The following is a 72,089-nucleotide window of genomic DNA, read 5'->3' as shown; positions in this document are numbered from 1 at the left end:
CGTAAAACACAGCATATTCCCGAATCTGTCCCCCCATGCGAAATTGAAAAACTGTCGAACCTCAATATTGTGAAATTTATTTCGGCGCAAAACATGTACACTTGGATCAAGACCTTCCCCCTCCAGATTTGCTAGACAATTGTCCAACTGTTCAAAACATCGTATTGGGTTTCAGACTCTTCGGACAAGGGTGTTAAAGGATGGTTTATAGGTGTCTGTGGGGCCGAATTAAACCTAGGGTTCGCGTTCAGCTGGGTATTAGAGATATGATTGTTTCGGGAATCTGTGATAACATGTTTTCATCGGAAGGCCCAGACTCATTCATACGTTAATAAGTTCTATGAGTTCGCGGGAATCTGTGATAATAGATTTTCATCTATAGTCATTATGTCAATTACCCCGAATCATTCATATGGTTAATTATATCTTGGAGCTCTGTAGGGATCAGGCTAAGAGGCTTTCAATTGTCTCGCTTAGTCTATAGGGGGCGCCATTTGTCTAATTAAGGATGTGGGTATTTACATGTGTGTTTTTTTAGCGGTATTTGCTTGTTTTAACCCTAATGTTTTTTAACATACGGGTAGCTCGCTACGCCAGAATGACACATCCTGATTGTATTGCTGCTCTAGTAGAATACACTGCGCCTCTGCAGTAGAGCCTTTCGTGATTTTAAACCCAGGGTAAAAGCTTTGAAAAAAGGGCTTGGTCTATTTCAGAATCGGCTGTTGCCCCCACAGAATTGGCCGATTCAAGAAGGTTGGCAGCTTCACAGAACATCAAATCGTCTACCTCAGAAATTTCATTTAAATCTTTGAAATCATCAGGTTTCCCTGTTTTCTTGACTGGTGTTTTGGCGCCTCCTCGGGGTCTAGATGTGTAGCTTCTTGGATGTCTGTATACGCCGGGGAGGAGTCTGAAATAAAAATAATACATACAAAAAAATAGGTTATTAACCCTAAAATATGTTTGATAAAAATGTAAAATACATTTCAGATATAAGCCTATATATTAACAATACATTAATTAAATACCTCGGCTTTTTTGACGAGGGTGTTCTGAAGAAGCTCTGAGAACTCGGGAACATGTCTTTGGTCAACCTGTATTACAGCATCTGCAGTTTCGGTAGATGGTGAGCCTGAAAAAAAAACAATAAAGGCCTTGTTTTAACATATTCAGGCATAAAAAAATAAAAAAAATAAAATATATTAAAATAATAATATATCGATATAAATAATAATATATAATTGATTCATACCTTGTCTTGGAACGCTGTCTCGTGAATACTGTCCAAGTAGAATTGTTCGGGTGAAGCGGAACTGTGGATCTGGGCACTGATTGTCCTGTTGGTGTTTAGAAATATGGGGCGCACCGGGGTCCTGGCCCAGGGGAGTTGACCTGCCGTTTAAGTCTCTGTTCGCGCTTGTGTGTAAATACATCCTGGGAGTAGGGCAGAATTGTCTCGTAGTCATATGCTTCGCAGAAACCGTTCAGGCTCCATAGGGCCTCGTTTAACCTTCAAGGCTGTATGTCCGCTGTAAACACATAAAATAACTTTTAATATAAGATGCCGACACTTTTGGTTTTTAAGGTATAAATATTTTTACGGAATTCTTGGAGCTTACTTACGTTTACAATTCAGGGTCGGCGTTTGGATGTCTGCAATTTGTTCCGGAGACCCTATGGATGGTTCGAGCTCAGTTATACCTCGGAGTATCTGCGTGAATGCTTCAGAATCTATAAAACATTCGACAATATTAAAGCTATAATCACTTTACTAATATTGACTTGTTATACGGTAAGCATACTGGCCTAATGATTGTTTAATATTTCTATAACATACAACGCTTTTCAAACAATTCCCCACACACCAAATCTAATATAAATATATATTTATTTCAAGACTCACCTTCCGATAGATCCATTATACTGTTTTCCCAGATTATCTTTTTAACGCTTCAGTCCGTTCCTATTCCTGGGGGATGCTGTAGGGTAAATTTGTAGCGGCGCTAAAACGGGTCTAACAGGGACCTGTTTTGCCTAGCTTTTGTACCCCACGACCTAGAGAAAGCATTGAATGCTTTTTACAGAGCATCTGGGTTTGTCGTTTTTTCGGGCTATACCCCTCCCAAGATATATTTGACACATTTCAAACACATGGTATGGGGGGTGTCTAAACATTAGTATCCTTTTGGGATATTCTAAAATCTCCGGGGTGCTAGCACCTAGATGCAGGGGTGGGGTGGTCTCGAAATCGCTGGGATGAGATGTTTTTAGCCCATCTAAAAAATAGTTTTTGAAAGGACTTTGTGTTTAGGAGGCTTAAGACACAATATTATTGTTGAGGGGTAGGCATCGTGTTTTGCAGGATAGTGTAACCTTGTTTTCAACGACCCACCAGGCATAAGAGAGAGAGAGAGAGAGAGAGAGCCTTGAGCGCAGATGCAAGGGTATTTTTTTAACAAACACCCCCGCCCCTTTTTCTGTTTTTGAAACACACCACCACACACACAGCCACTACAGAAAACTCCCACCGCACATACGCGCGCACATGGCTTTTTTCGAAAGTTTTTTTCTCAGGGACAGAATGCGCTAAGATTGAACAAACTAACGAGTTCATGACGTGGTGAATTCTGCTTTTAAAACCATTTATTTCATTCAAATATTTGTACAACATTTTATAGCCTTACATTATTAAGGTCTTTTACGCGGCCTTTCTTACAGATCCAGATCTGATGCAACCATCCCCCATTATCAGTGTCCAGTTGGCCATCAAAATGCCGGGATCTCTTGCAAGGTTCATCAACACTTGGTAGTTTTCACTCCAGGGTAGATCCGACGTCGGGCCTTTTGGTCTTGACTCTGTCTCAAGGAAAGCCTCGCCCATCGCTGTAACTGTTCACCATTTTGGAAGAGAATGTCCAGCTTATTCATAAGGGTTATGAAAATTGGATAATCCACCCATTTAAAACTAAACACAGGAATAAAAAAGTTTACATGTTTGCGTGCTCTGGAAGCTCCAGGAGAATTGACAGACTTTGTAGCATTGGACTTATCATAAAGGTCACAGCTAAAATTGTCACTTTGTTGTCAGGGCTATAGTCCATTGAAGCAATTCTTAGAGCCTTGAGATCACTGCGGCCGCAGACCTTTTCTTCCAACGCATATCCTGCACATTTGTACCACTCAGGACCTGTTCAATTTTACAAGAGCCAGCCTGATGTTTAGCATTCTCTCATCCCCAGAGCCGGGGAAAACTCCCAGGTTTTGCCGGATAAAGGGGTTGGGTCCACTGTCTGTGAATATCTTTACCGTAGAATCCTCCGGGTGGAATGTAAGACATGTGGCCCTCACTCGTACCCAAAATCCTTTAAAACATTCTGGAGCTTCACACAGAACTTTTTCAAGGCTTTGGTCACTGGTTCATGACAAGCCGAGCATAACATCCCTAAAATTGGCATAGGTGTCATTTTTGTTTAATATTCAGGGGGGTTATCATGTACAGTCTTAAACAGGTATTGTTCAGCGCTTTATAAGGGGCATTAACACCCCAAACCGTGAGAAACAGTAACAGTTGACCTGACACCTGGTCACTTACTCAACCACCCAACCACCCCCTAACCACCACGATGTCCTGACCTGAAACCCAAATATTGGCATGCACCCTTCTACATGACATAGGGTCATAAATCATTACATAGGGTCATAAATCAGGCTTGGGTCATAAATCATTACCGGTTGACCTGACAACTGGTCCCTTACTCAACCACCCACACCCCCCAATCAGCTTGGGTCATAAATCATTACCGGTTGACCTGACAACTGACGCCTTACTCACCCAACCAGCCCCCACCTAACCACCAGGCTTGCCTGACCGGCAGCCCTTGGGCATGCACACGTCATCAGGACTTAGGGTTCACATAGCGTTCACATAGGTTCACATAGGGTCATCAATCAAAATTTTGACGCGTGACATCTACTTTAATCTCTCTCACATTGAATAAGTGCGTTCGAGCCGATCGCTTTTATCAAGTCGCTCACCGCCTTTCAAAGCTTATTGCATAATGGCAGGGCCGGTCCTAGACGTTATGCAGCCTTAGCCGAGACAAAAATCTCCCCCCCCCCCCCCCCCCCTATTTTTTATCAAATAAAAGTTGGAGGAACAGAACATAATATCAGCCCAAATAATAGGCCAATGCTACAAATTAAACACAATTTTAAAGACATCTGGTTAGTAGGCTGTAATATCAGTTCAATGTTAATAACATTGAAAATATTAGACTTTCTGATTACATTGATAAAATCACCAATGCCGTGGATGTTCTGCCACCCTAGGTGAGACAAGAATAATTACATCTTAGACATCCTTATGAATCTAAGCATGGCACTTTCAAAAGTGACTTTTCCTACCCAGGCAGAGGCTCTACTGATGCAGAAAACTGTAAGCTTCAACTGCTGGCTACTCGTCCGTTGTACAATGACTTGCGAAAGTATTCACCCCCCTTGAAATTTTTCCTATTCTGTTGCCTTACAACCTGGAATTAAAATGTATATTTTTGGGGGGGTCCGTATCATTTGTAGATGCAAAATATTTTTTATTGTGAAGCAAACAAGAAATAAGACAAAAAAACTGAAAACTTGAGCATGCATAACTATTCACCCCCCCAAAGTCAATACTTTGTAGAGCCACCTTTAGCAGCAATTACAGCTGCAAGTCTCTTGGGGTTTGTCTCTGTAAGCTTGGCACATCTAGCCACTGGGATTTTTGCCAATTCTTCAAGGCAAAACTGCTCCAGCTCCTTCAAGTTGGATGGGTTCCACTGGTCTACAACAATCTTTAAGTCATACCACAGATTCTCAATTGGATTGAGGTCTGGGCTTTGACTAGGCCATTCCAAGACATTTAAATGTTTCCCCTTAAACCATTCGAGTGTTGCTTTAGCAGTATGCTAAGGGAATTTGTCCTGCTGGAAGGTGAACCTCCGTCCCAGTCTCAAATCTCTGGAAGACTCAAACAGGTTTCCCTCAAGAAATTCCCTGTATTTAGCGCCATCCATCATTCCTTCAATTCTGACCAGATTCCCAGTCCCTGCCGATGAAAAACATCCCCACAGCTTGATGCTTCCACCACCATGTTTCACTGTGGGAATGGGGTTCTTGGGGTGATGAGAGGTGTTGGGTTTGCGCCAGAAATAGCGTTTTCCTTGATGGTCAAAAAGCTCAATTTTAGTCTCATCTGACCAGAGTTCCTTCTTCCATATGTTTGGGGAGTCTACAACATGCCTTTTGGCGAACACCAAACGTGTTTGCTTATTTTCTTCTGTAAGCAATGGCTTTTTTTCTGGCCACTCTTCCATAAAGCCCAACTCTGTGGAGTGTACGGCTTAAAGTGGTCCTATGGACAGATACTCCAATCTCCGCTGTGGAGCTTTGCAGCTCCTTCATGGTTATCTTTGGTCTCTTTGTTGCCTCTCTGATTAATGCCCTCCTTGCCTGGTCCATGAGTTTTGGTGGGCAGCCCTCTCTTGGCAGGTTTGTTGTGGTGCCAAATTTTTTCCATGTTTTTATAATGGATTTAATGGTGCTCTGTGGGATGTTCAAAGTTTCTGATATTTTTTTATAACCCAACCCTGATCTGTACTTCTCCAGAACTTTGTCCCTGACCTGTTTGGAGAGCTCCTTGGTCTTCATGGTGCCGCTTGCTTGGTGGTGTCCCTTGCTTAGTGGTGTTGCAGACTCTGGGGCCTTTCAGAACAGGTGTATATATACTGAGATAATGTGACAGATCATGTGACACTTAGATTGCACACAGGTGGACTTTATTTAACTAATTATGTGACCTCTGATGGTAATTGGTTGCACCGGATCCTGTTTAGGGGCTTCATAGCAAAGGGGGTGAATACATATGCACACACCACTTTTCCGTTTTTTATTTTTTAGAATTGTTTGAAACAAGTTATTTTTTCCATTTCACTTCACCAATTTAAACTATTTTGTGTATGTCCATTACATTAAATCCAAATAAAAATCAATTTAAATTACAGGTTGTAATGCAACAAAATCGGACAAACGCCAAGAGGGATGAATAATTTTGCAAGGCACTGTATAACCAAACAACAGTGCTTCCCTAAAAGCTGCCTGTGTTTAAACAAACATCTTCTCTTTTCAGAAAGAGAACAGCTCAATTAATAAAGACAGAATAGCAAAGTCAAATGTATTTTATCTCCTCGATAATCGTGATCTTGTTTGGTGTGGGGGGACAAAATAAATTCATGCACGATGGCGCACGATGGCGCAGGCGCGCAGCCGGTTTGGGTTCCGTTTAAGGCATCACCGAGTTAAGCATTGTTATAGAACGCTTGACATAATCTGGATACGTTTTATGTATTTACTTCAAAATATAAAGCAAACAATAGATGTCATTTTAATTAACAAAGGGTATGTTATACCCTCACTCAATTCAAGCCCTGGTCTTAGTCAAACACACCAAGCCCTTCCCAGACATTTAATCAGTGCATGCGATAGTACTTGAGTATTTGGCTATACCGTCATCAATGGATAGGATAAATGTGTCTGTCAAACAGGTAGGATTACCACTTATTTATTGGGGGATGAAGAACTAAGATCCAATTATATTTAACCCCTGCATCGGAGAGTTACAATGTTGCTATCACTATGTATCCTACTACCTATAGTAGGAAAACGAGTTTCTTATTCATAATATCACACCTGTTATCACAAATGGCACGACCCCATAATTGTTACAATTACAACAATAAAAAGAACACTTTTATATAACGTATTTGACATATATTGTCATAGTTCTGTACAACTGTAAAACAGAGTAAGATCATTTGAGTTTTGGAAACAACTGCTTTCATAAATGCATTGCGGGCCTCGTTTCGCTGGAGCAGTGTAAAATAAGCGTCATGTCAATGACCCAGCCTTAACGAATTTCGTTTAGTTACATGTTGCATTTGATTGTCCAACATCAGTTTCAGACATTTATTTATTTAATCTCCACCTAGAGTGGCCTCTTTCCACTGCTGTGGTGCTGCATTGCAATCAGTGATGTTTTCTCTCCGTAGCTGTCCATGGTCCTGGAATCAAATCATCTGAGTTTGCTTGGACACCAGCCTGATCTCCAGCTCCTTCCACCTCTGGAAACTATTTAGGTGGTCATGCGACTTCTCATGCGAGCTGAGTAGGTGGCACAGATTGTTCCAGTCCCTGCTTCCATCCCTGGCCAGCGCAGATGTGCACTCGTGTGAGAAAAGTTTGCAGCAAGAACAGAAGGCTGCATCGTTTTTGGAATAGATACGCCTTGGTCTCTCCACTCTCTCCCCGTTCGCTATCCCCCTATTGTAGTGGGCCACCGAAAACTTTCGTTGCCCCTCATCTCTTGGGGAATTCCCCTCCTTATCCCGATGTGGCCCAGCCTGCACTAACATATCCCGTAAAGATCCCCGGAGGACCCGGAGGACCCGGAGGACCGCAGCCAATGGTCAAAATTCCGCCCCAATTTCAAGTGCTGCCACAGGCGGCGGGCTAATCTTTCCTAATGGGAGGGCCGACCCTGTATAATGGGGATAGAAATTGTCTGACTTGAGCCTACATGTCAACTGCATGAACTTCACATAAATCATGTGATCAAAGGTCATGCATTTGTACTGCAAGTTTCTGCAGTGGCTCTTCACCAACTTCATCCTGCAGCCATCGCCTCCATTGTGGGAGGCTCTATTGTCAACCAATCATTAGGGTGTTTTTGTTTGATCCACGCAAAAGAAATAATGATATTTGAGGCTCTCTAAATTGATTGTATGCAAACAACGTACACATGTGATTTCAGTGTGTGAGTGTGTGGTATGCGGGTTGGAGACATTTTATTTCGACATTATAAAGGAAAACGATTATAATGGCAACTCTGCCATGTTGATCTGAGCCTTCTACACTATGCCTTGATTACACCTTTAATGCGCCAAATGGTACGCAGCATCATCTGTATATGTGTGCAACAAAAGTTCAACATAATTAATGCACCACACAGAACACACTGAAACTGCTTCTCAAACGCAATGCTTCAAGGCAAACGTAGCGTTCTATTGGAAAGAATGTACTTTGCAAAAACACTGTCGGTGTGATCGAGGAGTTACCACTAAGAAATATTGCGTTGTGCGCGATACCAGTTATCATACATATGTGCATCTGTCATGTCTTTGCATTTTTATTGAACCTTTATTTAACTAGGCAAGTCAGTTAAGAACAAATTCTTATTTACAATGACGGCCTACCAGACGGCAAAAGGCCTCCTGCGGGGGCTGGGATTTTTAAAAAATAAAAAAGGAGGATAATACAGTAAGGCACTAAAGTAATACTGCAAAACAAAAACTGAGCAAATGAATACACTTTTTGGCCTAAATGCATAGCATAATGTTTGGGGCAAATCCAACACAACACAGTAACTGCCTCCTTATTTTCAAACATGGTTGTGGCTGCATCATAGTATGGGTATATTTGACATCGGCAAATAGGGAGTATTTCAGTATAAAAAGAAACGTTATGGAGCTAAGCACACGCAAAATCCTAGAGGAAAACCTGCTTCAGTCTGCTTTACATCAGAGACAAAGGTCTTAGAGACTTACCCAAGAAGACTCAGAGCTGTAATCGATGCCAAAGGTGATTCTAACATGTATAAACTCAGCTAGCTGAATACTTATGCAAAGAATATATTTTAGTTATTACATTTTTATTCATCTTGAAAATGTTTAAGAATTTTTCTTCCACTGACATTACAGAGTATTCTGTGTAGATTGTTGACAAAAAATAGCAATTAAATCCATTTCAATCCCACTTTGTAACACAATAAAATGGGAAGAAATCCAAGGGGTAGGAATACTTTTGCAAAGTGCTTTATACAGTGACTTCAGAAAGTATTCACACCCCTTGACCTTTTCCAAATTGTGTTACTTTACACTGTAAAGTTTACAGCCTTATTCTAAAATGGATTAAATAAAATAAATCCTCAGCAAGCTACACAAAATACCCCATAATGACAAAGTGAAAACAGGTTTTTAGAAATGTTTGCTAACTTATTAACAATAAAAAACAGAAATATCTTATTCACATAAGTATTCATACCCTTTGCTGTGAGACTCAAAATTGAGCTCAGGTGCATCTTATTTCCATTAATCATCCTTGAGATGTTTCTACAACTTTGAGTCCACCTGTGGTAAATTCAATTGATTGGACATGATTTGGAAGGCACACACCTGTCTACATAAGGTTCCACAGTTGACAGTGCATGTCAGAGCAAAAACCAAGTCATGAGGTCGAAGGAAATGTCTGTAAAGCTCCGAGACAAGATTGTGTCACGGTACAGATCAGGGGAAGGGTACCAATTTTTTTTTGCAGCATTGAAGGTCCCCATCATTCTTAAATGGAAGAAGTTTAGAACCACCAAGACACTTCCTAGAGCTGGCCGCCCGGCCAAACTGAGCAATCGGGGGAGAAGGGCCTAGGTCAGGGAGGTGACCAAGAACTCGATGGTCGCTCTGACAGAGCTCTAGAGTTCCTCTGTGGAGATGGGAGATACAACAAATTGGAATTCGTAACATATCATACACAAATTCGTAACATATCATCCGAATTGTCATTCGTAACATATCATACGAAATGGATGATGGTCATCCACAAATGAATGCATGCCATACAAAACGTAACATATCATACTAAATGGACTATCTTGGATTTATGTACGGAATAATACAAAATGCTCTGAGACCAGGTTGCAGCCTGGGAAATCCCAGAACTAGTGCAACATCACTGGAACATTGTTAATGTGGAAATCAACCCGTCTGCCTAGGATGACTAAAATGATCCTGAATGAATGGTAAATAATGATGAGTAAGAAAGTTACACAGGGTCAAAGATCATACCTCAAGACATGCTAACCTCTCACCATTGCCAATAACAGTGGAGGTCAGCATGTCTTAAGGGTATGATCTTGCATAAAGTACGTTACGTTGAGCTGGGTGAATAGAATGTAAATAAGTCATCCAATATGCTGTAATAGAAATAAAGCCATGCACGTCAACATAATAATTGAGCTCCCTAATCTTAAACTGCATCACTGATTGACAATATAGAAGTAACTCGTGTTTAATTCTACCCCACATGATAGGGAGAATTGGATACATTGGAACCTTGCAATATAAATAACATTACGCATGGTGGGAGGGAGCTTAAACACAAAGTCATCTCTCATGAGCCATAGATCAGCCCCCTGTAATAATGCATAGAAGTCCAAACCTGGTTGGAAAAACTCATCACAAACAGCCTGGTAATGTGGCTGGAGAGTCAACCTGTCGTAAACAGTAAATAGCAAATAGAAAAGCATATTCTTTACTCTCTCTCTGTGAAAGTCATTTTGTCTGAGTGCCCTGATAAAGTTATTAAAATGTACAACATTGGTGATGGCGCAAAAGTTAAATGTCCCTCTCCACTGGTTATCCACCATACATTGTAGACTCAATTATTTGACAGACCTTGTAACCATGAACAGAAAATCTCTCAATGAGAGAGAGAGTTCAATAAACTAATCTGAGTGAATCAATGTTTCTGTGTTTGTGGACTTTCACCTACATGTTGTTTTTAATCTCTCATAAGAATGTTACAGAATAACTACATGTTCACTCATTCTCCAATCGAATGTGTTCCCAGATATAAATACTTAGGCATTTGGATATGTATGGATTTGACATAAAAAACAAGTAGATGAGCTGGTTAAGAAGCTAAGATTTAAAGTTGGCTTTTTCTACAGAAACAGATGGTGTCTTTCTCTAAGCAGTAGGAAGCAGGTTATTCAGTCAACCTTTTTATCTGTTCTTGAATATGGTGATATTAATTATCAAAGTGCAGCTGCTACTACTCTTAAACCTTCAGATGCCATATACCATAGTGCACTTCGTTTTGTTACAGGTGACAGTTCTGATAGTCATCCCTGTATCCTGTATCACAAGGTTGGCTGAACGTCACTAAAGACCCGTAGATCTCTACATTACTCCCTTTATGTTTACAAGGCCCTACTTTATAAACTTCAGTCTTATCTAACTTTGCTGTTGAAGTATACACACCTGAGTTGCCTAACCTGTTCACAGGATTGGTTAACTGTTGAGGTTCCTAGGGTCTCCAAAGCTAGGTAAATCTGCTTTTAGTTTTAATGCACCATATTGAATGCACCATTTGCAAATGTATAACGTTTAATACAAAGATTGTTCCTCTCTCTATATCAATTACTTTCTTTATGATTGGCTTTACAAATTCCTCATCCATAGCATCAGTGACAGGTATTGTAATAGAACTGTAGTAGGACGACTCTTGTTTGATGTACCAACTTTTTGTCGTTCGTACCACTGTGATGGTGTGTCCCTGAGAGTGAAGAGCCTTGATCAGAATGTCCATGTTAACCCATTGACTTCCCTCCCCGGGAAAGACCAGCAACTTCCCACCATGGCAAACTGAACCACACATAATCAACAGAATTATAAATAGGCACAAGTCATGTTTCCAATTATCATTTATCTGAAATATATAACAAACAGAGCTAGGAAATCATATTCAGTTTGTATGACACATTGAACAGATTTTGACATATAGTCAGTTAGCTGACTATATATTCTCATTTATGTACAAGCATTTCGCTACACCCGCGATAATATCTGCTAAATATGCGTATGTGAACAATAAATACAATTTGATGTGATTGAAATCATGAAAGACCATGAAAGCTGTTCTCAATAGTGCATAATTAATTATCTATCGGGTTTTGAGAGTTTGAGACAATGAAGATGAAACTTTATTCTTCATTTAGATTCACGTTTGATACAGTATGTAAACAATATCTCACAATACATTACATCCTTGCCAATGAACATTAACTTAACGTAATTATTATTAGCTTATTCAGTCTGGAGGTAAGATGTAGTGAAATGTTACATGTAAAATGTGTAGCTTACTTTGGCTTTTGTGTGGCATGTTGGTTTATAAGGGTTAGGTCAAGGTCAAAGTACTGCTTTTAAGAGAACCTTTCCAGTTGTTAAATTTACCAATGAATTTAGGCTTTTCTGAGGGCAAAAGGAGGGAAATATACTCTCTGTATTTCTAAGTGAACAAAAAACTAAGTGAGGCTTCCAAGCAGAGTCCATTAGAGAAAAGTCAGACAATAGAAGCACTTCTTCTGCTCTATGCAGACCACCTTGGTTGGCTTATTTATTGCAGATCAATGCTGTCATTTTATAAGCATCAGAATAAAAATCCCTTCACATTCCTCCTCGGATCTCACAGGATCATATTACCTCTGAATTATCAACCCTTCTTGAATGAATGAAGAATGATGTTGTGGTTAAAGTTTGTATAACGACAAACTGAAAGTTCTTTGTTCTTTTGAAATGACCTCCGCAATTGAAAAAAAGAACAAACCAATGAGGGACAAGGTGTTGTTGGCAAACATCTAAGCTGCATGATATCTTTATTAAAAGTTAGAGCTCCTTAACGGTCTTCTGGAGAATCAACATCTACATCAGTTTAACTTTTACACACAAAGAAAGCAGCTACACACAACTATAACAGCATTCATTTTAAAGTGCACATTTGGACTTTCCTATTCAAACCTTTGATTAAATGGGCTGAACAGTTAAAGTACAGTTGTTAGTTTAGCAAAATCTTCAAAAAGCAAATAGATAAAACATCTGTCAACAATACTGTATGCCTACATAAATGCCACATATATTTGTCATTTGAAGAAACAGTATAATGAGTGAGACAACAAGTAAAAACATATTGTTGTACCACACTATGTACAGATGAAACCCATAATCATTCCTCTTTCATTTTAATTTTCAAATATGACCTGCAACAGAAACATCTGATAATGCCAATGAAAACCAGCAGAGTAAATAACACAACAGCCAGTAAAAACACCATTACATCTACAGAGTGGTACGAGTACCAGGGCATTCTGTAGGACTCAGTACGCAGGTGAGCAGCACCTTTGTGTCTCATGACAAACTCAATCCAGAAGAGGGCAGTGTCCAGGGGCTCCATTGGCACGTCCCTGTGTAGCCTGGAGAGTCTCTGCATGTTCGTCCTGTAGGATGGCTCATTCAGAACTTCCTGTAAGGCCTGGGAGAATATGTTTCTATCTAGTGTTGCTAAATCCACAACCTTTGCTACACCCTTCACTTTCATTCTAGAAAGATTGTCAGGTTGGTCGAACACTAGAGGAAGGCCTACTATTGGAACACCGTGGTAGATAGCCTCGAAAATCCCATTTGTTCCTCCGTGAGCTACAAACAGCCTTGTCTTAGGGTGTCCTAACAGATCATTCTGAGGCATCCAGTCAACTAGTAAGGTGTTGTTTCCCAGAGTAGCTGGCCTTTCTCCTTTGTACCTCCAGATTACCTTCTGAGGCAGTTGGGCAAAAGCAGCAGCTATCTCATCAGCTATATCATGTGGAAGTTGTCCAATTAAAGTCCCCAAAGACATGATAATGATGCCCTGCACCCCAGAACTCTGAACAAACTCCTCCAGTTCTTGGGGAAGAGGCTTGGCAGGTTTACATTGGAACCCTCCCATATAGATAACATTAGGCATGGTGGGACGAGGGAACTCAAACACAAAGTCAACTCTCATGAGCCATAAATCAGCAGCTTGAAACAATGAGAAGTAGTCGACCTCAGGACCAAAGTAACGACTAACCAAAGCGGAATAATGAGGCCCCACTGTCTGTCTGTACAGATACTGCCTGATGACATAAACAAGGATGTTACGGACCCTCTGAAAAAAACTCATCTTGTCTGTTAACTCTGCAGCAGGAATTGGAACATAAGATAGCGGAGAGGGAGCAATAACAAAATGACCCTCACCAGCTATAGTCCATCTAACATTGAAAACAAGGGGCACATTTAAATAGTGTGCCAGCACAACGCCTCCCCCATTTAATGGGTCTGTCAGAACCAAGTCATACTTGGTTTCTCTAATAGACTGCATCAACTGTTTATTCTCTAACATTTTGATTACCATCTCACACACTTTGCGGTGGATTTCAAAAAACCCATTCTTCAACTCCATGTCCAAACTAAAACGAGTCCAAGCAGAGTTTCCCTCTCTCTTTATCTGTATTAGTCTTGACACAAATGAGCGAAAGAATTCCTCATCAGCTCCACCTGGAATATCAATTGTGATTGAACTGTAGTGAGGGGAGGTCTCCTTGATGTACCAGCTGGCTGATGGCCGTACTACTGACACACTGTGACCTCTTGAATGCAACGCTTCAATAATGACCTTCATGTTGACCCAGTGGCTGCCGTCTTGAGGAAACACCAGGACTTTCCCACCATGGACAGCAGGAATTGAGAGGGTCAACAGGGTAACAATGAAGATACTAGGGAGACACATCTTCACTAGCTGCTTCACATAAGCATGCATCAATTTTACCTGAAATATACAAAAATAAGGTCAAATAAATCTAATAAAATTATGTTTTGACATGAGAAGAATTAAAACAGGCCTACGTTTTTTTTCTTTAGGCTACAAATAAGTCCCTACACTGTCCACAATATTGATTGGCCTACTTTAAAGTTTAGACCGGTTATGTCAAAAGGTTGATTAAGTAATACAGTATAATCTTTCACTGTCAGAGAAATACTTTTTTACATGAGACAAAATAAAAACAGCATGATTGTGATGCTTAATTATATATTTTTTCGCTACAAATAAGTCCCTACACTATCCACAATATTGATACTTTAATAAAGTCTAAACAACTTTTCATGACAAAAGATTACGTAATACAGTATAATCTTTCATTCTGAGAGTTAAATTATTTCCTTCACCGATATAAATGTCTCTTGAACGTTAGGAAATTGTCAAATTCTGTAGATTTTGCCGAGGTGAAACCTATTTCACTTCCTAATGTTAGGCTACACGTTAACATTCTATTATTGTAGCTCCGAATTAACAATCTGTCCTGAGTATGAACAAACAACGTTACGACAGAATCCATACATGCGGAGCTCATTTAATTGAAGGCTTACGTTCCGGTTTTCATCCAAAGAACAAAGAATTTGAAATGAAGCCTATTTCAGAGCCATTCTGGTTGTAAATCAATTCGTAGGTATTTGTAATAATCGCGGAAATCAGAGAGGAAGAGGCGAAATCAGTATAGACTCTAGACATCCGAGTTGGCTCCCACAATGTTCAAATGCTCCTTCTATTTCTGTTTTTCAAAACCGTAGACTTCTCAGCACATTGAATGGGTGCGTTCGAACCGATCGCTTTTATCAAGTTGCTCTCCACCTTTCAAAGCTTATTGCATAATGGCAGGGCCGGTCCTAGACGTTATGCAGCCTTAGCCGAGACAGAAATCTGCCCCCCCCCCCCTATTTTTTATCAAATAAAAGTTGGAGGAACAGAACATAATATCAGCCCAAATAATAGGCCTATGCTACAAATTAAACACCATTTTTAACACATCTGGTTAGTAGGCTGTATTATCAGTTCAATGTTAATAACATTGAAAATATTAGGCTATCTGAATACATTGATAAAATTACCAATGCCCTGGATGTTCTGCCACCCTAGGTGAGACAAGAATAATTACATCTTAGACATCCTTATGAATCTAAGCATGGCACTTTCAAAAGTGACTTTTCCTACCCAGGCAGAGGCTCTACTGATGCAGAAAACTGTAAGCTTCAACTGCTGGCTACTCGTCCGTTGTACAATGACTTGCGAAAGTATTCACCCCCCTTGAAATTTTTCCTATTCTGTTGCCTTACAACCTGGAATTAAAATATATATTTTTTGGGGGGGTCCGTATCATTTGTAGATGCAAAATATTTTTTGTTGTGAAGCAAACAAGAAATAAGACAAAAAAACTGAAAACTTGAGCATGCATAACTATTCACCCCCCCAAAAGTCAATACTTTGTAGAGCCACCTTTAGCAGCAATTACAGCTACAAGTCTCTTGAGGTTTGTCTCTGTAAGCTTGGCACATCTAGCCACTGGGATTTTTGCCAATTCTTCAAGGCAAAACTGCTCCAGCTCCTTCAAGTTGGATGGGTTCTCGTTCAAATATTTTTTATTGAACACACACAAGAATGGTGTATAGGTATAAAAGACAGGTATACAATTCTTATCTAAACATAAAAGAGCAGACAGAAACAAAAAGACCCAGAGTTCTGGGTACAAAACAAATATTACAAAACAAGACATACAGAACAAGGACAGGTAGAAAGAAAGAGGGTAGGTGTCACCCCCCACTTATTCCCCCCCTTTATCCCTCCCCCACTTCTTCCCCCCCTTTATTCCTTCCCCTTGTTCCCCTCCCGACTGCTCGGGTGGCGGTGCCAGCACATGCTGCCCAAAGGTGGATTAAAATATTACAATTGAGAGTGCGTTAAAAAGTACAAATTCACAGCGCCGAATGGTCCAGGTAAGAGAGGAAAGGCTGCCAGATTTGATCAAATGTTGATAGTTTATTGTTCAGAATATATCTAATTCTTTCTAAGTGTACAGTGTTTGCCAATTCGCTGAGCCATAATTTGGTAGTGGGCGCTTCCCTCTTTTTCCAAAACAACAAGATTAGTTTTTTTGCCGAAATGAGACTGTAAGAGATGAGTTGTTTTTGAGGGTTGGTTAATCCGTTTAGGGAATCAGACACTCCCAGGATTATCAGAAGCGGGTCTGGGTCAATTGAAGTCTCCAGAACTTCCGAGAGGATCCTAAAAATTCCACACCAGTAACCATACAAGCTAGAGCATAGGGCAAAGCAGTGGAGTAGTGTACCCTGTGCAGCCTGACATTTATCACACATAGGGGATGTATCAGGAAATATCCTATGCAGTTTGGTTTTGGAATAGTGTAATCTGTGTAATACCTTGAATTGTATGAGACGATGTCTGGAGTTAATGGAGCAGGTGTGGATATACTCCAAGCTATCTTCCCAGTCTGCCACCGAAATGTCAGTCCCTAGTTCTTCCTCCCATTTTGCCTTAATGGCATCTGTAGAAGGTGTGCTAACAGATTGAAAAGCCTCATATAAACGAGATATCAGTTTGTCTGAGGTGGGGGATGTTTTGATGCATCCGTCAAACATGGAAGGCTTAGTGTTCCCAGATGTCTGGAGGTGTTTTCTAACATAGTCTCTGATTTGTAGGTATCTGAAAAAGTTACTTCTGGGGAGTTTATAAGTTTCCCTCAGCAACTCAAAGGAAGCAAAGGTCCCTTCTATATATAAATCCCCTATGGTACTTATCCCCAACTCTCCCCATTGCTCAAAGGTGTTATCAAGGTTAGAGGGGGCAAAGGAGGGGTTCCTGGCAACAGGGAGCATGAATGACATTGGTCTAAGCTCAAAGTGGGTTTTAATTTGCTTCCAGATTCGGACTGTGCTATGTATAATAGGATTGTTACGATAAAGTGACCTCTCCAGATTGACAGGCGACAAAATCACAGCACCAATAGAGAAGGGGTGACACTCCTCCCGCTCCATACTAAGCCAGCTGGATGACGGACGTGCGTCATCCAGCAAAAACGTAACAGCGCGGAGGTTAGCGGCCCAATAATAAAATATAAAATTTGGGAGAGACAATCCTCCTTCCATTTTGGATTTGCAGAGGTGTTTTTTACCTATCCTGTGTGTTTTATAATCCCAGATGAAAGGATTGATAATTGAGTCCAGTTGTTTATGAAAGGATTTAGGTATGAATACTGGGATGTTCTGGTATAGGTAGAGCAGTTGTGGGAGGAAGACCATTTTAATGGCATTAATTCTTCCGAGCAGAGAAATTGGGAGAGTTCTCCAAAATTGTATGTTTGTCTTGAGTTTTTGCATCAGAGAGGGGAAATTCTCTTTAAATAGTAAGGAGTATTGTTTGGTAACTACAATTCCTAGATAAGTTATCTTCAGAAAAATTTACCTAACTGGAAGATGTTCTAGCCAGGAGGTGTTTTGTAACCGTATGGGCATTAATTCACTCTTGTTCCAATTTATTCTGTATCCCGAGAAGGTACCAAACAAATTAATCACATCAAGAATAGCTGGAATACTAGCTTGGGGTTCTGTTACATAGAGGAGAATGTCATCTGCGTATAGGGAAATCTTATTTAGAGTATCTTTAGTATTATAGCCGTGTATTGCTGCATCAGATCTAATCGCCTGAGCGAGAGGTTCAATGATTAGGGCGAAGAGCATAGGCGACAGCGCACAACCCTGCCTTGTCCCTCTGTAGCGGTTAAATCGGGGCGACAATGATTGGTTAGTGAGTATTCTCGCACAGGGGTTCCTATATAAAAGCTGGATCCAATTTATGAACCCATCTCCAATATTACATTTCTGTAGGACTTTGAAAAGATAGGACCACTCAACTTGGTCAAAAGCCTTCTCGGCGTCAAGAGATATAACGGCAAGGTCCACGTTTGGTAACCTCTGAGAATACATAATGTTGAAGAGGCGCCTGAGATTGAAGAATGAGTTTCTGTTCGGGATAAAGCCGGTCTGGTCCGAATGGACCAATTTGCCAATTAAAGTGCTAAGCCTGTTAGCCAGGGTTTTTGCTAAAATCTTTTGGTCTGTATTAAGGAGGGATATTGGTCTGTATGACCCTACCTCTTCCGGATCTTTACCCTTCTTATGTATAACTGTAATGAATGCTTCATCCAAAGTAGATGGGAGAGCTCCATCCTCCTTGGCCTGAACCAACATTTTGTGCAGGTAGGGAGAGAGCATGTTGCTGAATGTTTTCTAGAATTCACCAGGGTATCCATCTGGGCCCGGGATCTTGCCACTCTTTAGAGTTTTAATTGTTTCTCGAATTTCTTCAAGAGATATTTCCTTATTCAGGAAGTTAGAATCTTCCTGGTTCAGGGCAGGAAGATTACAGTCCTCCAAAAAGTTTTGCATAATTAAGGGGTTAGGATCTGCTTTAGATGTATATAGAGTCTCATAAAACTGACGGAATCTGTCATTGATGTCTTTGGGGGAAGAGAGTAATTCCCCAGATGCAGATTTAACTTTGTGAATCATTCGGTCACTCACATTTTTTCAAAGTTGTCTGGCGAGTAATTTGTGTGGTTTGTCACCAAACTCAAAATATTTTTGCTTGGCGTAGAGAAAAGATTTAGCAATTTTAGCTGAGAGAATCTGATTATATTCAAATTTTAAAGAGGTAATTTTTTTATGTTTCTCCATAGATGGATGTCTAGCATTCTCCCTATCCAGTAAGTGAATTTGTCCCTCCAGTTCTACCAATTTTCCCCTGTTTTGCCTACTCCTGGCAGTCTGATAGGAGATGATACAGCCTCTCAAATAAGCCTTAAGTGTTTCCCACATTAATGCTGGGGAAGTCTCTGTGTTGTCGTTGGTATCAAAGAAAAATTTAATTTGGTCTTTAAGATGTTCACAGAATGTTGGTTCTGTGAGGAGCTGAGGATTTAACCTCCAGACCCTCTCATTTGGTACGATGTCACCCAATCTCAGGGAGAAGGTGAGTGGACTGTGGTCCGAGATTATAATATCATGATACTTCACATTACAGGTATAGGGGAGTAGTTTAGCATCAACCAAAAAGTAGTCAATTCGAGTATAAACATTGTGAACATGAGAGTAAAAGGAGTATTCCCTACCCGTAGGGTTAGTGGTCCTCCATATATCAAATAAGTTAGAATTCTTTATGTAGGTATTCAAGAATTCACTTGAATAGGAGGTGGGGGTTCGCCGGGTAGAGGATCTGTCCAAATATTGGTCTAGCACACAGTTAAGGTCCCCTCCAATGATCAGGTTAGTATGGGAGATATCTGGAATCAGGGCAAGGACTCTTTTGAAAAAAGAGGGGTTATCAATGTTTGGCCCATAGATATTTAGTAGAGTTACAGAAGTAGAGTGGATCTCTCCTATTACGATCACATAACGACCCTCTTTATCCACAATAGTGGTTTTATGTAGAAAGGGAATTCCTTTCCGTACCAGAATCGCTGTGCCTCTCGTTTTGGCAGAGAAGTTAGAGTGATACACTTGCCCCACCCACCTACATTTAAGTCTGCTATGAGAATTATTTTTCAGATGGGTTTCTTGCAAAAATATAATATCAGACGAGAGTGCTTTCAAGTGGGCTAGGACCTTGCCTCTCTTAATTGGTTCGTTTAAACCCTTGACATTCCAGGAAGTGAATGTGAGCCCCGCCCCCCTCTCATTTGTAGTTCCTATGGTGGCCTGCAAAACATGTAACTCAATAAAAAGGTAAGAAAGCGCACCAAACCATCACGATCAGCATATGTAGCAGCTATACCCGAGCAGTATCCAACCAGCCCCTCCACTACTGCAAGCACCTTTACTTCCCACCCTGTTCCCCTACTTTCCCCACTATTTACCCCCCCGATCAACCCACCTTTAACAGGCATACACAAATAGGAGAGAAAAAAATAGAAAAATAAAAATAATAAACACATTGTCTGGCCGATGCCAAAAAAGCACGGCGCGACCTCGAACAAGAGGTAAAACAAAAATAAAATCCCAACTATACGTTCACCTCTCACTATCCTAGAACTTCTACTAACATATGAACTGAGGAGGCTCCCGCGAATAAAGTGTTCAATTAGCATCTAATAAACCTAGAGAGAATACGTTGCAACTTAAACATATTGCGCACTTAGGCGTCATCTTGGGTCAATCCCTGAGATAAGCAAGATATAGCATCACAAGATTATATTGCTAAGCAATGCCGGTCTAAACATGAACCATCCGCAACCGACATAGACAGCAGTACATTTACATATTGTGGGTTAGCTCGGAAACAAGGATTTTTCTAAATTAAACGTACCCCCCAGTCAGAAAATAAATAAATAAAAAGGTTATATATATATATACATACATACATACATATATACATATATATATATATATACACATACATACACACACATATACATACACACTTACACACACATACATACGTACATACACACATACACATCCCCAAAAAATACATATAAATGTATATATGTAAAAAAATATATACATATACACACACACACACACACCCATACATATATACACATACATACACAAACATTCATGCCCCAGAGTAATAATCTACACTAATTTAAGATATACACATACATAATAGTAAAATGCTAAGAGAAAATAATTATAAAGTACAAATAATAATTATATGTACGCACACCTACACAGACACTACAGAGGGCTGGTGGGGATCTAATCGGGAGAGCGGCCCTCGGCTAAAACAAAGGCAGAACGGCACAAAACATCAACTTGCTATCCAGGTGTCTGCCCCTTCCCAAACATCACCCCCAGTCCCCTGCAAGCAATAAATAAATGGTATTGTAATAGCAATAAATGTAAGAATTGAAAAATAAATAACGAAACAAAAAATGGGGGAATATAAGTATATTCATCCGAAAGTGTCAATGATCAAACCTGGAAGGCATCCCAAATAGGCATCGCTCTGAACACAGCCAGAATGAAAGTGACTTTAACTGAGAGCTCTGACCGCCCTCCACAGCATCTTACATGTTCGGTAGCCCTTGTTGAGACCGTTCAATACGGTTTCACCCGTTATGGTATAGTATGGATTCGATTCCATGAGCAGACCCTAACACACAATGACAAGGCACTCTAACCTGTACGGGGGATTGGCGTATGTTCCCGGATAAACTTCTCTGCGTCCAAAACCGAGGAGAGCCAAATCTTCTCACCGGAAGGCGGGGTAATTCTTAGTCTTGCAGGGAAGAGCAAGGCTGGGCGAAGATGGAGTTTGTAGAGTTTGGTCATGACATCTCTGTAGTCGCCGCGGTGCTTTGCCACATCGGGCGCATAATCATCATAGACACGGAAGGGGTGCCCTTTATGTAACAGGTTGCCCCTCATTCGGGCCTCGCGCAGGATAAGATCCTTGGTCTTGAAACTGTGACAACAGATGATTACTGGACGAGGACGTTGGCCCGGTCCAGGCACTGGGACAAGGGCGCGATGTGCACGGTCCAGCTGGGGGTCCGAAGCCAAAACATCCGATCCCATTGCATCCTTCAATAGCTTGGCGAAGAAGTCGGAGGGGCGAGAGCCCGCCTCAACCCCCTCTGCCAGACCAACAACGCGAAGGTTATTACGTCTGGAACGGCCCTCCAGGTCGACCACTTTCACAGAAAGCCTCTGCACCCTATCCTGCAGTGACGAGCATAGCTTCTCTAACTCGTCGATCCTACCAGCGTTGAATTCAGAAGCTTTCTCAAGGTCCACAATACTCTGGCCCTGCGAAGCGACCGTTCGAATGGTGCTCTCGATTTTGGTGTCCAGTTCAGCAATAGTAGCCTTAAGATCCTCAGCTAAAGCAACACGTAGTTCTCCCAAAGCCCGGGTAAGTTCTGTAAGTGTCACGTTGTTGCCTGAGCCTTCCGCCATGTCTGTCTCGTTGTTTGGTGTGGAGTAGGCCTCCGATGTGGATTTATTGTCCTTTGGTCGCTTATTACTCGGTATTTTTACACAGAAAGTTACAATGTTGTATTAGAAAGAGACGTTTGTTGTAAAAAGTATCATAAAGTAGGTTAAGTTAGATTATTTCGCAAAAAAGTTGCAGGAGCCTCTCACACACCGCCGTTCACTCCAACATGCTAGCTCCGCCCCGAGTTGGATGGGTTCCACTGGTGTACAACAATCTTTAAGTCATACCACAGATTCTCAATTGGATTGAGGTCTGGGCTTTGACTAGGCCATTCCAAGACATTTAAATGTTTCCCCTTAAACCATTCGAGTGTTGCTTTAGCAGTATGCTAAGGGGCATTGTCCTGCTGGAAGGTGAACCTCCATTCCAGTCTCAAATCTCTGGAAGACTGAAACAGGTTTCCCTCAACAAATTCCCTGTATTTAGCGCCATCCACCATTCCTTCAATTCTGACCAGATTCCCAGTCCCTGCCGATGAAAAACATCCCCACAGCTTGATGCTTCCACCACCATGTTTCACTGTGGGAATGGGGTCCTTGGGGTGATGAGAGGTGTAGGGTTTGCGCCAGTAATAGCGTTTTCCTTGATGGTCAAAAAGCTCAATTTTAGTCTCATCTGACCAGAGTTCCTTCTTCCATATGTTTGGGGAGGCTACAACATGCCTTTTGGCGAACACCAAACGTGTTTGCTTATTTTTTACTGTAAGCAATGGCTTTTTTTCTGGACAGTCTTCCATAAAGCCCAGCTGTGTGGAGTGTACGGCTTAAAGTGGTCCTATGGACAGATACTCCAATCTCCGCTGTGGAGCTTTGCAGCTCCTTCATGGTTATCTTTGGTCTCTTTGTTGCCTCTCTGATTAATGCCCTCCTTGCCTGGTCCATGAGTTTTGGTGGGCAGCCCTCTCTTGGCAGGTTTGTTGTGGTGCCAAATTCTTTCCATGTTTTTATAATGGATTTAATGGTGCTCTTTGGGATGTTCAAAGTTTCTGATATTTTTTTATAACCCAACCCTGATCTGTACTTCTCCAGAACTTTGTCCCTGACCTGTTTGGAGAGCTCCTTGGTCTTCATGGTGCCGCTTGCTTGGTGGTGTCCCTTGCTTAGTGGTGTTGCAGACTCTGGGGCCTTTCAGAACAGGTGTATATATACTGAGATAATGTGACAGATCATGTGACACTTAGATTGCACACAGGTGGACTTTATTTAACTAATTATGTGACCTCTGATGGTAATTGGTTGCACCGGATCCTGTTTAGGGGCTTCATAGCAAAGGGGGTGAATACATATGCACGCACCACTTTTCCGTTTTTTATTTTTTTGAATTGTTTGAAACAATTTATTTTTTCCATTTCACTTCACCAATTTAAACTATTTTGTGTATGTCCATTACATTAAATCCAAATAAAAATCCATTTAAATTACAAGTTGTAATGCAACAAAATAGGACAAACGCCAAGAGGGATGAATACTTTTGCAAGGCACTGTATAACCAAACAACAGTGCTTCCCTAAAAGCTGCCTGGGTTTAAACAAACATCTTCTCTTTTCAGAAAGAGAACAGCTCAATTAATAAAGACAGAATAGCAAAGTCAAATGTATTTTATCTCCTCGATAATCGTGATCTTGTTTGGTGTGGGGGGACAAAATAAATTCATGCACGATGGCGCAGGCGCGCAGCCGGTTTGGGTTCCGTTTAAGCCATCACCGAGTTAAGCATTGTTATAGAACGCTTGATATAATCTGGATACGTTTTATATATTTACTTCAAAATATAAAGCAAACAATAGATGTCATTTTAATTAACAAAGGGTATGTTATACCCTCACTCAATTCAAGCCCTGGTCTTAGTCAAACACACCAAGCCCTTCCCAGACATTTAATCAGTGCATGCGATAGTACTTGAGTATTTGGCTCTACCGTCATCAATGGATAGGATAAATGTGTCTGTCAAACAGGTAGGATTACCACTTATTTATTGGGGGATGAAGAAATAAGATCCAATTATATTTAACCCCTGCATCGGAGAGTTACAATGTTGCTATCACCATGCATCCTACTACCTATAGTAGGAAAACGAGTTTCTTATTCATAATATCACACCTGTTATCACAAATGGCACGACCCCATAATTCTTACAATTACAACAATAAAAATAACACTTTTATATAACGTATTTGACATATATTGTCATAGTTCTGTACAACTGTAAAACAGAGTAAGATCATTTGAGCTTTGGAAACAACTGCTTTCATAAATGCATTGCGGGCCTCGTTTCGCTGGAGCAGTGTAAAATAAGCGTCATGTCAATGACCCAGCCTTAACGAATTTCGTTTAGTTACATGTTGCATTTGATTGTCCAACATCAGCTTCAAACATTTATTTATTTCATCTCCACCTAGAGTGGCCTCTTTCCACTGCTGTGGTGCTGCATTGCAATCAGTGATGTTTTCTCTCCGTAGCTGTCCATGGTCCTGGAATCAAATCATCTGAGTTTGCTTGGACACCAGCCTGATCTCCAGCTCCTTCCACCTCTGGAAACTATTTAGGTGGTCATGCGACTTCTCATGCGAACTGAGTAGGTGGCACAGATTGTTCCAGTCCCTGCTTCCATCCCTGGCCAGCGCAGATGTGCACTCGTGTGAGAAAAGTTTGCAGCAAGAACAGAAGGCTGCATCGTTTTTTGGAATAGATACGCCTTGGTCTCTCCACTCTCTCCCCGTTCGCTATCCCCCTATTGTAGTGGGCCACCGAAAACTTTCGTTGCCCCTCATCTCTTGGGGAATTCCCCTCCTTATCCCGATGTGGCCCAGCCTGCACTAACATATCCCGTAAAGATCCCCGGAGGACCCGGAGGACCGCAGCCAATGGTCAAAATTCCGCCCCAATTTCAAGTGCTGCCACAGGCGGCGGGCTAATCTTTCCTAATGGGAGGGCCGGCCCTGTATAATGGGGATAGAAATTGTCTGACATGAGCCTACATGTCAACTGCATGAACTTCACATAAATCATGTGATCAAAGGTCATGCATTTGTACTGCAAGTTTCTGCAGTGGCTCTTCACCAACTTCATCCTGCAGCCATCGCCTCCATTGTGGGAGGCTCTATTGTCAACCAATCATTAGGGTGTTTTTGTTTGATCCACGCAAAAGAAATAATGATATTTGAGGCTCTCTAAATTGATTGTATGCAAACAACGTACACATGTGATTTCAGTGTGTGAGTGTGTGGTATGCGGGTTGGAGACATTTTATTTCGACATTATAAAGGAAAACGATTATAATGGCAACTCTGCCATGTTAATCTGAGCCTTCTACACTATGCCTTGATTACACCTTTAATGCGCCAAATGGTACGCAGCATTATCTGTATATGCAGCCCAGCCTCACATTCAATTCGCGCATATATGTACAAAATGTATTTCAGCAGATTTCGTGCGTTTTTGTGCATTTTTGGGGTGGTTCAATTCGTTTGAAAATACACGAATTTCTGTGCTACTTAATTCGTGCGAAAATACACGAATTTCTGTGATACTTAATTCGTGCGAAAAGACACGAATTTAACCAGTAGGCGACACACAAGCCGTTGCAACAACCATAGACGCGATCGCCTGTTATTTATTTTACGTTATGAATATATAGATATTTTGTCTTTTTTTAACCATTTAACCATAAGAGGTTATATATATATTGTCTTTATTTAATCCCTATTAAAACATTGTGGTTTTATGCCTATATGTACTGTTTTCGATTTTTCTGAACAGACTTTTCAGGATAGAATGAATGTAAGCAATGCATGATGGTTAATGGTGTTTTATTCGGTTGTAGTTCCATGTATTTCTTAAAAAATAAACGTGTAAACCATTTTTATTGAACAGAATGTAACTGAAAATACAATGGCAGCCTTGCCATTGTCCATCAATAACAAAACATTTTTTTTTCGTATAACATTTGGGGAAACGTATGCAGTCATTGTAGTCTTACATTTTGTTGGCCAACCAAAATTACCAAAACGTTAACCCGTAATAAGGCTAGGGTGGCTGAGTGTAAATACATGGCTCTGAGTGTAAGCACCTTTTCACTAGAAACGTTCTTGTGTTCAAATTACCGTCAGTGCGAAATAGAAGGAAAGCTTTCGTATTTCCACTTGGCTGCACCTACGGTTACGATAACGATAAATCAAGTGCAATACCTGCGTCGACCTGTGTCGAGCAGCAAAACACCGGAAAGCTTCTAGCCTACCGGAAAGTTACAAGAAGAACAAGAATAGTTACCTCATCCGGTCATGTGACACTCTGGATGCCCCCTAAAAGCAATTTCAACCGTTTTGAAAAATGACGCCTGGTAACCCCAAAAAAATACCAGGTGCATGAAAAGTTTGGACTTAGAATATTTTTTGAAAACCTCCATAAATCACTCAGGCCATTGACTCGAGAAGAAAAAACCTAAAATATTTTCCAGAAGAAAAAACAGAATATTTTTTGAAAACCTCCATAAATCACTCAGGCCAGCACCCATTGATTTGGGGCGGTAGTATAGCGCTCCCAGAGCGGGTATGGAAGTCTGGATCCCCCCTAAAAGCATTTAAGGCTCTGTGTGTCTTTAAGCACCATACTTTTTCACTCCATCCTTGCTGTGTGTGTGTGTGTGTGTGTGTGTGTGTGTGTGTGTGTGTGTGTGTGTGTGTGTGTGTGTGTGTGTGTGTGTGTGTGTGTGTGTGTGTGTGTGTGTGTGAGAGAGCTTTTCTTTGACATCTGTTTAGCGAAATTACTGATTTACAGTTCATGAGGGTTGACCGATTCACACATTTAAAGTTTTGGAAAGATCTGACTTTTTTAAACCTTCGAAACAGCACCTATGACCCCATTTTAAGGCACTTCCGGTTGGCACAGGAAGCTATAAGTAAATACATATCCTGATCGGGGTATGCTTTTACAGAATCCTGAGTTTTAAGTCTATACGTTAAGAACTGACTGATTTACACAGGGTTGAATGCACTATATATCACAAACTGCTGGTTGGGTATGGCAAAACACTTTTAGGGTGATTTTATCACTTCCGGTTGCTCCAGGAAGCTTAGAATCAACACAGGTAGACCTCATAGTAGCTTGATGGATTGTCATTGAAGACAGGTTCATAAGACATTCATAACCCACATAGGCTTCAGGTTGAATTTAGGGGTGCAGGCAATGTGTTCCTATGGGGTGAGATGTCATTGTAAACTGTTTGATGTAAACACCTTCTTTTAACTGTTAAGGGTTAATGCCACACGGTCAATGTTAGGCTTGCACAGAGACCTTAGGAACGTTCCTGAGGTCAAATTGTGCTTCTAAACCTTAACAGTTCTCTCTCTGTCTCCCCAAAGCAAAAGACTTGAAATGTAGGTCAAGGGTCATCTTCTTGTCACTGTCGCTGCGCTCAGACCGAGCAAGCTACGGTCAAGCGGGGCATCTCGTTGAACTCGGCACGGCTATGGTGATGTCATTTTTAGTGGTGATTTCAGAATGCTATTTTGGTGGTTTTTCACTGTTGAAACATATTGCAAATGCACAAAAGTCAACTAGCAAGTCAGTGTCCATCAGCCAATTAGATATTTTCAGACACCAAACTGATACCATCTGACTCCAAACTCACTTTTTCCAACTCGTTTAGAAGCCAACTATCACATATTTCAGAGCAGGCCCAAAATTCACAGCGCCTTCCATTTAAACCATAATAAAACAAATAATACGTAGTTATGTTCTAGCTGCGGGTCCAGTTTTCACATTATGTTTAGCCCTATGTGAGGCGACCTCGAATCCCAAGTTTCGGCTCGATAGGTCATTCGGTGCCCGAGCAAAACCTTAATTGGTGCTGAAATTCCACTTTTTTCCATGCCTTGCTACGGGGTCCTTGAATGAGCTATCGGACAGAAATGTCGGGGTCCGTCTCTATGGGCCGAGCCGGTTTCAATGCACCTAGTCTTGCAACTCTGGGACTTTTCTAAATGTCACCATTTTGTAATGCTCAAAATGAATTGAAGTCAATGCAAATGCACCAAGGCTTTTTATCGGTCCGAGAACCTTCTAGAGCCACATAACTCACCGTGCTTAATCGACCTGAGCTCTAGAACAGGTTTGTAAAGTTTCAGAACTCTAGGTCTGACGGTTCTTTAAAAGTTCAAACAAAAGTAACTATTGCAGGCACTGTCTGCCTCTAAGCCCCTCAGTGTGTCACTCCATCCTTTCTGTGTGGGTGTGTAAATTTTTCATTGAAATCTGATGGGATGAATGACTGATTTACAGTTCATGAGGGTTGCCTATTCACATATATTAAGTTTTGGAAAGATTTGACTTTTTTAACCCTTCGAAACAGCCCTTTTGACACCAATTATGGCACTTCCGGTTGGCACAGGAAGCTGAAAGTAAACACATATCCTCATTGGAGTGGGCTTTTACAGAATCCTGAGTTTTAAGTCTATACGTTAAGAACTCACTGATTTACATAGGGTTGAATGCACTATTTCTCTCAAACTGCAGGTTGGGTATGGCAAACACTTTTAGGGTGATTTAACCACTTCCGGTTGCTCCAGGAAGCTTAGAATCGACACAGGTAGACCTCATAGTGGCCTGATGGATTGTCATCGAAGACAGGTTCATAAGGCATTATTAACCCACATAGGCTTCAGGTTGAATTTAGGGGAGCAGGCAATGTATTCCTATGGGGAGACATGTCATTGTAAACTGTTTGATGTAAACACCTTCTTTTAACTATTAAGGGTTAATGCCACACGGTCAATGTTAGGCTTGCACAGACCGGGAGGACCTTAGGAACGTTCCTGAGGTCAAATTGTGCTTCTAACCTTAACGGTTCTCTCTCTGTCTCCCAAAAGCAAAAAAATATTAAATTGAGGTCAAAGGGTCATTTGGGTCCTTCTTCTTGTCCCTGTCGCTGCACTCAGACCGAGCTAGCTACGGTCAAGCGGGGCATCTCGTTGAACTCGGCACGGCCTGGAGATAATGGCAATGCCATTGCAGGCTTTGTGTGTCTTTAAGCACCGTACTTTTTCACTCCATCCTTTTATCCCCTTTTCTTCGTGGTATCCAATCGCTAGTAATTACTATCTTGTCTCATCGCTACAACTCCCGTATGGGCTCAGGAGAGACGAAGGTCGAAAGCCACGCGTCCTCCGAAGCACAACCCAACCAAGCCGCACTGCTTCTTAACACAGCGCGCCTCCAACCCGGAAGCCAGCCGCACCAATGTGTCGGAGGAAACACCGTGCACATGGCCCCCTTGGCTAGCGCGCACTGCCCCCGGCCCGCCACAGGAGTCGCTGGAGCGCGATGAGACAAGGATATCCCTACCGGCCAAACCCTCCCTAACCCGGACGACGCTAGGCCAACGGACCACCCTTTTTGTGAACATGACCAATTTGTCAATGTACGATTTCTCTTAAATTACGATAGATAAATGGCTGGTTCTTTTTTTCCTGACACCGTATGCTTATGTACTTTGACGTGAAGCGGTCAAATTAGCACCCTACTTTACGTTTTTGACCTTTAATCCCAGAAAAATGGCCATAACTCAAAAAGCGTTGAGGCCTCGACGCCATCTTGTTCGGGGCCAACTGTCCATTACGTCTTCGAAATATTTTCCGTTTAGGAGAAAAGGCCACATGCATTTGCAATGTGCTTGTGCATTTGCAATATTATTTATTTTCCCTCTGGTGGGAATTTCCTAGACTGCGGAAAAATGACCAAAATGTGTTATTTTTATAAAACGGAAACCGAACGTCCGAGAGATTTAGTTTGATGACTTCCTGAAAGATCTCTCCCCCGCGCACGGCCCGACGCCATCCGCAAATTTTAGAAACGTTGCAGGACATCTAGTAAGGGACCTTACATTTGCAATGTGGCGTTTCTCACTAACCATATGGCGAGTGCTAAAATGTTCCCTTAAGGTATGGAAAGGCCTTGGAAAGGCCATAAGTGTAAGCCAACATAATTCATTATTTCACATTAACATGTAATACATGCATTATGAAGAAAATGGTGTAATTTAGGCTCCACGAAATATGAAATGGGTTATGAAGAAAATCGTGTATGGTTGCCTACATGACAAAAAGGCGTTCTGATTACAAGTGCACCAGTATCCAAAGTATTAAGCGAAATCAAGCACAGAAAACAGCATTGGCATTAATAAAACAATATTTCCCACAAATTAAGTCGCAGGTAAATGTGCGTCTTTTCTCAAAAATTCTGTTCAGCAAGTCTAAAACAGTACATATAGGCATACAACGACACATTTTAAAACATGGTTAAACAAAGACAACATTTCTGTATATTCATGACGTTGAATTAGCCATTAAGAAGAACAAAAATGAAATACAAATTATCGCGTCTACATGGTTGTTGCAACGGCTTGTGTGTCACCTACTGGTTAAATTTGTGTCTTTTCGCACGAATTAAGTAGCACAGAAATTCGTGTATTTTCAAACGAATTGAACCACCCCAAAACACCCCAAAAATGCACAAAAACGCACGAAATCTGCTGAAATACATTTTGTACATATATGCACGAATTGAATGTGAGACTGTGTTGGTATATGTGTGCAACAAAAGTTCAACATAATTAATGCACCACACAGAACACACTGAAACTGCTTCTCAAACGAAATGCTTCAAGGCAAACGTAGCATTCCATTGTAAAGAATGTACTTTGCAAAAACACTGTCGGTGTGATCGAGGAGTTACCACTAAGAAATATTGCGTTGTGCGCGATACCAGTTATCATACATATGTGCATCTGTCATGTCTTTGCATTTTTATTTAACCTTTATTTAACTAGACAAGTCAGTTAAGATCAAATTCTTATTTACAATGACGGCCTACCAGACGGCAAAAGGCCTCCTGCGGGGGCTGGGATTAAAATAAAATAAAAAAGGAGGATAATACAGTAAGGCACTAAAGTAATACTGCAAAAAAAACAGAGCAAAGGACTTTTTGCCTAAATTTGCTACACTGGTGTTGCTTTCCAAGAAGACAGTGAATGTTCCTGAATGGCCAGTTTTGGCTTAAATCTGCTTGAAAATCTATGGCAAGTTTGAAAATGCCCAACATCTTGTAAGAGGTTGAAGAATTTTGAAAATAATAGTGGGCAAATATTGCACAATCCAGGTGTGCAAAGGTCTTAGAGACTTACTCAAGAAGACTCAGAGCTGTAATCGATGCCAAAGGTGATTCTAACATGTATAAACTCAGCTAGCTGAATACTTATGCAAAGAATATATTTTAGTTATTACATTTTTATTCATCTTGAAACTGTTTAAGAATTTTTCTTCCACTGACATTACAGAGTATTCTGTGTAGATTGTTGACAAAAAATAGCAATTAAATCCATTTCAATCCCACTTTGTAACACAATAAAATGGGAAGAAATCCAAGGGGTAGGAATACTTTTGCAAAGTGCTTTATACAGTGACTTCGGAAAGTATTCACACCCCTTGACCTTTTCCAAATTGTGTTACTTTACACTGTAAAGTTTACAGCCTTATTCTAAAATGGATTAAATTAAATAAATCCTCAGCAAGCTACACAAAATACCCCATAATGACAAAGTGAAAACAGGTTTTTAGAAATGTTTGCTAACTTATTAACAATAAAAAACAGAAATACCTTATTCACATAAGAATTCATACCCTTTGCTGTGAGACTCAAAATTGAGCTCAGGTACATCTTATTTCCATTAATCATCCTTGAGATGTTTCTACAACTTTGAGTCCACCTGTGGTAAATTCAATTGATTGGACATGATTTGGAAGGCACACACCTGTCTACATAAGGTTCCACAGTTGACAGTGCATGTCAGAGCAAAAACCAAGTCATGAGGTCGAAGGAAATGTCTGTAAAGCTCCGAGACAAGATTGTGTCACGTTACAGATCTGGGGAAGGGTACCAAACATTTTTTTGCAGCATTGAAGGTCCCCAAGAACACAGTGGCCTCCATCATTCTTAAATGGAAGAAGTTTAGAACCACCAAGACACTTCCTAGAGCTGGCCGCCCGGCCAAACTGAGCAATCGGGTGAGAAGGGCCTTGGTCAGGGAGGTGACCAAGAACTCGATGGTCGCTCTGACAGAGCTCTAGAGTTCCTCTGTGGAGATGGGAGATACAACAAATTGGAATTCGTAACATATCATACACAAATTCGTAACATATCATCCGAATTGTCATTCGTAACATATCATACGAAATGGATGATGGTCATTCACAAATGAATGCATGCCATACAAAACGTAACATATCATACTAAATGGACTATCTTGGATTCATGTACGGAATAATACAAAATGCTCTGAGACCAGGTTGCAGCCTGGGAAATCCCAGAACTAGTGCAACATCACTGGAACATTGTTAATGTGGAAATCAACCCGTCTGCCTAGGATGACTAAAATGATCCTGAATGAATGGTAAATAATGATGAGTAAGAAAGTTACACAGGGTCAAAGATCATACCTCAAGACATGCTAACCTCTCACCATTGCCAATAACAGTGGAGGTCAGCATGTCTTAAGGGTATGATCTTGCATAAAGTACGTTACGTTGAACTGGGTGAATAGAATGTAAATAAGTCATCCAATGTGCTGTAATAGAAATAAAGCCATGCACGTCAACATAATAATTGAGCTCCCTAATCTTAAACTGCATCACTGATTGACAATATAGAAGTAACTCGTGTTTAATTCTACCCCACATGATAGGGAGAATTGGATACATTGGAACCTTGCAATATAGATAACATTATGCATGGTGGGAGGGAGCTTAAACACAAAGTCATCTCTCATGAGCCATAGATCAGCCCCCTGTAATAATGCATAGAAGTCCAAACCTGGTTGGAAAAACTCATCACCAACAGCCTGGTAATGTGGCTGGAGAGTCAATCTGTCGTAAACAGTAAATAGCAAATAGAAAAGCATATTCTTTACTCTCTCTCTGTGAAAGTCATTTTGTCTGAGTGCCCTGATAAAGTTATTAAAATGTACAACATTGGTGATGGCGCAAAGTTAAATGTCCCTCTCCACTGGTTATCCACCATACATTGTAGACTCAATTATTTGACAGACCTTGTAACCATGAACAGAAAATCTCTCAATGAGAGAGAGAGTTCAATAAACTCATCTGAGTGAATCAATGTTTCTGTGTTTGTGGACTTTCACCTACATGTTGTTTTTAATCTCTCATAAGAATGTTACATATGAACTACATGTTCACTCATTCTCCAATCGAATGTGTTCCCAGATATAAATACTTAGGCATTTGGATTTGTATGGATTTGACATTAAAAAAACAAGTAGATGAGCTGGTTAAGAAGCTAAGATTTAAAGTTGGCTTTTTCTACAGAAACAGATGGTGCCTTTCTCTAAGCAGTAGGAAGCAGGTTATTCAGTCAACCTTTTTATCTGTTCTTGAATATGGTGATATTAATTATCAAAGTGCAGCAGCTACAACTCTTAAACCTTCAGATGTCATATACCATAGTGCACTTCGTTTTGTTACAGGTGACAGTTCTGATAGTCATCCCTGTATCCTGTATCACAAGGTTGGCTGAACATCACTAAAGACCCGTAGATCTCTGTTTACAAGGCCCTACTTCATAAACTTGTCTTATCTAACTTTGCTGTTGAAGTATACACACCTGAGTTGCCTAACCTGTTCACAGGATTGGTTAACTGTTGAGGTTCCTAGGGTCTCCAAAGCTAGGTAAATCTGCTTTTAGTTTTAATGCACCATATTGAATGCACCATTTGCAAATGTATAACATTTAATACAGAGATTGTTCCTCTCTCTATATCAATTACTTTCTTTATGATTGGCTTTACAAATTCCTCATCCATAGCATCAGTGACAGGTATTGTAATAGAACTGTAGTAGGACGACTCTTGTTTGATGTACCAACTTTTTGTCGTTCGTACCACTGTGATGGTGTGTCCCTGAGAGTGAAGAGCCTTGATCAGAATGTCCATGTTCACCCAGTGACTACCTTCTAAGGGAAATACCAGAATTTTCCCACCATCGTAGATTCTCCAAGAAGCAACCAGTAAAGATATGAGAAGGTATGAGCTTATGCTTCCATTGTAGCTTGCTTTGGAAAAACACTGTCGGTGTGATCGAGGAGTTACCACTAAGAAATATTGCGTTGTGCGCGATACCAGTTATCATACATATGTGCATCTGTCATGTCTTTGCATTTTTATTTAACCTTTATTTAACTAGGCAAGTCAGTTAAGATCAAGTTCTTATTTACAATGACGGCCTACCAGACGGCAAAAGGCCTCCTGCGGGGGCTGGGATTAAAATAAAATAAAAAAGGAGGATAATACAGTAAGGCACTAAAGTAATACTGCAAAAAAAACAGAGCAAAGGACTTTTTGCCTAAATTTGCTACACTGGTGTTGCTTTCCAAGAAGACAGTGAATGTTCCTGAATGGCCAGTTTTGGCTTAAATCTGCTTGAAAATCTATGGCAAGTTTGAAAATGCCCAACATCTTGTAAGAGGTGTCACGTTCCTGACCTGTTTTCTGTTTTTGTATGTGTTTAGTCGGTCAGGGCGTGAGTTGGGGTGGGCATTCTATGTTATGTGTTTCTATGTTGGTTAATGGGTTGCCTGATATGGTTCTCAATTAGAGGCAGGTGTTTTACGTCTCCTCTGATTGAGAACCATATTAAGGTAGGATGTTCTCACTGTTTGTTTGTGGGTGATTGTCTTCCGTGTCTGTGTTTGTCGCGCCACACGGGACTGTTTCGGTTTGTGTAGTCTATTCCTGTTCTGCGTGTTTATGTAAGTTTTTCCAGTTCAGGTCTGTCTACGTCGTTTTGTTATTTTGTTTATTATCAAGTGTAGTTCGTTTTCGTCTTGTTTAATAAATTCATCATGTCTTCATTACCCGTTGCGTCTTGGTCCAATCTTTCTCCTCAAGACGATCGTTACAGAATCACCCACCAACCAAGGATCAAGCAACGGGGGAGAAAGCAGCAACAACAGCGCACGAAGGAGGAATGGACATGGGAGGACGTTTTGGACGGCAAGGGTTGCTACACATGGGAGGAGATACTGGCTGGAAAAGATCGCCTCCCATGGGAGCAGCTGGAGGCGATTAGGAGAGCAGAGGCAACCGGAGAGAGGGACCGGCGTTATGAGGGTACGCGGCTAGCACGGAAGCCTGTGAGTCAAGCCCAAAAATTTCTTGGGGGGGGGGGGGGGGGGGGGGGGGGCTAAAGCGTAGTGTGGCGAAGTCAGGTAGGAGACCTGCGCCAACTCCCTGTACTTACCGTGGAGAGCGAGAGTACGGGCAGACACGTGTTACGCAGTAGAGCGCACGGTGTCTCCTGTACGTGTGCATAGCCCGGTGCGGTACATACCAGCTCCTCGTATCTGCCGGGCTAGATTGAGCATTGAGCCAAGTGCCATGAAGCCGGCTCTACATATATGGCCTCCAGTACGTCTCCTTGGGCCGGCTTACATGGCACCAGCCTTACGCATGGTGTCCCCGGTTCGCCTACATAGCCCGGTGCGGGTTATTCCACCTCCCCGCACTGGTCGGGCTTTGGGGAGCATACAACCAGGTAAGGTTGGGCAGGCTCAGTGCTCAAGGGAGCCAGTACGCCTGCACGGTCCGATATTTCCGGCGCCACCTCCCCGCCCCAGCCCAGTACCACCAGTGCCAACACCACGCACCAGGCTTCCTGTGCGTCTCCAGAGCCCAGTTCGTCCTCCACGCACTAGCCCTGTGGTGCGTGTCTCCAGCCCATTACCACCAGTGCCTACACCACGCACCAAGCCTCCTGTGCGTTTCCAGAGTCCTGTGCGTCCTGTTGCTGCTCCCTGCACTAGCCCTGAGATGCGTGTCCCCAGCCCGGTACCACCAGTTCCGGCACCACGCACCAGGCCTAATGTGCGTCTCCAGGGTCCAGTATGCCCTGTTCCTTCTCCCCGCACTAGCCTTCAGGTGCGTGTCCCCAGCCCGGTACCACCAGTTCCGGCACCACGCACCAGGCCTACAGTGCGCCTCAGCCGGCCAGAGTCTGCAGTCTGCCCAACGCCGTCTGAGCTGCCCGTCTGCCAAGCGCCATCTGAGCCATCCGTCTGCCCAGTGCCATCTGAGCCATCCGTCTACCCAGCGCCATCTGAGCCATCCGTCTACCCAGCGCCATCTGAGCCATCCGTCTGCCCAGTGCCATCTGAGCCATCCGTCTACCCAGCGCCATCTGAGCCATCCGTCTGCACAGCGCCGTCTGAGCCATCCGTCTGTCCAGCGCCGTCTGAGCCATCCGTCTGTACCGAGCCATTAGAGCCGCCCGTCTGTCCCGAGCTGTCAGAGCCGTTCGTCAGTCAGGAGCCGCTAGAGCCATTCGTCAGTCAGGATCTGCCAGAGCCGCCAACCAGACAGGATCTGCCAGAGCCGCCAGTCAGCCAGGATCTGCCAGAGCCGCCAGTCAGCCAGGATCTGCCAGAGCCGCCAGTCAGCCAGGATCTGCCAGAGCCGCCAGTCAGCCAGGATCTGCCAGAGCCGCCAGTCAGCCAGGATCTGCCAGAGCCGCCAGTCAGCCAGAATCTGCCAGAGCCGTCAGCGAGCCATGAGCAGCCAGAGCCGTCAGCGAACCATGAGCAGCCAGAGCCGTCAGCCAGTCCGGATCTGCCCCTCAGTCCGGAGCTGCCGTCCTTCAGTCCGGAGCTGCCGTCCTTCAGTCCGGAGCTGCCGTCCTTCAGTCCGGAGCTGCCGTCCCTCAGTCCGGAGCTGCCGTCCCTCAGTCCGGAGCTGCCGTCCCTCAGTCCGGAGCTGCCCCTTATCCCGGTGCTGCCCCTTGTCCTGGTGCTGCCCCCTTGTCCCGGTGCTGCCCCTTGTCCTGGTGCTGCCCCTTGTCCCGCTGATGCCTCTTATTTTAGGTGGGTGTATTTGGAGGGTGGTCATTGGGAGGGGGCTACAAAAGTGGGAATTGACTATGGTGGGGTGGGGACCACGCCCAGAGCCTGAGCCGCCACCGCGGACAGATGCCCACCCAGACCCTCCCCTAGACTTTATGCTGGTGCGTCCGGAGTTCGCACCTTGAGGGGGGGGGTTATGTCACGTTCCTGACCTGTTTTCTGTTTTTGTATGTGTTTAGTCGGTCAGGGCGTGAGTTGGGGTGGGCATTCTATGTTATGTGTTTCTATGTTGGTTAATGGGTTGCCTGATATGGTTCTCAATTAGTGGCAGGTGTTTTACGTCTCCTCTGATTGAGAACCATATTAAGGTAGGATGTTCTCACTGTTTGTTTGTGGGTGATTGTCTTCCGTGTCTGTGTTTGTCGCGCCACACGGGACTGTTTCGGTTTGTGTAGTCTATTCCTGTTCTGCGTGTTTATGTAAGTTTTTCCAGTTCAGGTCTGTCTACGTCGTTTTGTTATTTTGTTTATTATCAAGTGTAGTTCGTTTTCGTCTTGTTTAATAAATTCATCATGTCTTCATTACCCGTTGCGTCTTGGTCCAATCTTTCTCCTCAAGACGATCGTTACAAGAGGTTGAAGAATTTTGAAAATAATAGTGGGCAAATATTGCACAATCCAGGTGTGCAAAGGTCTTAGAGAATTACTCAAGAAGACTCAGAGCTGTAATCGATGCCAAAGGTGATTCTAACATGTATAAACTCAGCTAGCTGAATACTTATGCGAAGAATATATTTTAGTTATTACATTTTTATTCATCTTGAAAATGTTTAAGAATTTTTCTTCCACTGACATTACAGAGTATTCTGTGTAGATTGTTGACAAAAAATAGCAATTAAATCCATTTCAATCCCACTTTGTAACACAATAAAATGGGAAGAAATCCAAGGGGTAGGAATACTTTTGCAAAGTGCTTTATACAGTGACTTCGGAAAGTATTCACACCCCTTGACCTTTTCCAAATTGTGTTACTTTACACTGTAAAGTTTACAGCCTTATTCTAAAATGGATTAAATTAAATAAATCCTCAGCAAGCTACACAAAATACCCCATAATGACAAAGTGAAAACAGGTTTTTAGAAATGTTTGCTAACTTATTAACAATAAAAAACAGAAATACCTTATTCACATAAGAATTCATACCCTTTGCTGTGAGACTCAAAATTGAGCTCAGGTGCATCTTATTTCCATTAATCATCCTTGAGATGTTTCTACAACTTTGAGTCCACCTGTGGTAAATTCAATTGATTGGACATGATTTGGAAGGCACACACCTGTCTACATAAGGTTCCACAGTTGACAGTGCATGTCAGAGCAAAAACCAAGTCATGAGGTCGAAGGAAATGTCTGTAAAGCTCCGAGACAAGATTGTGTCACGTTACAGATCTGGGGAAGGGTACCAAACATTTTTTTGCAGCATTGAAGGTCCCCAAGAACACAGTGGCCTCCATCATTCTTAAATGGAAGAAGTTTAGAACCACCAAGACACTTCCTAGAGCTGGCCGCCCGGCCAAACTGAGCAATCGGGTGAGAAGGGCCTTGGTCAGGGAGGTGACCAAGAACTCGATGGTCGCTCTGACAGAGCTCTAGAGTTCCTCTGTGGAGATGGGAGATACAACAAATTGGAATTCGTAACATATCATACACAAATTCGTAACATATCATCCGAATTGTCATTCGTAACATATCATACGAAATGGATGATGGTCATTCACAAATGAATGCATGCCATACAAAACGTAACATATCATACTAAATGGACTATCTTGGATTCATGTACGGAATAATACAAAATGCTCTGAGACCAGGTTGCAGCCTGGGAAATCCCAGAACTAGTGCAACATCACTGGAACATTGTTAATGTGGAAATCAACCCGTCTGCCTAGGATGACTAAAATGATCCTGAATGAATGGTAAATAATGATGAGTAAGAAAGTTACACAGGGTCAAAGATCATACCTCAAGACATGCTAACCTCTCACCATTGCCAATAACAGTGGAGGTCAGCATGTCTTAAGGGTATGATCTTGCATAAAGTACGTTACGTTGAACTGGGTGAATAGAATGTAAATAAGTCATCCAATGTGCTGTAATAGAAATAAAGCCATGCACGTCAACATAATAATTGAGCTCCCTAATCTTAAACTGCATCACTGATTGACAATATAGAAGTAACTCGTGTTTAATTCTACCCCACATGATAGGGAGAATTGGATACATTGGAACCTTGCAATATAGATAACATTATGCATGGTGGGAGGGAGCTTAAACACAAAGTCATCTCTCATGAGCCATAGATCAGCCCCCTGTAATAATGCATAGAAGTCCAAACCTGGTTGGAAATACTCATCACCAACAGCCTGGTAATGTGGCTGGAGAGTCAACCTGTCGTAAACAGTAAATAGCAAATAGAAAAGCATATTCTTTACTCTCTCTCTGTGAAAGTCATTTTGTCTGAGTGCCCTGATAAAGTTATTAAAATGTACAACATTGGTGATGGCGCAAAGTTAAATGTCCCTCTCCACTGGTTATCCACCATACATTGTAGACTCAATTATTTGACAGACCTTGTAACCATGAACAGAAAAGCTCTCAATGAGAGAGAGAGTTCAATAAACTAATCTGAGTGAATCAATGTTTCTGTGTTTGTGGACTTTCACCTACATGTTGTTTTTAATCTCTCATAAGAATGTTACAGAATAACTACATGTTCACTCATTCTCCAATCGAATGTGTTCCCAGATATAAATACTTAGGCATTAGGATTTGTATGGATTTGACATTAAAAAAACAAGTAGATGAGCTGGTTAAGAAGCTAAGATTTAAAGTTGGCTTTTTCTACAGAAACAGATGGTGCCTTTCTCTAAGCAGTAGGAAGCAGGTTATTCAGTCAACCTTTTTATCTGTTCTTGAATATGGTGATATTAATTATCAAAGTGCAGCAGCTACAACTCTTAAACCTTCAGATGTCATATACCATAGTGCACTTCGTTTTGTTACAGGTGACAGTTCTGATAGTCATCCCTGTATCCTGTATCACAAGGTTGGCTGAACGTCACTAAAGACCCGTAGATCTCTGTTTACAAGGCCCTACTTCATAAACTTGTCTTATCTAACTTTGCTGTTGAAGTATACACACCTGAGTTGCCTAACCTGTTCACAGGATTGGTTAACTGTTGAGGTTCCTAGGGTCTCCAAAGCTAGGTAAATCTGCTTTTAGTTTTAATGCACCATATTGAATGCACCATTTGCAAATGTATAACGTTTAATACAGAGATTGTTCCTCTCTCTATATCAATTACTTTCTTTATGATTGGCTTTACAAATTCCTCATCCATAGCATCAGTGACAGGTATTGTAATAGAACTGTAGTAGGACGACTCTTGTTTGATGTACCAACTTTTTGTCGTTCGTACCACTGTGATGGTGTGTCCCTGAGAGTGAAGAGCCTTGATCAGAATGTCCATGTTAACCCAGTGACTTCCCTCCCCGGGAAAGACCCGCAACTTCCCACCATGGCAAACTGAACCACACATAATCAACAGAAATAACAAAAGGCATGAAGTCATGTTTCCAATATATGTTATAATTTATCTGAAATATAAAACAAACAGAGAGAGGAAATCATATTCAGTTTGTATGACACATTGAACAGATTTTGACATATAGTCAGTTAGCTGACTATATACTCTCATTTATGTACAAGCATTTCGCTACACCCGCGATAATATCTGCTAAATATGCGTCTGTGAACAATAAATACAATTTGATGTGATACAAATCATGAAAGAACATGAAAGCTGTTCTCAATAGTGCATAATTAATTCTCTATCGGGTTTTGAGAGTTTGAGACAATGAAGATTACACTTTATTCTTCTCTAACCACTAGGCTGGTAACTTAATGGTTAGACCGTTGGACTAGTATCCGGAAGGTTGCAAGATCGAATCCCTGAGCTGACAACGTAAAAATATGTCATTCTGCCCCTGAACAAGGCAGTTAATCCTAGGCCGTCATTGTTAAGACTTGCCTAATTAAATAAAGGTAAAAAGTTTAGATTCACATTTGATACAGCATGTAAACACAATACATTACATCCTTTCTCATTAACTTAATGTAATTATTATTACCTTATTCAGTCTGGAGGTAAGATGTAGTGAAATGTTACATGTAAAATGTGTAGGTTACTTTGGCTTTTGTGTGGCATGTTGGTTTATAAGGGTTAAGTAAAGGTCAAAGTACTGCTTTTAAGAGAACCTTTCCATTTGTTAAAGTCACAGTGATGGTTACTCAAAACTCATTGAGTGAACATGATTATAATATGGATGTATAATATTACTATGGATGTATAATATAATATGTATGTATGATATTAAAATATTGTTTAACATAGCAGAATTATCATGGCTGAATTAAAAATCTGCCCTGAGCTTCCCAAAGAAAATAGAAAAGCAAATTCTTTACTCTATCTGTGAAAGTAATTTTGTGTGAGAGCCATGATCCAGTCATTGTAATATAAGACATGGGAGATGGTGCAATGGTTAAATGTCCATCTCCACTGTTTACCCACCGTACATTGTAGACTAGAGGTAGCTGGAGATTGTGAGCCACCAAAATACCCGCTCCCCCATGCTGGGTCAGTAAGCACCAGGTCTAACTGGCTCTCCTCCAGGGATAGGATTTCATTAAAGAATATACACTTCTTATCTTTTTAAACTAGGCAAGTCAGTTAAGAACACATTCTCATTTACAATGACGGCCTACCCTGGCAATGCTGGGACAATTATGCACCGCCCTATGGGACTCCCAATCACAGCCGGATGTGATACAGCCTGGATTTGAATCAGGGACTGTAGAGACACCTCTTGCACTGAAATGCAGTGCCTTAGACTGCTGCGCCACTCAGGAGCCCACTCAGGAGCCACTCAGGACCCCACTAATCATGTAAATGTAATTAACTAGAAAGTCGGGGCACCACGAAAGAGTGTTTATAGAGCTGTTATCTTCCGAATAAACTCTTATAGACCTAGTAATATTTTACATCAATAGCAGTCAATATTAATCGTCACCTTATTTCAGTCTCATCTGAAAGTTGTAAATTCTTGGTTATCTTCACGAACCCTGGCTAACAACTTGAATCAGCAATACAAAATTGGGTTTAATTATTTATTTACTAAATACCTAACTAATCACACAGAATTACATATACACAGAATGAATCATACCTTGATTACAAATTATGTCATAAAGGAAAACGTCCCTAGCGGACGGAACAGATATGACAGCTGGTTACACAAAGAAAAGGGGGTTGGGTTTGAGTGAAAGAGCGGGAAGACTGAAGAACAAAGGGAGAAGCTATGTCTCTATCGGGCTGTAGGCAGCTACTCTATCGTAAATACAGAATCTTATGCATTCTAAATTACCGCCCATTTGGAAAAGGAAAATTCAATAAATGTTTACTCTGAGCTGCGCTTCAATAGGTTGGTGGTAGATGGATGGCCGTGTTGCCCAACAGAGTCCTTTGTCCTTTGAAGAGTGTCTCTGGTGGTGAACGGGAAATGTTGTAGTGTCGTCATTGTGTGGTAGATGGGATACTCTGTCCGTCCTTTCCTAGCCCACGTTTACAGCGGCCGCTGCTAATTCAACGGCTAGGAGGTATCACTTCTGTAGTGAATAAGAGTTCAAAGTTCATACCGTTCGCAACCAAAGCTCACGCTGAGGTTGGCTTAGATCTGTAGTTGACATGTTAGTCCTTTTCAACGTATGGACCGTCGTCCTATCGTCCTCGGAACAGGAGGTTACATTTTCGTCAAGGCCTTATATAGTGGAGGGAGAGAAGGGTGTGTTTCATAGTTTATAACCCATGTCTCTTCACAGGGGCGGGCCACTGATTGAGCAGAGCTCTAATCTTATGAAAACCCAATTCTCTCATTTGGAAGCTAAAATTACATTTAATCTTTTCACAAACAGTTTCATTTAAATTGCATTTAAATTGCACAAAAATTCCATGTGAATCTGATAACTATTACATTTACATTTTACATTTAAGTCATTTAGCAGACGCTCTTATCCAGAGCGACTTACAAATTGGTGCATTCACCTTATGATATCCAGTGGAACAACCACTTTACAATAGTGCATCTAACTCTTTTAAGGGGGGGGGGGGGGGGGTTAGAAGGATTACTTTATCCTATCCTAGGTATTCCTTAAAGAGGTGGGGTTTCAGGTGTCTCCGGAAGGTGGTGATTGACTCCGCTGACCTGGCGTCGTGAGGGAGTTTGTTCCACCATTGGGGTGCCAGAGCAGCGAACAGTTTTGACTGGGCTGAGCGGGAACTGTACTTCCTCAGCGGTAGGGAGGCGAGCAGGCCAGAGGTGGATGAACGCAGTGCCCTTGTTTGGGTGTAGGGCCTGATCAGAGCCTGAAGGTACGGAGGTGCCGTTTTCCTCACAGCTCCGTAGGCAAGCACCATGGTCTTGTAACTAATGTGTAGACTTTCCCAGATACAGTTTATGTCGTCCTGTCATCAGTCATAATGTCTCAGATGACAACCGAACTGACATCATATTCAACTTCAACAGCCAACTTCTTATGGCTGCAGGGGCAGTACTGAGTAGCTTGGATAAAAAGGTGCCCAGAGGTGCCCAGAGTAAACTGCCTGCTCCTCAGTCCCAGTTGCTAATATATGCAAATTATTATTAGTATTGGATAGAACACACTCAGAAGTTTCTATAACTGTTTGAATGATGTCTGTGCGTATAACAGAACTCATATGGCAGGCAAAAACCTGAGAAAAACTTCCAACCAGGAAGTGGGAAATCTGAGGTTTGTAGGTTTTCAACTCATCGCCTATCGAATACACAGTGGGATATGGGTCAGTTTGCACTTCCTACGGCTCCACTAGATGTCAACATTCTGTCGAACCTTGTCTGATGCTTCTACTGTGAAGTGGGGCCGAAGGAGACAGGAATGAGTAAGGTCTACCATGAGCTGACCATGCTCGGACCATGCGCGTTCACATGAAAGGGAGCTCTGTTCCATCGCACTTCTGAAGACAATGGAATTCTCCGGTTGGATCTTTATTGAAGATTTATGTTTAAAACATCCTAAAGATTGATTCAATACATCGTTTGACATGTTTCTACTGGCTGTTACGGAACTTTTTGACATTTCGTTAGTGAACGCGCTTCCTGACTTTGGATTTGTTTACCAAACACGCTAACAAAAATAGCTATTTGGACATAAATGATGGACATTACCGAACAAAACAAACATTTCTTGTGGAAGTGGGAGTCCTGGGAGTGCATTCCGACGAAGATCAGCAAAGGTAAGTGAAGATTTATAATGCTATTTATAACTTTTGTTGACTCCACAATTTGGCAGGTAACTGTATGGCTTCCTTTTGTGGCTGAACGCTGTTCTCAGATTATTGAATATTGTGCTTTTGCCGTAAAGCTTTTTTGAAATCTGACACAGCGGTTGCATTAAGAACAAGTGTATCTTTAATTCTATGTAAAACATGTATCTTTCATCAAAGTTTATGTTGAGTATTTCTGTTATTTGATGTGGCTCTCTGCAATTTCTCCGGATATTTTGGAGGCATTTCTGAACATGGCGCCAATGTAAACTGAGGTTTTGGATATAAATATGAACTTTATCGAACAAAACATACATGTATTGTGTAACATTGATTCCTGGGAGTGTCATCTGATGAAGATCGTCAAAGGTTAGTGATTAATGTTATCTATATTTCTGCTTTTTGTGACTCCTGTCTTTGGCTGGAAAAATGGCTGAATGCTTTCTGTGATTCTGCGGTGACCTAACATAATCGTTTGTGGTGCTTTCGCTGTAAAGCCTTTTTGAAATCGGACACTGTGGTGGGATTAACAAGAAGTGTATCTTTAAAATGGTGTGAAATACTTGTATGCTTGAGGAATTTTATTTATGAGATTTCTGTTGTTTGAATTTGGCGCCCTGCACTTTCACTGGCTGTTATCGATCCCGTTAACGGGATTGCAGCCATAAGAAGTTTTAAGTACCAACGCATATTTTCAACTGGTTCTATTACCGAAATATGGTTCCTTTCCCTCCACTTGTTTGATGTTCCCAGACTCTCTATGTTTAACAAAGGCTATTCAAGAGTCCCTCAGTAGAGTCAGAGAGAGAGGGAAGGGAGAAAGGTATTTATGGGGGGGGGGGGGGGGGGGGGTCATAAACCTTACCCACAGGCCAACGTCATAACATATGTTTGTGGACTTTCACCAATTTGTAAATGTTTGCCATATACAATATGTTTTTGTGAGAGCTGGGGCCACCAATATATACAAAAACTTTGGATAAAATAATCTGGTAAATTTCATACATTGTTATTATTTAAGGATATGAGGTTGTCAATTTCAGCTGTACATAGCAAAATCACCAGTGTACATTGAACTCAGAGATTGTACATTGTACTAGATCATAATGTATGTATGAGTTCAACTTAACTGGTGTTAAAAAAACAGTTATGAAAGTTTTTACTCTCGCAGTTTATTATATTTAAACACTGTAGGGTGTAAAGCATTATTTGTATATTTACCAGTGTGCCTTTTGTGGTAATGATCGAGTTACCACTCATGACTGTGTTTGTTAGTGACAGAGGTTGTTGCATTCGTTCATTCACTTCCAGTCCTGTAGCCTTCACGAAGTGAGTGCCTAAGTGTTATCGTTTAATTAAGATTAAACCCTTTATGACAATACATTACATATATGTTATGGCCTTTCTTTGATGGCCTAGTTTTTCCCTAACACAGTGGTCTGAAATTCTTGGCTTTCAAGCCACATCAGGTCTGCAAATCACATTATGCTGGTTGGCAAAGTATGTATCTTTCTGTAGCATGAAATCAATAAATAAATCAATGTAAATGCAAAAACACAGATATTGAAACAAACAATTCTAAACATCAACCTGCAATAGAGCATGGTGGGAAATGTGATAATGATGGGCAGGATTTTATTTAGATTTTTCTACACTACACAGAGTTAAAAAAACGTTAACACTGTGAATTTAACACGTACAGTAAATGTTTGCAGTGTGGCATTGAATCACAAAATGCACAACCAACTGGAAATACTTGACGAACAAATATATTCCACACTAAATTCCACATTAACATTTTATTATGTTGGCATCAATTCAATATTATACATTTTCATGATTCAAAGATGCACTATGCAGAAATCGCTCTGCCATTTCCTGGTTAATAAAATTGTAATAGTTTGCCTAAATTCAGTTTATGTGACAAAACAAGCACGATTAGTGTAAATAATCATTTTACCATCTAAAGCATTGTGAAATATATATTTCCTTAACCAATAATATTGCATTTGCAGCTGTTTGAAGCTGGTGTACAAAACCAAAAGTAAAATACGCAAAAACTAAACTTAGACATGGGAATCATAGAAATAGCGAGCATAGAATATATCTACGGCATTATACACTTGCTTTCATTGAGAATGACAGATCTATAACACAAATATCTATGTGAATTTTGTTGGTTCACCCTAAAAGCTACATATTACAGCTTTGATTCATACTTATCCTATTATTTGTGTGCACCAGAATGTGGAGAATTGGATCTGTTCATTCACTTTTAATCTTTCTTTTCAAGCAACTTCTAACGCTTAAATATCTGACTATTGCAACAAGAAGAAGAAGAAGCACTACTACAACAGCCAACAATATCAGGACAACATCTACAGAGTGGTACGAGTACCAAGGCATTCTGTAGGACTCAGTACGCAGGTGAGCAGCACCTTTGTGTCTCATGACAAACTCAATCCAGAAGAGGGCAGTGTCCAGGGGCTCCATTGGCACGTCCTTGTGTAGCCTGGAGAGTCTCTGCATTTTCATCCTGTAGGACGGCTCATCCAGAACTTCCTGCAAGGCGTCGAGGAAGTTATTGTTCTTGTCTACTGTTGCCATGGATAAAAGCTTCGCTCCTCCTCTTTTTTTCAGACGAAGGAGGTTGTCATATTGATCAAAAAACAGAGGTAGACCCACAACAGGAATTCCATGGTAAATAGCCTCTTGAACCCCATTTGTTCCTCCATGAGCTACAAACAGCCTTGTCTTTGGATGTCCTAACAGATCATTTTGCGGCATCCATTGAACTAGTAAGGTATTGTTGCCCAGAGTAGCTGGCCTATCTCCTTTGTGTCTCCAGATTACCTTCTGAGGCAGTTGGGCAAAAGCAGCAGCTATCACACCAGCTATATCATTTGGAAACTCAGACACAAAAGTCCCCAAAGACATGATAATGACTCCATGCTCCCCAGAACTCTGAACAAACTCCTCCAGTTCTTGGGGAAGAGGCTTGGCAGGTTTACATTGGAACCCTCCCATATAGATAACATTAGGCATGGTGGGACGAGGGAACTCAAACACAAAGTCAACTCTCATGAGCCATAGATCAGCCCCCTGTAATAACTCATAGAAGTCCACACCTGGTTGGAAAAACTCATCACAAACAGCCTGGTAATGTGGCCGGATTACAAGTCTGTACTGAACTTCCCAAAGCAAATAGAAAAGCATATTCTTTACTCTCTCTGTGAAGGTCATTTTGTGTGAGAGCCCTGATCCAGTCATTGGAATATAAGATATGGGGGATGGTGCAATGGCTAAATGTCCCTCTCCACTGGTTATCCACCGTACATTGTAGACTAGAGGTAGCTGAAGATAGTGAGCCACCAAAATACCGGTCCCCCATGCTGGGTCAGTAAGGACCAGGTCATACTGGTTCTCCTCCAGGGTCTTCATTAAATCCTTGTCTTCCAAGACAGCAGTTGCCATGTCACATTCCAGTGCATGAACAGTAGACATTGCAGAGAACATCTCGATTTGCAAATTTATAAAGTTTAATACAGAGCTCGTTCCCCTCTCTATATCAATTACTTTCTTTACGATTGGCTTTACAAATTCCTCAAATTCCACACCATCAATGACAGGTATTGTAATAGAACTGTAATGTAGAGACTCTTCTTTAATATACCAACTTTGAGTTGTCCGTACTACTGTGATGGTGTGTCCCTGAGAGTGAAGAGCCTTGATCAGAATGTCCATGTTCACCCAGTGACTACCTTCTAAGGGAAATACCAGAATTTTCCCACCATCGTAGATTCTCCAAGAAGCAACCAGTAAAGATATGAGAAGGTATGAGCTTATGCTTCCATTGTAGCTTGCCATCTTTCATCTGAATGATAGGAGAAGTCAGACGGCAGGTTGAACAGAATGCAAAACAACAACTCTTGTTGTTGTATCAGGTGGACTCTGACCGACTTAAGAGGATCGGACCCTTTTTTTCAATTTTTGCCTAAAATGACATACCCAAATCTAACTGCCTGTATGTAGCTCAGGCTCTGAAGCAAGGATATGCATTTTTTGGTACCATTTGAAAGGAAACACTTTGAAGTTTGTGGAAATGTGAAAGGAATGTAGGAGAATATAACACATTATAACACATCTGGTAAAAGATAATACAAAGAAAAAACACGTTTTTTGTATTTTTTTTGTACTATCATCTTTGAAATGCAAGAGAAAGGCCATAATGTATTATTCCAGCCCAGGTGCAATTTAGATTTTGGCCATTAGATGGCAGCAGTGTATGTGCAAAGTTTCAGACTGATCCAATGAACCATTGCATTTCTGTTCAAAGTGTTGTATCAAGACTGCCCGAATGTGCCTAATTTGTTTATTAATAACTTTTCATGTTCAAAACTGGGCACTCCCCTCAAACAATAGCATGGTATTATTTCACTGTAATAGCTACTGTAAATTGGACAGTGCAGTTAGAGTAACAAAAATGTACGCTTTCTGCCAATATCAGATATGTCTATGTCCTGGGAAATGTTCTTGTTCCTTACAACCTCATGCTAATCGCATTAGCCTACGTTAGCTCAACCGTCCCTCAGGGGACCCACCAATCCTGAAGAAGTTTTAAGTCCCCAACTAAGTCTCCCAGCGTCTAACAGACTCACAGACTTAAAAGCTAATCTCAAGACACCTTTCTAATGCAAAGAGATGGTCTTAGAAGCTAGAAAGTAGAAAAATGAATTCACTGTAACAATGATTTGTCTGCTAAATTAACTGTATCCCACAAGCCAAACAGTTGTAGTTTTTGCTCATACAAGAGCATTCACAGCTGAATTCTTCAGTGAAGCTTATTCAAGAGGATTATAATTAAACTCTTGCTTGATCTTGTTATGTAATATTGCTTTTCTGAGAATGTAGCCACTGTCAAAAAAACTGGTATTTTATTTTGTATTTTACCAACCTAGGGCCCAGTTAATTACGTTTTGGCCATTATTTTAACAAATTATAAAAGAGTAATGTAAGGGTAATATAAAAGGGTAGTGTATATAAAAAGGTAATATATTTAAAAATGTAATATAAAAGGGTAGTGTATATAAAAGGGTAATGTGTATAAAAGAGGAATGTCGACTTAAATATAAAAGGTAAAGGGGTCATATACAAGGGTAATGGTAAAGGGTACTGTACACTTATTTACTGTACACTTATTTATAAAGGGGTGGATTAAAAGTTATTTATTCACCCCTGTTAATTATTAGCTAGTCTCATGTGGCCAGCCTTCCATAATCCTGTCTCGTTAACTGTAAGAAGCCTGTTTTTCAGAGGCAAGAAAAACAATAACTTGTCACGCCTGCACCCGCTCCCCCTCCCTGGAACTCGAAGGCGCCAGGTTTCCCAGCATGACACACTCCTGCCACCATCATTACGCACACCTGCCTTCCCTTATCACGCACTTCAGCAATTATTGGACTCACCTGGACTCAATCACCTGTGTTATTACCTCCCCTATATCTGTTTGTTCCCAAGGTCTGTTCCCTGCTTCAGGATGAATGTTTGTTTGTCTTTGCATACCCAGTTCTGACGCTGTCTCTGTTTGATGTCTGTTCCATATTAAATGTTCGACTCCCTGTACCTGCTTCTCTTCTCCAGCGTCGGTCCTTACATAACCTGGAGAATTGTATTCATTGTTATACTTTACTTTGTGAGATATGTCTATAGGGAGGTATCCTCCTTCCAGAATATAAAACAATTGTATGTAATTTAATCTATAAACAGATACAGAAACATAGAGACAATAATCCCTCATTCATATACACAAATCAAAAATCATGATGGAACTAGAATCCATTGCAATTATAACTGGTCTCCCACACCCACATGTGAGTAAGTGTCTCTGCCTCTGCACTGACTGTAGTGTCTCTGAATTTGTTGTGCTCAGTGCACTTAGACTCAGTTTAGTCTTATCCGCTGCCGCCTGCATGGTTGGGGACAATGATCTTTGCCCATTTGTAGATGACAGGGATGAAGAGCAGAGCAGAGCCCAGTACTGAGACCAGGAGGAAGGTCCACAGGAACACACGATCCAGAACCTGAGCCACAAACTGCCAATCCTGCACCACCTGGAGAGAGAGAGAGACCAAACATGCCCTTCAGCTGGGAGGGCTTTGCACTCAGAGGTGCAGTTGCATGTGACAATCAGAGGATGGAGACAAATATACAGTATGGAGAAGATTAATATAGAGAGAGAATTACAGTAAGACTTCAAAAACCTAAATTCAGTACTGGAGAATTGATTTTGTATCATAACAAACACAATATTCTCTCATGCCAACTGTGTCATAGATACTGCAGGGACAGACTGATTCTCTGTAACTCTATAGGACCTTACCTCTCTGACCTCGTTCTCCTTGACCACATGCATGGTGATGTAACGGATAGAGTCCAAAGCAGCCTGCAGGTCATTCGTGGAGGAGAGATGAGGGGTGGACTTCATAATGCCCCCTACTGCCCCCTCTCTCCCTGCCAGTCCTGCCCCCTCTCTCCCTGCCAGTCCTGCCCCCTCTCTCCCTGACAGTCCTGCACGCTCTCTCCCTGACAGTCCTGCCCTGGCCCCACCGGGGGTAGCATAGCGGTCCACGTTGCTGCGCATACACAGCAGCTTAGGCAGCCTGTGCAGGAAGATACGGCGCACCCAGGGCGCCATGCCTTGGTGCATGGGCGAGGAGCGGTGGTGGATGTTGATGGCGAAGACGGTGATGACGATTGAGAGCGTGACAAAGATCATGGTGAACACCAGGTACTCCCCGATCAGAGGGATGACCTTGGAGGAGGAAGGAATGATCTCCTCGATCACGAGAAGGAAGACGGTGAGGGACACCAGCACAGAGGTGCACAGGGAGATCTTCTCCCCGCCGTTGGAGGGCAGGTAGAAGACCAGGATGGTGAGGAAGGAAAGGCCAATACAGGGGATAATAAGGAAGAGGGTGTAGAAGAGCGGCAGTCTACGGATGATGAAGGAGTAGGTGATGAAGGGGAAGTGGCAGGATCCGTCCATCCTCAGACCACGGCTGCCTGTTGCTTTCACTATATCCCATTCACCACTGTCAAAGTAGTCCCTCTTATCCACATGGAAGTCCTGCAGGAGGATATCAACCTATTGAATGAATAAAAGGTTAGAAAAGATTAAACATCAACAGACGTATCTTCCCTTTAACTCCCCAAAGTATAAACAAGAGATTAACATATTTCTGACATCAATTAAAGACTGTATGGTCATTAATATACTGTAGACTGTTTCACAATGCTGTGTAGGCTACAACCTGTGAGCCATCATAGGTCCAGGAGCCAAACTTCATGGAGCAGTTCTGCAGGTCAAAGGGGAAGAAGGTGACATCGATGATGCAGGCTGACTTGTAGTTAGCGGGCTGTGTCCAGGTGATGGTGCCATCATACTTGACAACAGCCTTTGTGACAGAGCCCTCTAAACGTCCATCGGCACTGTTAGAGGAATGGATTAACATCTGTTATTCTTCTACGGGATTGAATCAGGCTTTTCTTGATGTGTTGGATTAAATGAATTTGTGCTGTTCAAAATATGGTCTATGCTGTGTAGGGCTACAAAGCTAATGGTAATTTCCCAAAGTTACTGGAATCTTCAGTCATTTTGGTAATTAACAGAAAATCTATGGCAACCTATCGTAATATTCGTAATTTATACTTGAAAAGTGTATATATTAAAAAAAAAGAATACATATAGTATTAATTAGTTTTAACACAACCCAACCAAGCCACACTGCTTCTTGACACAATGCCCACTTAACCCGGAAGCCAGCCGCACCAATGTGTCAGAGGAAACACCGTACACCTGTTGACCGTGTCAGCGTGCACTGCGCCCGGCCACAGGAGTCGCTAGTGCGCGATGGGACAAGGACATCCCTGCCGGCCAAACCCTCCTCTAACCCAGACATCGTTGGGCCAATTGTGCGCCGCCCTATGGGTCTCCCGGTCGTGAACCCAGAATCTCTAGTGGCACAGCTAGCACTGCGATGTAGTGCCTTAGACCACTGCACCACTCGGGAGGCTATTAATTGATCTTTTGAACAATCAGATCAACTCTGAAGAATATCTGATGTGAAAAGATTTGATGTGATTGGTCAAAAGACCAATAGGTAGAAAAAAATAATCCCAGAATTGGGATGCCTGTGTAAAAGCAGACACAGAGGGCCAGAGATTGTTACAGACACCTGTGATAATCTGAGTACCCAAAAGGGCCACTAGATGTCTTGTAATAGATTACATAAAATCCCTGAAAATACTTAGAAAGTTTCCAGTATTATACAGTGCTTGACTTGGGATGGAAGTAGTGCAGGAGCTGTATTTTTCAAGTCGGTCCATTAGACATTATGCTATAGAGACCTCTGATTATTCACTGTTAATGGTTTAAACATGCCACTTTATATAATGTTTACATACCCTACATTACTCATCTCGTATGTATATACTGTACTCTATACCATCTACTGCATCTTGTCTATGCCGTTCGGCCATCGCTCATCCATATATTTTTATGTACATAGTCTTATTCATTCCTTTACACTTGTGTGTATAAGGTAGTTGTTGTGAAATTGTTAGACTACTTGTTAGATATTACTGCATGGTCGGAACTAGAAGCACAAGCATTTCGCTACACTCGCATTAACATCTGCTAACCATGTAAAATTTGATTTGGATTTGATTTGAACTCAGACTTCTCCATGACCTTTAATCTTGCATGGGGAACGCAGGATGCTGACTGTTTAAATGATTTTTGTACTAATTTAAATTTGACCCAGCTGATTACAAAGCCCACTTGTCCAAACTTAAATGACTCTACGAAATCGACTTTGATTGACCTCATATGTGGATTTGCTTTTGATATTAGTGACCATTGTCCCATTGTATGTGTCAGGGATATACGGATGCCTCGATCCAAACCTTGTTTTATCAACAAGAGGAATTTTTTAAATTTCAAAGAACAGGCCTTTTTTTGTGACCTTTATTTTGTGACTTTGATTGCATTGCATCTATACCTGACCCAGAGTTGTCTCTGAACCACTTCACAAATGTTTTCATTAAACATGATAAACATGCTCCCTTTAAAAAACTGAGAATTAGAAATCGGTCTTGCCCTTGGTTCAGTCCAGAGCTATCTGAAGTTATACACAACAGAGATGCTGCCTGGGCCGAAGCTAGATTCACAGACTCGGGCCCAGACTGGCAGTCTTTTAGGCAATTGAGAAATCTGTGTGTAAAACTAGTTAAAAAAACAAAATAGGATTATTATGTCAATACACTATCTGAATGTACAGGGAATCCAGCTAAATTCTGGAAAGCTGTTAAATCACTGAAGGGTTGTGTCTCCTCTTCTCTCCCCCATCAAATTAATTTAGATTCTGCCACTTTTACTGACAAAATTGATCATCATTAATGCATTTAATCACCATTGTATCTCTGCAGGCTTTATATTTGAATGTATTTCAAAGCCAGCTCTTGAAAAGGGTAGTTTGGATGTTGATGGTGAAAATCTATTGAATGATTCTGAAAATGCTGGTCAGGAGTTTTCTTTTTGGAAATTCCCCGATAAAGAAGTCCTGGATGCTATGCTAACATTAGACCCAAAGAAATCCACAGGGGCTGATCATTTGGAGCCTGGTCTGCTTAATAGTGCAGACTTATTGCTGGCTCGGTAGCCCGTATTTTTTATTTAACATTGTTATCAGGAAGTGTTCCCGAAGCATGGAAATGTCACGATCGTCGTAATGAGGCAGAGTGGACCAAGGCGCAGCGTGATAGAAAGACATCTTCTTTATTATGAAGACGAAACAAAAAAACAAAAACAACAAACAAACGTGAAGCTATTCAAACAAAATAGTGCTGACACTAAACACTACACATAGACAATTACCCACAAAAGCCTACTGCCTATGGCTGCCTTAAATATGGCTCCCAATCAGAGACAATGAATGACAGCTGTCTCTGATTGAGAACCATTCAGGCAACCATAGACATACCTAGACACCTACACTCAAACACAAACCCATATACTCTACCCAAAACCCCCTATACCATACAACCACCCAAGACGAGACAAATACACAAACATCCCCCCTGTCACACCCTGACCTAACCAAAATATTACAGAAAACAAAGATAACTAAGGCCAGGGCGTGACAGGAAATCTGCATATGTGCTGCCACTCCATAAGGGTGGGGATACAAATGATCTTGACAACTATCGCCCCATTTCAAGACTACCTTGTTTAGCTAAGATTCTTGAATCCTTGGTTCATGTACTGTACAACTTTGTTCCTTTTTGTCTGATAATTGTATTCTTAATATAAACCAATCAGGGTTTAGGCCTGGGCATAGTACTACCACAGCAACCATGCAAGTTTTTTAATGATCTTGTCAATGCCTTGGATGCTAAAAAGAGCTGTGCTGCCTTGTTCATTGACCAGTCAAAGGCGTTCGACACTGTTGATCATTCTGTTTTGCTGAAGAAATGATCAAGGGTAGTCCTAGTATATACAGCCTGTTCATGGTTTCAGAATTATCTTAGCAACAGAACTCAGGCCATCTTCATAGATGGGGTTAAATCTGAATTATCTTAGCAACAGAACTCAGGCCATCTTCATAGATGGGGTTAAATCTGAATTATCTTAGCAACAGAACTCAGGCCATCTTCATAGATGGGGTTAAATCTGAATTTCTTGAGATTCAAAAAAATTTTCATCAGTGTTCGATTTTGGGTCCATTATTGTTCACTTTGTATATTAATGGCATAGGAAACACTGTTAATACTTGTAACATTCATCTCTATGCAGATGACACAGTGCTGTATTCCTGTGCCACCTCAGTGCAGCAGGCCATTTGTGAACTTCAGCATGACTTTGATTCAATTTAGAAATCACTTACAGATCTTAAATTAGTGTTAAATACAAGTAAAACCAAGCTCATGCTGTTCTCTAGGTCATGAAATGTTGACCCTGAGGACCTGCATATTTGCGCTATAAATGGAGCCCAAATTGAGCTTGTTTCTCAATATAAGTACCTGGGTGTCTGGATTGATTACAAGTTGTCCTTTGTAACGCATATAAAACATCTGACTAAGAAGCTAAAATCCAAGATAGTTTTTTTATATAGAAATAAATCATGCCTTAGTAATAAAAATAGGAGAAAGATTATTCAAACAACGCTTCTTCCTGTCTTGGATTTTGGTGATATTGTTTACATGCATGCGGCAACCTCTGTTTTAAAACCCTTGGATGCAGTCCACCATTCAGCAATACGTTTATCACAGGGTGACAACTTTAGGATTCATTGTACTCTGTATAAAATGTGGGATGGACCTCTCCGTCTGTAAGAAGAGAGCTACATTCTCGTTGATTTATTTACCAAGCAATCTTACAGAAACCCTCTCTATATGTAACATCATTAATTAAGATAAGAATCATAAGTTACCAAACCCGTTCACATTAATGGATAACACTAGAGATCCCTCCAGTCTCCACAAATTTGGGAAAATCTGCGTTTTGTTTTTATGCCCCAAATTTGTGGAATAATCTGCAAAATTCACTGCAGTTAAATGTGCTGGTGCCACTCAGGCGGTTTCCATTATTGATTGAGGATCTCTATAGAGTTCAATGTGATTGCTTTTATTAAATGCTTATTGATTTTTTTATGGTGCTGAATTGTATTGTTTTATACACGTGTATGTTGTTTTAATATTCTTATTGTATTGTAATGTGTGCAGGGCTCTCTTGTAAAATATATTTTGAATCTCAATGTGACTCCCTGTTTGAAGAAAGGTTAAATAAAATAATAGAGGGGAATCCAAGTTGTTTAACGTTGCAGATATATTTAGGCTCTACAGTGCCGGTGGAAAGGCAACAACGAAATGAACTGCTACAAGTTATATTTTGAATTGGTGATCTAGTTAGTCTGTCTGTCATTACTGTATACCTTCTGCTGAAATGTCGCGCACTCTCTCCTCCGGCAACCGCGCACTCGCACTGGCACTCACGCAACAACACAGACATGCACTAAAGGGTCATTCCGATAATGGCTGATATGTCGTTTTTTTATTGATTGGCCATATTTAAAAGTGTGCTTTTATGAATTACATTAGAAACAATTATTAAGCTAATTTCCAAGACTTGTCATGACTTGTCATGACCTTACAAAACCTCATTTGACAATTTGGAACAGGTATCATGCCACATTTTCAATCTGCGCTATCTCGAACAGCCTATATTGACACTCACAGATTCTAGCGGCAAATAAACTTGAACAAAGCAGAATCAGGAAACGAATACCCACTCGCCATTGCTGTTCAGTTAAGATCCCACCTTCATTCTGCTTTGATCAACATTTTTTACCTCTGTGTGTGAATCTGGGCCAGCGAAAGGCTACTTTGTTTTTATAGAGAAACTGGTACGCAATTCCCCAAAAATGTGAAGTTCCGGTATGGCGTGCTAATATGGCGTTCCAGGGTTGTGCTGAAAATCTCCCCGACAGAATTCTCCCCCCTTCGCGTTCTTCATTGCTGCGACTTGCTTGCTAGTTGAGATTTCTGCTCTTCCTACATTTCACTGATCTTAGAAGCAGAAAGCATTTTTGTCTGCAGTTTTCGATTTGGCTATTTGTTTCAAGTGTATGTAGCGCTTCGAACCCCGCTTTCAGCACCCGCCCCCGCCCGCACCAGGGGGTGCCCCATGCCGCCCCAGGGCTGCCCATGTCGCCGTATTCGTCATCTCTCCCATGTCTTATTCGACTAGTATTTTTGAAAGTGCAAGGATAATAATTTAGCCATAGTTGTTCTGAAATGTTTATTGCTTGCCAACATTTTACTCCCTCTATGTTTAATATAACACACATACATGAATTATTAATTTCAGTTGCCTATACTGACGTGAAGTTTGTTCTATAGAAAGTATTTGACTCTGATGTGTGCCACAGAGAGTATTTGACTCTAGCCACAAAATTAAGGACATTAGAAGGGGGGGGGGGGGGGGGGGGGGGGTTCGGCAGAACACCAGACAGCTATGCCCCAAGTCAACCACTGGTAATATATCCACCCTAATGTGGAGATTATATTGCACAGAAAGCTTTAGTTCAATATCAGTGACATCTTTTGTTCTAAACTGTTGGCAGTCATGGGCATGGTACTTACTTGTCATAGAGCACAATGTCTGGGATCCAGATGGAGTCCGATGGGACTCTGATGATAGTGATGCCCAGGTAGTCATCAGTGTTCCAGCGTAGCTTCATGTCCAACCATTCCTAAACAGGAGCGAGAGAGAGATGGATGAGTCACCTTTGTAATATTTGTGTTGTGGAGAAATGACCAGGCAGGAGATGGGAGTACAGTTAGTTTTGTTTCGTCAAAACCTCTCGTGATCTACAGCCCCCGGCACAATAGTGTGCATGTGCATTTCCTATTAGGTGTAGTAACGTAACACTGTCGTAATACATCACTGCTTAGTAACAGCATAGTAACTAATATAAACAGATGTAGATCACAGATACTACACTCCTCCCCCATAGTGTTTAACTCCCAGAGAACAAGGTAAATATGTTAGGGAACTACTAATGCAATATCTGAACAATGCATTCTTAACATTTTTCAACTACTGGGTTGAAGCAGACTTTTCAGAGCCCAGCACAAATCCAGGGGATTATTCTGCCCCGAAGATGGAATTTGTGTCCTAATAACTAACCCAGGTAATGTCCTTTATCTTTCCTTTAATCTAGGACATATTAAAGTGTTTGTTTTACTCTGTTACCTCCTGAAACAGCTCAACTCACAGGTCAAGCTTTTGAGGTGCCCTTCGCTGTCGAATAGGATATCTCCGCTCCTCCTGTTCTTCCGGTGGAGGGCCAGGTTCGGGTGGAAGGTCAGGCTCTGTCTCTCCCGTACGTCCACAGTCAGGAGAATAGTCCTGGGGGTCGTTATTGTTCTTGTTCTCTCGGCGTGTCTCTGCTGGGGCGTTGGACCGTAGCAGATGATCCACATGAACGTTGACATGGCAATGACCAATTTGGACTTAAGTCAAAGGTCCTCTGCGTCTCAGATCACACCTGAGATCCACAGGCGCTTGGGGTGTCTGAAATCACGTACCATCACCCTCTCTCCCTCATTGAATTCTCTGACAGTCTTTGAGTGTCTGTCATGAGCTTTCTTCTGCTGTAGCTGGTATTTTGCCACAGTGCTTGACAAGTCTGGGTTCAACAATGTTAGGCAGGTACATGGTTGGCGTTTCAGAAACAGTTCAGCTGGTGTACATTACATTACTGTGTGTGGTGTGTTACGGTAAGTAAACAGGAACCAGGGAAGCCTTTGGTGGGTGGGCCCAGACTGAACCTCGAGTCTAGTCCAGGCCTTCTTAAAGGTTTGCACGGCTCTCTCTGCTGCTCCGTTTGATGCCGGATGGTAAGGTGGTGACAGGATGTGCCTTACTCTGTTGTTCTTGAGAAACATTTCAAAATCGTTTGACGTGAAAGGAGGGCCATTTTCCGATACGAGCTCCTTGACTAGTCCAAAGGATGCGAACAGGTGTCTGAGAAGATTGATGGTCTTCTCAGCTGTGGTCAGTTGAGTAGGGAACACTTCCATTCACTTGGAATGGACATCGACGACAACAAGGAAATGTTGCTTGTCAATCTCGGCGTAATCCACATGGATGCCTTCCCATGGTGTAGCAGCCCAGGACCATGGATGAAGAGGTGCAGCAGCAGGCTTGTTGCAAACAGCTTCACAAGGTCAGCAGTGGCCTACATGCTGTTGAATGTCCTGATCCAGTCCCAGCCACCACAGATAACTGCGGGCGAGTGCTTTCATTCGAGTGATCCCTGGATGTCCCTCATGCAGGTCAGACAGCAGTCTCCTCTGGAATTTGTGCGGTACCACCACCCTTGATCCCCAGATAACACATCCTTGATCAGTGGACAACTGGTCTTTCTTGTCGATGAATGGACGAAGGTTATCGTCATTTACGAAGGTTGGCCAACCGCCTAATGTTAAGTCCAAGACTTTGGAAAGCACTGAGTCGTTCCTCGTTTCCTCTGCTATGTCTGAAGCAGATATGGGCAGTTCGTCGATGAGAGAGATCTGAAAGACTGCTCTATCATCTTCACTGTTGGAGTCACTATTGAATGGTAGTCTTGATAGTGCATCTGCATTTGCGTGATCACTGGATCGTCTGTACTCGATCTCGTAGTCGTAGGCTAGCAATATCAGAGCCCAACGTTGCATTCGAAGTGTAGCAAGGGTTGGTATGGCTGATTTTGGTCCAAGGATGGCCAACAGAGGCTTGTGATCTGTCAGCAGTTGGAACTTCCTTCCGTAGAGGTATTTGTGAAACTTCTTCACTCCGAATATTATGCTCAGGGCTTCCTTCTCAATTTCAGCATAATTTTTCTCACTTGGTGACAGAGTCCGTGATGCAAACGCAATAGGGTGTTCTTCACCTGACGGTAGAACATGTGAGATGGCGGCTCTTACTCCGTATAGAGATGCATCACACGTGAGTCTCAGCTTCATCTCTGTGTCGTAGTGGGCAAGCCACTTGCTCTTTAGTTGACGCTGTTTGCAAGTCTTGAATGCTTCTTTGCATTGTGGGGACCAATTCCACTTTGTATCGGCCTGCAGCAGTTGGTGAAGCAGATGCAACAATGTGGACAAGTTTGCCACAAACTTTCCGTAATAGTTCAGGAGCAAGGTGCTCTCCAATGGTTGGTGCTGACACGAGGATGTCGTCCATGAAGCACACAACATTGTCTAAACCGTCCAAGATCTGATCCATTGTGTGTTGGAATATCGCTGGAGCTGTCGAGATTCCATAGGCCAAGTGATTGAATCTGAATAGCCCCTTGTGTGTATTGATGGTCAGATACTGTTCTGACTCCGGATCCAGCTTCAGTTGCTGATAAGCGAATGCCAGGTCCAGCTTACTGAAAACCTTCCCACCAGCTTGAGTGGCAAACAGATCTTCAGCGTTTGGTAGTGGATATTCCTCTGGTAGTATGCAGCGATTTACTGTGACCTTGTATTCTCCGCACATTCTGACGGTCTTGTCTTTCTTTGGCACTACAACGATCGGAGCGGCCCAGTCGCTCCTCGCTACGTTTGTGATTATGTTATTCTTCTGTAGGCGGTCCAGTTCCTTCTCTACTGCTTCCTTAAGAGCATAGGGAACTGGACGTGGTTTGTGAAAGATAGGCTTGGTTCCTTCTTGCACTCTGACTTTTGCTGTGAAGTCTTGTATTTCGCCGTAGCCATCTTTGAAAAGTTCTTTATGCTTCTCCAGCATGTTAGTGAGTGTAGCCTGACTCACTGGTTTGTCATTTCTCAGACTGAAGATTTCTCCCCAGTTCAACTTGATCTTTTGTAGCCAGTTTCTGCCTAGCAAGGCTGAATATTCTCCTTTAACAATGACAAGCGGTAGCGTCCACTCCTTCCCCTCATACCGGACTGGTACCTGGATCTGCCCTAACACAGGAATAGTGTCACCAGTGTATGAAGAAAGGTGGATGGATGCTGGCTGAAGAGGGCACTCTTTCAGTTTTTCATGGTAGAGTCTTTCTGGAACAAGCGATACAGACGCTCCGGTGTCCAACTGCCTTTTCACTGGTTTTCCCTCTAACTCCATGCTGAGATAGATTCCATCTTTTTGTTGTTGAGCTGTGTACACTGTGAACAGTTCCAATACTGTTTCAGTTGTACCTTCCTCTTCTTGTGCTGCGTCTGACACGTTGTGCGCTCTTGCTGTGCGTTTTGGAGCTTTACACACTTTCTGTAGATGTCCAACCTTTCCACAATTGTGGCACTTTTCATTTTGGAATCGACATTCACTGTGCTGATGATTATCTCCCCCACATCTGTAGCAACTTGGCTTACCCCTTTGTGATGTGGGCTGCTTTGTTCTTGTGTAACCTTGAGGACGGGACTGAGAAAAGTGTGACTTTTGTGAGCCTTTTTCACCACGTGCATCACTGACCATGTGAACACCTTTCTGACGTTCTGCATGTCCCGATAGCTCAATAGTATCCCTGTGGGCAAGCTCGAGTCCAAATGCGATATCACAGGCTTTCTTAAAGGTCAGGTCCTTCTCTGACAGAAGCCTTCTGTGATATGCTTAACCTGTGAGACCACATACAAACTTGTCTCGGAGAGCGTCATCAAGAAATCGTGCAAACTCACATGTACTTGCCCGCCTTTTCAAAGCAAGGATGTAGACAGCCACAGTTTCCCCTTTGACTCTGGTGACGTTGGTAAAATCTGAAACGTTCTGCAATGAGAATTGGCTTAGGCTTGAAATGCCTTGAAAGAGTTTCAGTCAGTTCTGCATAGGTCAACTCCACTGCTTTTATTGGTTCAATGAGACCTTTCAGCAAACCCATCTGTTTTCCTTTCATCTTTGATTTCATTTGCAGCCAGCCAACGCTCAAAACGCTCTAAATAGGAATTAAAATCCTCTTTTGTAGCCTCAAACTCTAGTACTCAACCAATGGTTGCCATTTTCACAGTTAATTATTCAGTTTCCTTATTCCTTGTATTCCTTAATTTTCAGAATTTTCACCCAATTCTTCACTTTCTTAATTTCAGAAGTTTCTGCAATTACTTCATTCACTGCACTCATCTGTAATAATGTACACATTACTATGTATTACGTTTCTTATTCCTTTTTATTAAACATTTTTTTTTACAATATTTCTCCACTGAGATCGCCTAATTTCAATGGGTTCAATGACTGTTTTTTTTATTTAACCACCAGAGGGCAGTGTCGCCATTCTGGACTCCAATGGGCTTGCTACTTGGCAGCTCCTGAACACTGTACCTACGAGCAGTGCTTAGCCTTTTCTACTGGCGAAAAAAGTAAACAAAGAAGTGACGATTTACATAATTATTTTGAGTTTAATTACTCACGCAACATTCTTCCCTTCAAGCAATGTCTGTTTAAGAAGCTTAATCACCTCGTCGCCAGTGTAATATTTGTGTTGTGTTGAAATGACCAGGCAGGAGACGGGAGTACAGTTTGTTTTGTTTAGTCAAAACCTCTCGTGCTCTACCGCCCCCGGTACAATAGTGCGCATGTGCATTTCCTATTAGGTGTTTTTTTTATTTTTTTTATTATTATTTTACCCTTTTTTTCTCCCCAATTTTCGTGGTATCCAATTTGGTAGTAGTTACAGTCTTGTCTCATCGCTGCAAGTCCCTTACGGACTCGGGAGAGGCGAAGGTCGAGAGCCATGCGTCCTCTGCTCTGAAACACAACCCAACCAAGCCGCACTGCTTCTTGACACAGTAACATAACACTGCCGTAATACATTACTGCTTAGTAACAGCATAGTAACTAATATAAACAGATGTAGATCACAGATGATACAACCTTCACATCATTCATGAATGGCAATCTCTTTTTACAAGCGGATTCATTTGACAAGACTGCTACTGGAGCTCACCATAAATTACTTTTCTCCTCCTGCGAGGAAATTGATTCCACTACAGGTATACACTGAGTGTACAAAACATTATGAACACCTGCTCTTTCCATGACATAGACTGACCAGGTGAAAGCTATGATCCCTTGTTGATGTCTCTTGTTAAATCCACTTCAATCAGTGTAGATGAAGGGGAGGAGACAGGACAAAGAAGGATTTTTAAGCCTTGAGACAATTGAGACATGGATTGTGTATGTGTGCCATTCAGAGGGGAATGGGCAAGACAAAATATTTAAGTGCCTTTGAACGGGTTGTGGTAGTAGGTGCCAGGCGCACCGGTTTGTGTCAACAACTGCAACGCAGATGGGTTTTTCACACTCAACTGTTCTGTTCTTAATATTTTGTACAGTCAGTGTATGTGTAACAATGCAACTGCATATCTGTGATAAGCAGATGTAATATCTCAGAGTTTTTGCATCATCACATGGTGGATATAAAAATGTATGGCCAAATAAAGTAGATAGTGGGAGAGAAGCACTGATGTGGACAGAGCCATATCTTCAACCTTATCTCCTCATTCACCACTGATGAATAGATGTGGCCATCATGTTAGCTATTGCCCTCTGTCCTCTGATTTGCATGGAGTTGTTTGTCATTGTGGCAGACTAGAGAGAGGCTGACCTGCAGACCCTGGTCTGGAGTGATGATTCCCTGGCTGCAGAGAGCAGATGCAGTCAGAGGATATGAATTAAGCTGCCAAGAGGGCTGGGGGCAAGGCAGGCTGCCGGGGGGCGGGAGTTGCAAACTGGGTTGCTCGTGTGGGCACAAGGGAAGGTGGAGGAGGGTGGGGAGAAATGAAGATGTGGGCTCTTTGTGAAATGCCACCAGAACAAGGGGACATGCAGGAGGAAGGGAGGTTGATTGTTACTCTAAATTCCATGTCGCCTTTGTTTGTCAAGCTGACACTGCTGTAGAGCAGTGGTTCCCAACCTTTTTTGGTTACTCTACTCCCAACTGAATTTTGCTCTGCCTGGAGTACGCCTGAAGTATCCGGCTTATGTGCATGTAACCCTATGGACTTATGAGTTTTTAATTACCCCCTCTTGATAGGCCAAGTACCCCCGGGGGTCCTAGTACCCCTGGTTGTGAACCACTGCTGTAGAGTTTTATGAATTATACAACGGGTGGGTCTAATCCTGGATGCTGATTGGTTAAAACCGCATTCTAGCCGTTGTCTATTCCACAAGTTACCACCATCTGAAGCTATGACGTTCAAATGCCTATTTGCACTGTTCAATCTCACTGCACAATCCACTGTCTGATCAGCCCAACCAGGCAATTTATAAACTTGATCTCCAATGTAAAAAGCGTCTAGACATGATCTCCTATTTCTTTCCAGCTGTCCCATAGTAATGAACGTGTAGGGGTTGGGAGTCGGGACAAGACAGATAGGCAGGCAGCTTTTCTCAGCCAGTCAACATTTTAATGGATATATACAAAGAAATGTCAATAGAAAACAGGTAAAATGAAATTAAGTGCAGCTAGTTTGCAGTCTGTCCAGCTTCAGTTTGAAGTGATTGTGTTAGCTGTGTTGTTGACTAGCTCCTCTGAACAACAGTGTCCTGACGAGAGAGCACATTTTCTATGCCAGGTGAAATCGCGCCTCATTAGCTCATTGTTATGGATGTATCCAAATAAATGTCACTAGAAAACAGCTTAAACAAATGCAAATTCAGTTACTTTGTTGTTATTCTGTCTGCACTGTTTGACGTGACTATAAGTTAGCCATAGTTGGTTAACTAGCAAGCAAGAACGTTGCCAGACAGTATGGCAATAGAACATTTAGAACGAACGACTGGGTCGCGTCCATAGATACAGAACAAAAATACTTAACAACTGGGTCACGTCTCTGGGAATCGAACCGATAGAACGAATGACAAGCCAGCTTGGGTAGCAACACCTAGATTTGGGTCGGGACTATATCTTGTGGAACGATGAAATAGTATGAATAAATTCCTCAAAATAACTTTTTATTGAAAATATGCAAATCATTATTTAAATATGTTGGTAACCCGTTGTATAAAAGTGATAATGCCCTCGAAGCCAGTGATTGGAGGACCTATTGGCATGGTTTTCCTAACAACACCCGTGCCAATATATCCTCCAAACACTGGCTTCTCGGGAATGATCACTTAAATATTCTATGCCCCCCCCAAAATATGTTTAAGATCTTGCCTGTTTCATCCACACATTAGTTGTCATCAACTGGTTCTTCTCGTCCTGTAATGGAGAGACCATACTGTAAAGGTTTTATCTGTACCTTTGTGTTGTTATACTGTCAGTATGTGTGTAAATGTGGTAAAAAAACAAACAATGTAAATTAGCCTAAATATATTTATAGTGACATGTTCTTTCCAGTGATGTAATGTACTTAAGTAAAAAATACTTTCAACTACTCAAGTAGTTTTTTGGGTCTCTGTACTTTACTGTTTCTATTTTTGATTACTTTTACTTTTTCTTCACTACATTTCTAAAGAAAATAATGTACTTTTTACTCCATACATTTTCCCTGACACCCAAAAGTAATCATTACATTTTGAATGCTTAGCAGGACAGGCAAATGGTCCAATTCACACGCTTAGAAGAGAACATCGCTGGTCATCCCCTGCCTCTGATCTGGCAGCCTCACTAAACACACATTCTTCATTTGTGAAGGATGTCTGAGTGTTGGAGTGTGCCCCTGGCTACCCATAAATAAATAAAAAACAAGAAAATGTTGTCTGGTTTGCTTAATATAAGGAATTTGAAATAGTTTATACTTTTACTTTTGATACTTAGGTATATTTTAAACCAAATACTTTTAGACTTTCATTCAAGTAGTATTTTACTGGGTTACTTTCACTTTTACTTGAGTCATTTTCTATTAAGGTATCTTTACTTTTACTCAAATATGACAATTGGGTACTTTTTCCACCACTGATTCTTTGCCTTGAAAGTCCAGCTTGCATTGACAAACATCAAAATAGTCATCAGGAAGACACAAACCACAATATCCCATAATAATCATATTTTTCTCACCACGTCCACTAGCTGGGAGATGGCCAGTCCAAATCTGACCCGTACTGTGCCGTTGAGATATTCCACAGGCCTCACCCATTTCTGGTAGTTTCTGAAGAGGTTCTTGAACAGTTTGTCCTCTGTCTTGGCATAGGAGGACAGTTTAGGGATTCCTATAGAGGCAGGGAAACACCACATTAGCCTTCCTTAAGCTGCATCATGTCAGCGACGTGTTAACAGGGGGCATTATCCTGGTAACAGCTCATGGCCCATGTTCAGCCCAGCTAAAGCACATTGACAATGATTCATAGTCCCTGGCACCTGACACGTTGTCAATAACTCCACCAATCTCCAGTTTAACATGCAGGAAATCACCCCAGCACTCTCAGCATCACGGCAATCACATCTCTGGTCCATATTTACCCCCAGATCAGGACCAGACATTCACTTTCTAGAGAGGAAGAAAGCTAACTGTCACTTTGTCATGGCAACATAGTCAATACCTTTAATTCATGATTTGGTGTTTTCCACTCCTCATGGAAGGAGACAAAGGTCAAGTGTGTCCTTCCTGTTGGAATTCTCTGCAAACTAGTAAGTTTGATCAAATATGTTGGTGAATATTTACAGAGGTGTAATTTTATTTACAAGGAGGATTTTTGAATAATACATTTTATTGTATTTCCCCTCAAATTAATCCTCCTCTTCTTCCATGGACGAGACTCCTCTGCTACCAATACAGAGTGGTGCTTCATCTCCAGTTCTTCGCCATGGAAGTAGGCCTATAAACAATCTAACAGTGATTAAAGGTAAGAGTCACTTGGCTGGGGTTCAGGCAACAAAAGGCTGTCCAAACCTTTCAAAGCTGATGAAGGTTTGGCACAGTATAAACTAAAAATAGCAGCCAGGGTAGCATTTGTGCACCAATTTCCTCCGTAATTGATGACTAACTGTTAGCGGGCTGCATAGACATGGAGAGATTAAATATGACTCCATTGTTCCATGTGTGTGATGCCACCACCAGTGTCAAGTGGGAAGGGTTCAATAGTGTGGGCTGCCAGTCTAGTCAGCCTCCCTCCATCATCCAAAACGAATGTGTTTCTTCCTATCAGCTCTGTTCTATTTAGTGTCTCTCTCTCTGTAAATCCTCAGTCAGTCATCCCCCGCTCTTCTAATTGAATTTGTCTCAGTGTGTTTTCTATCTGGATTATGAGGAAGGAAGCTCCAATGAGTTTTACTCTCCATAACTTCATTACAGATGGGTCTGATCTTGTGACTGTGGTTGATGGATAACTCATTGTATCAGTGCATCAGCTGGCCTAGTGGTGTAGATCCTAGGGGGGGTTGATGATGGAGAGAAGGGCTGGAGGATGGAGCTTTAGATAGAGGAGGCGTTTTATGTGTGAAGGACACAGTGAGGTCTTTGTGCCCCCTAAGGGCTAGCTGGGTTTTTAGACAGAGAGAGAACGGAGGTGCACCTTCCATATTAAAGATGTCAGCCGTCACTCTAGTCCACATAGAACTGCAGACTGGGAGGAAAATCTAGAGTTAGTCTCTGTAAATGCAGAATTAAGCACAAGCAATTCTCAGGATTCATTTATTATATTCAGCACTTTAGTTCAAGCAAAGGATGTGAAGTTGCTGTATTATTGCTGGAAACAGCTCTCCAGCGCAAGGAGAAAATGAAGAAGTATTGATTTAATTCTTGACGGACACAATGCTCTTAAATCATTCCCCACATGCTTATGGGCTTATTTTATGTGCGTTCAATTTGGCTGCAATTTACCTGAGGATGACAGGCCCATGACGGGGCCGACTACAGTTAATAACACCCCTGTGTCATCCTCAGGCTCAGGATCAATAGCAGCATTCTTAGACCTCAGTCAATATCACTGTGATTAGCAGATTCATCATCCTTAGACTTTCTCTCTGTCACTCTCAGCACAGCTTCCTGCAGAAAATCCTGCTCCACGTCTGGCTACTCTGGGAGATTCTGAACACTACCCTTTTGTGAAAACCACTATAAATATGATCCAACAATGTGTCATATTGTCATATAACACCTACAGCACAACCATCATCTATTGTATGTCATTACAAGTAGTAACTTAGCAATGAGATACCTGTAAGTAATACTTTTAAATAAGGTATATATGAAATAGAAATCATTTAAGTGAGTAAAGACAACTCGTGCCAAATCTCTTCTGCAGCTGGCTCTGATGTCCTTCATTAGACTAACACCAGCAAGTATGCTGAGAACCACGGGACACTATTCCTTTAAAGTGAGCAAAAACATCTATATCAAATCAGAGGTGAAGAGTCTGTACAACTGGAACATCCTCACAGAGCAAGGGCATTACATACATGGACTACATTATAGGTGCTTCCTTTGATTTTTGTAATGGAGCAACAATTCAGCATGAATTGTCATGATTGAATGATAAACACAATCTAAAGACCACTTCCCAATCCTTTACAATATCTCTAATCCAGTGTATAGATTGTGTTATAAATGCTCAGTCGTATCTTCATTATGTTCAATCAATGGGTGTATCTACAATTAGCGTAACCTGAGTGTGTGGCCAGTGAGGCATTAGGCCAGTCTATCTCTCCAGAGGATCCCTGGCTGTGTACTGTACTGATGAAAGATGTTAATATTTAATGAGTTAACTCGAAGATGTGGGGTTTACAAAAACGCCCTAAGAGATGGCAGATTAAAATCTGTGACCTTACACATCTCCTAACCCTCTTCTGCTGTCCACACAGCCCATGTTATTAAACCCAGCCCGCTAACGAAGGACAGAATTTCAGAAGAGGAGCTCCATTACATTTTTCCATTTTAGTTATTCAGCAAACGCTCAAGCTCTTATCCAAAACAAATTACAATCGGCGTCTCACAGTCAGTGCGAGAATCAATCTTGTTTCTGCACAGGCTGGCTGGCATGGAGGAGGCAGCCGTGTGGAGCCATCTGGGCTGGCCAGCTTATATTTCTGATATTGACTGGACAGAGTTATTAGAGCTGAGGTTCTTTCCCCAAGTCATTAATAGAGATATTTCTTCCCTTATTCAGCTCATCACCTCTCCCAGCTGAACAGAAGGTCACCAACCACAGGAAATGACTGCACTAAACCAGACAGGGCTGCGTATCATATATACGGAATTAACTGAGAGCAGGATACCAAACCACTGACCTTCATAATACATGTTGGCAAAGTCTCTGAGACCATACACCTTGATTAGAAATCTACTTAAAAGGGACATTAGGTCTGGATATACTGAGTGGTCATATTGACATTACTCAGCCCATCTGTTAATGACCATCAGTTCCTCTTTTAATTTAGGATTAGTCTCAGCTGGAGTAGCCTCTTCACTATCTCCTATCCTCAGACTTTCCATCTGCCCTGCCGCTCATCTCCTTATCATCCTGTTCCCAGTAAATGATAAATGATCGTAGCTGTGCAGAGTGGGTATCTCTCAGTCTGATAACATCTCTGATGGCCCATCACTCTGAGAGTGTCTTCCATGTCCTCCGCAGTGGTACTGTGAGGAGAACTTACCCAGAGAGTGACACAGGTGGCAGCAGCAGTATGACAGCAGCAGGATTAGAGTGGTGGCCGCTGGCCCAGCTCTCAGCATGATATCAGAGGGGGCTCCAGACCCACACAGCCAGGGAGCAGTCCTTCAGGCAGCCATGACTACAACACAGCTGGAGCCTAGGAAAACACAGCAATAAAATCACGGCACAGTACACAAACAGAAGAAGTTATGGGACATGTATACATCCGTATAGATACCTTACATGTACACACAAACATGAATACAGACGCATACGGCATACACACAGAAACTCATTTTTACATTTGCATACACACACATTTCATCTTACACATTTCACATATACACACATGCACAACAGTGTACATGCGAACACATTACACTCACCTGCTTGGATGTAGTGAACACACACAAACCTATACACATATGATCACAAACAGACATACTGTGCATATCAGACCTGCATCTTCTATTCCTATCATCCACTCAACACACAATCTATCCTGGATGCAGCGTGAGAGTCCAGACAGTGTCGACAGACAGACAGGCAGCGCTGCTCTCTAGTATTCCCCCATTCAATGCAGCCCTGCCTCAGCTCAGACAGGCGATGCTTCAGTCCCTTGCTGCTGCCTCCAAATGAACGGTAGTGCACTCTCTCTCCTCTCTCTCCTCCTTTTCCTCCTCCTCAACCCCCTCCAGAAAACCAGCCCCCCTCTCTCTCCTCTCTCTCCTCATTTTCCTCCTCCTCCTCAACCTCCTCCAGAAAGCCAGTCCCCCTCTCTCCCCCAGAAGAGTCTGATCACCAATCACTACCAGGTATCTTCCCCAGCAGCACACTCCCTGCAGCCTGTAGTCTATCCACATCCAAGTGTCTACACTGCAAGCCCTGCCCCAGCAGCTCTACCTACATAGATCCAGCACACTGCTGTTGTTCTCTCTCGTTCTCTCCCCACAGACAGTGTCTAGCAGCGAGGCTGCCTTAGTCATACGTCTAACTAAGGTAGCTTCAGACTGTTGCTTCAGGTTTAATGTCAGGGTTAATAGGGGTGGAGGAGTGTGTATCTGTATGTGTGTGTCGAGAGCTTGTCTAATATACAGCATCCATTCCCCTGATACTACAGTAGCTGGAGTACCTGTGTGATGAGAAGATTTCGATTTTGAGATGTTATTTTGTGTGTGTGTGTGTGTGTGTGTGTGTGTGTGTGTGTGTGTGTGTGTGTGTGTGTGTGTGTGTGTGTGTGTGTGTGTGTGTGTGTGTGTGTGTGTGTGTGTGTGTGTGTGTGTGTGTGTGTGTGTGTGTGAGTGCGTGCGTGCGTGTGCGTGCGTGCGTGTGTGTGTATGCATGTCTGTGAGCCACATAACTCCATCATGTCTATTATGCATTGTCTCACGTCAGATAGCGGGACGGCCGTCTGCACTGTTGAGTTGAGGGATGAGCGTCACGTAGGAGTGAAACCATCTGGTGTGTGACATGGGTCTATGATGACGATGCCTTGTGAGAGTGACAGCAAATGGAAAATGCTGTAAGGAAAAAATCAATCTCTTCTGCCTAGCCCCTGGGTCATGGTGTGTGTGGAGAAATGGTAATATGTTGCAGACAGCCTCCCACTCTTTCCCTCCTCACCCCTTCTCCTCCCCTCTTCCCCTCTGCTGGGAGACATGATGATGGTGGCTTGTCTATTACTAAGCTCTGTCTCCCTCTCCCATTAGACTGAGATTTCTATAGAAACACTGTAACCACATTAGCCTGCCACATATTCTCCTTTGTCCACATCTCTTTCTCTATGTATGTCTCGGTCTTGTCTTATCATTCATTTGTGTGTCTTAGTTCATATTTCCATGTTGGCATAACAAACCTGTGGAAAAAATTGGCTAACACTTTGTTTGAATTTATATTGCTTTTATTCAAGCTTGGTTTGTTTTTATTGAATAAAAGGTGGAATAAAGTCATCTACATTTTTGCTAGGCTCAAAGATAGCACCCAGACTGCAGACTGCATCAAACGCAGAGTAATATGTTCAAAACCAAAGCAGTATTTAAAAAAACACATCTTGGCATACACCTAGGTGTACAGTATTAATATCCCCAGACATCTATGACCAAAATGGCAGATAAACCACATGTTCTGTCATGTCATTTCGCATGTCATATACTACTGTATATCACTACTGTATAGCACTACTGTAT

The 72,089-nt window shown here is 41.9% G+C and overlaps 3 protein-coding genes across 5 annotated transcripts; all 3 read right to left on the bottom strand.

The window, feature by feature from the left end:
- Positions 1-12,337: 12,337 nt before the first annotated feature.
- On the bottom strand, positions 12,338-41,665 carry LOC120025251 (UDP-glucuronosyltransferase 2A1-like). The gene is made up of 2 exons (XM_038969735.1): positions 41,596-41,665; positions 12,338-14,490 (listed from the first exon to the last, which is right to left on the bottom strand). The coding sequence occupies exon 2, from the start codon at positions 14,479-14,481 to the stop codon at positions 12,871-12,873; it is 1,611 nt and encodes a 536-aa protein (XP_038825663.1). The 5' UTR covers positions 14,482-14,490; positions 41,596-41,665; the 3' UTR covers positions 12,338-12,870.
- Positions 41,666-46,561: 4,896 nt separating this feature from the next.
- LOC120025254 (UDP-glucuronosyltransferase 2A1-like) lies at positions 46,562-48,851 on the bottom strand. The gene has a single exon (XM_038969737.1). It carries the CDS (start codon positions 48,687-48,689, stop codon positions 47,088-47,090), a length of 1,602 nt encoding a protein of 533 aa, XP_038825665.1. The 5' UTR covers positions 48,690-48,851; the 3' UTR covers positions 46,562-47,087.
- A 1,181-nt stretch (positions 48,852-50,032) lies between these two features.
- LOC120025255 (neuronal acetylcholine receptor subunit alpha-5-like) lies at positions 50,033-62,892 on the bottom strand. Of its 3 annotated transcripts, none has more exons than XM_038969742.1 (5): positions 62,778-62,892; positions 58,023-58,132; positions 52,133-52,310; positions 51,202-51,966; positions 50,033-50,932 (listed from the first exon to the last, which is right to left on the bottom strand). In XM_038969742.1, the coding sequence occupies exons 2-5, from the start codon at positions 58,118-58,120 to the stop codon at positions 50,774-50,776; spliced, it is 1,200 nt and encodes a 399-aa protein (XP_038825670.1). In that variant the 5' UTR covers positions 58,121-58,132; positions 62,778-62,892; the 3' UTR covers positions 50,033-50,773. The 3 variants fall into 3 exon arrangements, with proteins under 3 accessions (XP_038825670.1, XP_038825666.1, XP_038825671.1); XM_038969738.1 differs by having other exon boundaries at positions 62,825-62,865; XM_038969743.1 differs by lacking the exon at positions 62,778-62,892 and adding an exon at positions 58,636-58,742.
- Positions 62,893-72,089: the final 9,197 nt, after the last annotated feature.

This window comes from Salvelinus namaycush, chromosome 30, assembly GCF_016432855.1.
Source record: "Salvelinus namaycush isolate Seneca chromosome 30, SaNama_1.0, whole genome shotgun sequence".
Classification (NCBI taxonomy): Eukaryota; Metazoa; Chordata; class Actinopteri; order Salmoniformes; family Salmonidae; genus Salvelinus; species Salvelinus namaycush.
The sequence above is the reverse complement of the archived record's forward strand: the minus strand, read 5'-3'. Positions and strand labels throughout refer to the sequence as shown.

Excerpts from the sequence above, each read along its gene's own strand:
- LOC120025251 (XM_038969735.1), bottom strand. The coding sequence starts at position 14,481 with ATGCATGCTTATGTGAAGCAGCTAGTGAAGATGTGTCTCCCTAGTATC.
- LOC120025254 (XM_038969737.1), bottom strand. The coding sequence starts at position 48,689 with ATGGCAAGCTACAATGGAAGCATAAGCTCATACCTTCTCATATCTTTA.
- LOC120025255 (XM_038969742.1), bottom strand. The coding sequence starts at position 58,120 with ATGAAGCTACGCTGGAACACTGATGACTACCTGGGCATCACTATCATC. Across the intron at positions 52,311-58,022 it reads GACATTGTGCTCTATGACAA|TGCCGATGGACGTTTAGAGG; the intron begins GTAAGTACCATG and ends TTCCTCTAACAG. Across the intron at positions 50,933-51,201 it reads AGGAGAACGAGGTCAGAGAG|GTGGTGCAGGATTGGCAGTT; the intron begins GTAAGGTCCTAT and ends CTCTCTCTCCAG.